This window comes from Myotis yumanensis, unplaced genomic scaffold (genome assembly GCF_028538775.1).
Source record: "Myotis yumanensis isolate MYYU_CA2020_CCGP unplaced genomic scaffold, mMyoYum1.0.hap1 SCAF_3, whole genome shotgun sequence".
In the NCBI taxonomy this organism is placed as follows: Eukaryota; Metazoa; Chordata; class Mammalia; order Chiroptera; family Vespertilionidae; genus Myotis; species Myotis yumanensis.
This window is the reverse complement of record NW_027223754.1, coordinates 190884492-190951156: the sequence shown is the minus strand read 5'-3', so window position 1 is coordinate 190951156 and position 66665 is coordinate 190884492. Positions and strand designations below refer to the sequence as shown.

Here is a 66665-nt window from a genome sequence, read left to right as displayed (position 1 = left end):
TATTTCTGTTGTCAAGAAATATGTTTACAGAAATAGTTGAATTTCAATCTTTCCATTATGCAATTCACAGATAATTCAGGTCATTATTTCAGCCAAACAATAAGTAGCACCTCTGACCATGTTGACATAGGCTGTGCTACACAACCTCTGAAAGCCACAGAGTCCACCACAGCCTTGGCAGTGATAGTGTTTGCTGTACACCTACAGGTGTGACCAAAGATGCCTCCTGCTGCACACGTTCACAATGGTTTTTCTATTTATTCATATGTAGTTTTTGTATACATTCAATGTTATTGGTCATATTTCACTTGTGTTTCCTGAGTTATATCATCTCTTTTTCAATTACTCATAGCCCCTGAGAGCCAATAAATATTTTATATTTTTGTTACTGTTGTTTTTACTTGATAGGCATATGAAAACAAGAGAGAAAGGCTTTAACCTTAAGGCCTTATGGGAGAGACAATGCAGGTGCCAATAGAGGAAACCAAAAAAAGAAGCAGAGCTTGGACACCCAGTTCCCCAATCTTAATTCCAGCTCAGTTCTTTCCAGTTTCAGGAACAAACTCTGAGCTCAGCAGCCCATCTGTCCCACCAAAAAATGGCATTGGCACCTCTGAAAATCAATATCCCCAAGGAGACAGGTTTGTGTTTTGAGCTGAGGTTGAGAAGGGGGTGTTTAATAGGTCAAAAGTGAGAGACATAAGAGACCAGATTAGATGAGCAAAAAGGACCCAGTTCTATTGTGTTGCCTGAACATCTAACCCAAGAACTGGGGTCACATCTCTGCTTTGACATCATGGCTGGGGTCTGACCTTTTGACAACTCATCAGAAATGGCTGTTCCCAGCATTGTTGAGCCATATTTGGAGGGAAGATCGCCTGTTGCTTCCACACAATGGGGCCCTTGTTTACTTCCTTGAACCAGTATCTCCTGAGATTGAGTGACAGCCCAAGAGAGGATGTGGAGTTCTGGATGGAAGTTGGACTTTTCTTAACTATTAAAATATACACTTTAACCCATTCTGCCCAAGTCAGGCTTAGAAGTTTCCTGCTCATGCACATGTGCTGAGTTGGTGTCTGTGGGGGACCGTCCCCATGGAGCATATGTACGTACTACTGCTGGGTAAGGCTCCTTGGTCCTGGTTCACCTTCACCCAGGCCCAAGCATGATTTGATTTGGGCTGTCGACCCTTCAAACCAAAGAATTTCTTCTGGTCATTTCTATAGCTGTCTTCTCAGAGCTGTGCCCTTCCAGTTGAAAGATCTGATGAAAGAGCTGTTCTGACATTTGTCAGTCTGTTTCATGTATCCATGCTTCTGGTTCTGTTGTATTCGTCAGTTTATTTTGTTCATGAGATTCCACAATAAGTGAGATCATGTGATATTTGATATAATATCTATCTATATGAAAAGTTAATATGCTAAGCGTCCTTTCCACCCTCTGGCTGGTCGCTATGATGTGACCCACCAGGGACAGACACTCAATGCAGGAGTTGCCATGACACACACAGACAAAAGGCACCGTGGACCTGGGGCCCACAAAGCAGCAATTGGCTTCCCCGAAGTGGGACACAGGCCCTGCCACCACCTCGGAGCGACAGCCCACCAAATCACAGCTGACGCTGCCCAGACCTCATGGTGCAAAATGCTGCCCACAGCCCAGCCCAGCCAGGAAATGGTGGCTGCGGGTGCCACGTCACATAGCAACACCTGGCTTCCTCTTCCTAGGATGACTAGCGTCTTTGCGGTTTCTTCAGCCCAGGAACACAGGTGGAAACATTATACACTTTAATCAAATTTCTGTGAAGCATTCTCCCGTACCTCACCTTATTTGAAGTCCTGGAGTAGGTAGATAGGAGACTTGGTGGAATCCTATTTTTCTTCTCATTAACCGGAAAATGGAGATTTAGAAAGCTTAGAAACTTGACCGGACTGAAAAGAAGTAAGAAATGGTGGACCTTGAAAATGACTTTAGGTTTTCTCTCTGCACAGAATCTAGTCAAACACTGCTGCAGTTAAGAATTTTACCCTTTGTTCTTCCTGTATGATCTACAAAAATAATCTATTTCATGTTATGTTTTCTACTGTGTTGATGACAATTACCTGTAGGAGAAGTTGGGGTACTTCACTGGGCTGGAAAAAGTTCAGTTAAATCAGAAAGCAGATTTAATTAAACAAGTTTATTCTATAGCTATAAAAGGTGAAGTTGACTAGCTCATGCATGATAAATATAAAGCTCTCACTGGCACCAATCACATGCATGTGTTTCCATCTGTCATTGTCGATCATGAATTTGGTTGACACTTCTATTATAGAGAAAGGGCAAATAGTGATATTAAAATATTTCTTCTAATCAATTTCATTTCAATGTGCACCGGGCCACTAGGATATAAATAAAATCCAAAAGTGAAATGTATTGATGTAGGAAGTAATTTAACATTGTATATTTTCAGGAAAATCTTGCATGATGATGAAAAGTAAATTCAGTAGATATTTATCTAAGAAAATTAACATTGAAAGAGACTAAAATAAAGAATGCTCCTAGAAAGAAGCTTGTAGCTAGGCATTCCATTATTTAGATAACAAAATTATCTATAAAAATAGGTGAGTGAAAAAGAACAATTGTTTACACTTTACTTTTGCTTCTTGTGAATTTTTGGTTTGTGTACAAATTTTATGTCTTTTGGGATATTTATATCAGTTGGAGTATTGTCTTGGTTTCCTTATGTTTCATGGTTGGTTTTTATGGGTGAAAATTTGCATCAGCTTAAATGTTTTGATTCTCCTTTCCAGTATTCCTCCTATGATATCTTCAAGTAGGTGAACATACCTTTTAGTGGACTGGTGCTGTGTTTGGGTAGTTTGTTAGATTCTTAGCTCGAGAGTGGCCTCTTCTGTTAGGATATTGTAATGCAGCCTCTCAAATGGATTTGAGAAAGAGAGGAAGCTTGGACAGTATTTTTTAAAATGTCATTTTGCCTAACATACATCAACACCCTCCCTACTTTACAAGCATATACTTGCTTCTTTTTCCCTTCACTGCATAGGTTTCAGATGTGCTTCTTCCTTCTCTCTCTCCTTTTCAATTCAGAGTGTTGCCTTTCCAAGACTAACTCTTAAGAGTAAGAGTCCAAAATGCATTTTTAAGTCTTTTTCTTGTACCCGGCACCTGATCTACTGGGACTCCTTTTTAGGATTTTCACAATCCGTGTGGTCTTTTACTTTCTGCAGAAGTCCTCAGTTTCTCTAAAACCCCTACAGCTTCCAAAAAAATTAGTTAGAAATGACTACACTAGAAATTTGCTGTTATTTTTCTATTTACAGGTAATTTGAAGTTTTTGTGTTTTCTGGCTCTTAGTCATGCTCAATTGATGTGAATTTTGTGTTTATTTTTTCGAGTCATAGGTATCGTTTTTTTACACTATTTTAGGAAATTTGGATTTAGATAAGTCGATTATCTCTCTATCAATAATCTTTAGATGGCTCTCTACCCACTTTTGAAATTATAAAAGAAAACAGTAACTACCCCTGCCTTCCTTTTCCTTACTCATGGCCTTCATGTCATGAAGTAAAAAAAAAAAAAAAAAAAAAAAAAAAGGTAGAACGCTATTAATGTTTTGCTTTTCTACAACCTGGTTAAACCAGTAAGTTATTTTAATTTCTTATACAGAAATTAGAGCCCTGTTAATCTGTCGTGTATTTTATTTAAAAAAGAATAATTATACTGCCAAGAAGGCATTTAACAACTGAAAAGATGGAGAATTACAGTTATCTAAGAGAATGTGAAATTTTATATGATTTAATTCTCAAAATTAAAACAGAATTTTACATGGATTAGCCAAGACATTCCCTGACTACTTTATTTAAACACAGTCCCTCCTTTGGCATTGCAAAATACCCTTCACTGATTTATTTTTCTCACTACCACTTATGATCACTCATTACATATATAATTTGCACATTCGCAGTCTGACTTTTCTCCACCATAATGCCACTCCATGTGGACAGCACCTCTTCTTAGTTTTGTCCATTTATATATTTTGAGATCCTAGAAGAATGCCTGGCACGAAAGAGGAGCTCAGTAGATATTTGTTGGGAAAAAGAAATTTGAAAAAAATATGTCCTTGAAACAATATAATTACAATCTTAAATTTCTTTAAAGAATATGTACTGTATATAGCTCAGATGAAAAGATGATGAGGAAAAAAAGACATAAAGTAAAGCATATTTGGTACAGTCTGTTAGAACATTTCCAGTTCTGAATTGTGTATGTACAATATCTCCAATACAGCTGCTGTTAACATGCCATTAGAATATCTGTAGAAATAAACTGTTAATATGGACAATCAACCTGATGCTGCCACCTTCCCTTCTGCAGAGCACTAAGCTTTTAGATAAAGAGTGTTACCAGAGATAAACACAACATCATCAGGTCTGCGCTCAGAGAACTTGCCCAGGGGAGATGTAGGCCACAGAAGAGTTCCACATTCCTCCCACCAGGAACTGAAGGTTGTGGAGGACAAGGTAAATGGCACTCAAAGATGTTCACATCCTAACTCCCTTGTGAACATGTTATCTTATAAGGCAAGTCTTAGGTGAAGCATTTAATTAGCTGATCCTATTTCACATGCTAGGATTCAGAGAGAAGTATGTCCCCTCCCTTTTCATCTTCCTTGGTGAAATGCAAAAGCTAACTAACAGCCAGCACCAGTTTGGCTCAGTGGATAGAGCGTCGGCCTTCGGACTGAAGGATCCCAGGTTTGATTCCGGTCAGGGGCATGTGCCTTCCTTCCGGGCACATCCCCAGAGGGAGATGTGCAGGAGGCAGCTGATTGATGTTTCTCTCTCCTCGATGTTTCTCACTCTCTATCCCTCTCCCTTCCTCTCTGTAAAAAATCAATAAAATATATTTAAAATTTAAAAAAAGCTAACTAACAATTAGCATCAAGCCTCTGATCTCCATTATTGTTTCAGTGTATGCCACTCAATCTTAGGGAAAGTTGGGTGTTGTAAGTGACTATTAAATATGCATTATTCTTTTTATTGGCTCTAAAGCTATGGGAATATAATATTCATAGCATCCGTAGCCATCTTATGACCTCAAGGAGGCGATCTAATTATGAAGCCAGTTGACATAAGACAAGAGAGTTAAATAAATTTTAAGTTTGGGCAAAAATATTTCATGAAACTCTTAAACTCTTAGAGCTTCACTAGCAAATCTAGATTATTTTGAAAACATAGATTATTATCTCAAAACCAACTTCCTGTCTGGTTTTTAAGTCCTCTAGATCTCTTTACCTTTTGTTTCTATTTCATCATTGTGAGTGAATGCGAAACCTGATGTGTAAACTTGCCCTGTCTTTGATGTTGCCTGGTGGAGGCTTTTTCATTACAACTACTCAGAACGGATATTAATAAAATGACTAGAATTCCCCTGTAGTGGATTTCTTCTGCAAATAAACAACCTCAGGTTAAAGTCAGTTTCAAAAAGCATGTGCAGTTTCAATTTTCCCAAAGCATATCCACTACCCCAGGATGAAATAAATCTTATCTATTCTCTGCCTAAAAGACTTGAGTAGATTCCTGCCAAGTACAAACTCCTTCACGTGGCTTAGCAGCATGAAGCCATAAATGCTTCTTTAATGCTTTTCAGTCTTTCCTTATATTGCATTTCAGCCAAAATGGATTGAATAAAGAGAAGAAAGGTAAGATGTGTAACAGAGTTCTGAGTAATGATTGGAAAGTGAGGAAGTACATAATCACTGTAGATTCTTTGTTCAAGTACATTTACTTTGAAGAGGAACTTATAAAAGGGGTAATTAGAAGAGGAGTTTAAAGGGATGGTGAGAGATGTATGGGTATGTTTATGTCTTGAAGGTAAGGCTTTTTAAATGAAAGTGATTGAATGTATGTGAAGGGGGTAGTTAGTGTAACAAAAACTTGAAGCAAAGTGGGGTGAGAGGAAAGAACCAGAGTCCATTTAAAAGTAGCCTCAGACACGAAAGATATGTTATCCACTAAGATGAAAAGCAAGAAATTAAAGATGTAATGAAACTGACATATTATAAAATCTTCTAGGAAGACCTCTTGCAAACAACTTAAAAAGTAAGTTACTTCAGAAATTTGTTTTAAGTAAATTTAGGTTTTGATATTTTTCTTTGTGTTACCATTGATATTTCTTTATGTTTGCCATTCTTTGTAAATGTTATATTGTCACCTATTTCTCATTGCATTTGTTTTGAAGCTTTGTTTCCATGAATTCGCAGTTGTAAATGAATAAATAAAATTTGAAATATAAAAAAGAATCCGAAATTGTTTATGATGAATGACATGTTTATTAACTGTTATATAATTTTCACAGAACAAAGAAGCTCTGAAATTTCAGTTTTCTGGGCTACCATGATATTTTTGCTATGATCGTACACCCTGTGTCCTTCTATCATAAACTCATTTATCTCTTTGTGCCATGAAAAAAAAAGGTTTACAAATAACATGAAATAACAATAGACTAAAGACAGGCAAATCTTGAATCTGGAATATCATGGAGATTCAAACCTCACAGCTCTTCTTTTGCATTCTTCTTCTGATTTATTCCGTGGGCAGCCCTCTCACACATGCATGAAAAGGACATGGTGCAGTTATCAAAACCAATGGTATGTGCATTTGCATACACACATTTCCCCTCGAAATCTGGACTTGGCTCTGGTAAACCCCTATAAAATTTAGAAAATACAAGTCACTGGCCATACTCACTGTATTCAAATTAAATAGCATTACTTAAGGACATATTGTGTGAAATTTATTATGCCAGGTGCTGTGGGGAACTCAAGGAAGTAGAGGCACTCTCCCTCTTTTCAAAGAATTCATACATTTTAGAAGAGATGAGATAGACATGTAAGTAACAGATAAACTTACAAAATGTGATAATTATTTATAAGTGGGAAAATACACACCTGTAGAAAGAGAAAGAGAATGGTCTGCCTGGAAAATTATGTCAGTAGCATGAAAAACAGAACCTAAGACCTGGGTTATAAAATGAAGCTTAAGTACAGATCAGCGTGATAGAAACCACCCAACTCTGCATGTACAGCAACAGTTATAAAAGCCTAAGCGACTATTATGACAGTCGACTAAACGACTAGTCGACTGGTTGCTATGATGCTCACTGACCACCAGGGGGCAGACGCTCAATGCAGGGGCTGACCCCTGGTGGTCAGTGCACTCCCACAGCCAACCTCCCGTGGCTGGCCAACTTCCCATTGTCCCTCCTCCTGGCCGGCTGGCCCCACTCGCTCCCATCAAGACTGGGCGAGGCAGCCCCGATTGGCCCTGATTGCTGGCCAGGCCGAGGGACCCCACATGTGCATGAATTTGTGCACCAGGCCTCTAGTTAGATATAAAAGTCAGCCAAAAGTATTACTCATGAAGTTTAGAATATCCGATATAATAAAAGGCTAGTATGCAAATTGTCCCTCGATCAGGAGCTCAACCAGGAGTTCAACTGGGAGTTCAACCAGGGAACAGGGCTGGCCGGCCAACAGCCCGCAGCCCCTCCCACAGGCCAGCCCGACCCTATTGGCCCTGATTGGGGTGGACCGGCCAGACCCCACCTGTGCAAGAATTCATGCACCGGATCTCTAGTTAGATATAATATGTGTGTTTATTATATATAAATGGAAAAACAGCTTCATAAATACCCTAAGAGAACAAAATTAAATTAATTAGCTATCAAAATTATTAAAACTTTGAAATACTAAATAAAATTGTCACAGAGTGATGAAACAGCTTGGTAATATATATATATATATATATGTTGTGACACATATATAGTGTCACAACGTATATACTATTGTATATATAGTATATATATAGTGTATATATATATAGTATATGTATACTGTGAATATATATATATATATATATATAGAGAGAGAGAGAGAGAGAGAGAGAGAGATAATCATGTATATACAGTCGTAGTTGTCTAATGCAATGTTTTTGGATTACAATTTAGCAGTATTTACTTGAAACCATTAAAAAGCCTAAATTCTTTGGCTGAGGAATAGCTGTTCTGCACTTCTCCCCCAATAAGTTACTAGAGATGTCCCAAAATTCATATATAATGAAGTTCCTCCCTATATATTATATTCATTATCTAAAATAGTGATCAATCAGAGCCTCTAATATTTGAGGCATATTTATACAAACTATGAAACACGTAAATGACTTTATAATTTATAAAGTTGCTGACAGTATAATATGAAATAATAAAAGCAAGAGATAAAAAAGGTCTAAATTCTGCTCCCAGTAAGCATCTCTATTTTCTTCAGTCTTTAAGTGAAAGACATTGAAAAAAAGGAACAAGGAATTGGATTATATACTTACAGGTCAGGAGAAGGAGAAGAGCCATCCTCCCACTTCCATTCATTGTCTGCTTTCTTATAAGAGAGGCCAAGCCAAGTATGATTCACTGCAAGTAACTTCATGATATTCTGCATGGACCCAAAATACACAAAGGTATTAACAGTAAGAGTGCATTTAGGGATGAAAATACTGAACTTGTGTCAAGTGAGAAATAATCATAAAAATAAAAACAATGAGCCAATATATGCCCATTGATAAATGAAACACCAAAAATTTGTGCATTTCTCAAACCAGAAATTCAATAAAAATAAGAAACAAAATAACTGAAAGAAAATATCCTAATGAAGAGAACAATACACTAAAAAAAGAATTACCTTTCTTAACTCATTTTATCATTCATTAAACTCTGTGCCCATTCTTTGAGCTTGACATATATCATTGAGTAAAAATGAGAAAAAATTCCTGCTTCCAGTGAGGGTGTCAGCCAGATAGGAATAAAGAAACATATGAATAATATGGTCTGTAAAAAGGTGACAAGTGCTATAAAAAATTAGAGCAGGGTAAGAGGATTACAGAGGAGAATGTCTGGGCTGTGCAGTGGACAAGATACACAGGTTGCGATTTTGAAAAGCACTGTTGGGTTAGGTGATACTGAATAAATATTGAAGGAGGTGAAGTAGTTAGTGATGGTTATATCTGAAAGAACAATGCATGCAGAAGGAACATAACTGCTAGGTTTCTGCAGGGAGGGTATGTGTGTTATGATGAAAAAGAAAAGTGTGCTGAAGTAGACACACGAGGAAAGAGTAGTAAAAAGTTAAACAAGAAAACATCCTTTATACTGGGTTTTAGATCTACAGCTGAGCCCTTCTTTTTGACTGGTATCTGCTGTTTGTTTATGTTCCAGAAATAGAGAATGAAATACAGTCTCACCTTCAATCTATTCCTTCCGGTCTTTAAAAATGTAGCATTCAAAGTGACACAAAGATCAGAACAGTTTAACCAAGAAACCATCTCTATGCTTTGGTGGTAGCAATAGTCTCTGTGTTGCACCCAGTGATGCAGAGACCCACAGCAGTCTCCTAGGAAAGAAAATATTTACTACTCAGCACCCACAGAGCCTCACAAACAAGGCTTTACTGCTTCATAGCTTCTCCCTCTTAAAAGAATGAGGTTGACTCTATTACAGGTGTCCCCCGCCTCCCCTGCCACACTTCACCTCCCTCCACACTGCCCTGTCCCACAGGTCTTAACCACATTCTTAAAAAAAAAAAAAAAGAATGAAGCTGTTATTAAGAACTAGAGGTCCAGTGCACGAATTCATACATGGGTGGGATCCCTCTGGGTGGCCTGCAGGGATTGGGCAAAAACCTGCAGTTTAACACCACCTACAGCTCCTACCTGCCACCCCCACTCATCCTGGCCCCACTGTGCCTGCCACGGGCTCATGCCCAATCAGTCCTGATCGGGAGAGACTCGCACTGCCGTAGCAGTGCTCACCAGCCATGAGCTCTGTGTCTGGCACCCTCCCAAGGGGAGTGGCCTATGGGATTGGGCTGAAACAGGCTCTCCAACATCTGCCAAGGGGGGTCCCAGATTGCGAGAGGGAGCAGGCCAGGCTGAGGGAGCCCACTGGTGCACGATTGGGCTGGGGAGGGATCATGGGAGGGTTCCAGAGCGTGTCCAGCCCATCTGATTCAGTACTGATCGGCCAGAAGCCAGCAGCAAGCAGACCTACCGGTCAGAGAATTTGCTACCTGGTAACCAGTGCACATCATAGCGACTGGTTGACCAGTTGACTGCGTGCCCGCCCCCCCCCCCTCCCCCCAGTGGTCAGTGCAGATCATAGCGAGTGGTTGAGCATCCTTAGCATATCATTAGCAGATTACACTTTGATTGGTTGTTTGGTTCTGCCATTCCATCTATTTACATATTACCCTTTTATTATATAGGACTAGAGGCCCAGTGCACAAAATTTGTGCACTGCAGAGAGTTTCCCTTAGCCCAGCCTGCACCCTCTCCAATCTGGAACATCCCTCTCACAATCTGGGGCTGCTGGCTCCAAACCACTCACCTGTGTACCTGCCTGATTGCCCCTAACCGCTTCTGCCTGCCAGACTGATCACCCCCTAACCACTCCCCTGCAGGCTCGATTGACATCTAACTGCTCCCCTGCCAGCCCGATTGCCCCTAACTGTCCTCCCCTGCCAGCCATCTTGTGGCAACCATCTTGTGACAACGTGGGGTGGCCATCTTGTGATGACACGAGGACATGGGGTCAATTTGCATATTACCTCTTTATTATATAGGATTATCATCAACTCAGAATTATCTCGCTTCCAAATTACCTTGTTTTGCATTTAGTTCTTCCAAAGCCTCAATAATATACTCATTCTCCTTTTGGAGCTGTTCAAGGATTTCTATACAGGACAACAAGACTAAATATTAGATGAGAAAACACATTACATCTGATATTTTTACTATTTCAAGAATCACAATAATGATAAGGATCAAGTGGCAAAATATGGACATAATTTTAGTCCAGTTCCCTTCCCTACAGAATTAGTTTCATCTCTGGCTGAAATAATTAATTGTACTATAAACTCAAAGTTGCTTAGAGACTAGATTTTAATAGTTCTCAACACAAAAAGAAATGATAATTACGTGACATGATAAAGGTGTTAGCTAATACTGCTGTAGAACTCATATTGCAATATATAAACGTATCAAACCAACACATTGTACTTCTCAAACTTGTACATTATACATCAATCTTATCCCAACTAAAACAAAAACAAAACCAGTCTTTTAACATGCCTAATCACTAAAAAACTCTCAAATGGTTGATTTAATTTTTCAATATAGGTTTGATACATCACAAGAAAAAAATAATATTTTAATGCAAGTCCTCTGTAAAATATTTATCATAAACATAGACTATTTTTATATTCCAATTTAATTAACATAAAAGTAGCTTTCAGATTACTCCAATATTTTAAATTTCTTTCCTTAGGAGACATACAGAAACTGTGAAAACATGATCACTTTTCAGATATTTAAGTTCTTCCATTTTCATGCTCCATGAACATCTTGCACAAACTGCTGACCTTGACATTTTATTTTTGGTTTACATGTTTTCTCTAAGCCTCCTAAAGGCTGGGTTCATATTTTATGTATGTATGTATGTATGTATGTATGTCTATATGTATGTGTTTGTTTATCTTCACCTGAGGATATTTTTCCATTGTTTTTATTTATTTAAAAAATATATATTTATTTTTTTCAGGGAGGAAGGGAGAAGGAGAGATAGAAACATCAATTATAAGAGAGAATCATTGATAGGCTGCCTCTTGCACACCCCTCCCTGCCTCACTTGGGATCGAGCCTGCAACCCGGGCATGTGCCCTGACCAGGAATCAAACCTTGACCTCCTGGTTCAGGTCAATGCTCAACCACTGAGCCACACTGGTCAGGCTTTTTCCATTGCTTTTAGATAGAGTGGAAGAGAGGGAAGGAGGGGGAGAGAAAGAGAGAAATATGTATGTGAGAGAGACACAGATTGCTTGCCTTTTTCACAAGCCTCGACCAGGGCCAGCAAACAAACCTCCAACCCAGATATGTGCCTTTGAGCTAGAATCCAACCTGAGGCTCTTCCGTGTGTGGCCAATGCTCTCTAACCAATGAGCAACATCTGCCAGGACTGCATTTATTTTTGACCACCAGCCTAGTTGTGGGCATCTAGTGTGCATTGAATAAATGTGATAAATAAATGAGTTAGTGAGCCAATTAATTAATATAGGAAGCTATTTTTGGTACATGTGAGACAGTTTCAGAAGATGGCATGAAGAATTAAAGAGACAAGAAGCCATTAAAACTACCATGCTGCTATATTAGCAATGAACCATTTTAGGGCTGCAACAAGGAAAATAATCCAGCATTCTGTAAAGAGAGTTTGTTCTAGTTCTGATATTACCTTTATTTTGGTAAAGAACTGTTTGGATCTGAAGAAACCTTCCTGATTTGTCTTGGAAAGACTCAATCCATTGGTTAAGATCCTTCATCTTTCTCTCAGATGCCTGAATACTTTCAAAGTCTAAGAACAAGAATTCCAAATAAGTATAAAGCATATACTCAATTATGAAACAGGAGCATATTAGACTAAAATGTTGAATTGTTACAGTTTCCTCTTTAATAAATTCCCCCAGGAATGTCTTTGAAAACTATAAATGATATTTAGCTAAGGGAATTTTAATTTATCCACCATTACTTCTAAAGTCTAGTCTAACTCTAAAATATAACCTTAATTTCTTATGTTTGAATGTGTTTCTATCAATAAAAATACTGTTCAGCTCAATTAAAAGAAACAAAAACAACAAAAATCGTCTCAAATCTTTTAACATCATGTCTGGTTGATTTAATGTGTAGAATTTTACTTCATAAGCAAAAGTATAACATTTTTAGTTTCAAATTAATGTTATCCCAGGGAAACTACTATTTTTAATAACAGATGGCAAATGATTTTAATAATAAAAACATTTTATTGATCTAAGATAGGTTGCTGACGGCATGGACAATTTGAATAAATTTTCAAAGAAGTTTCCTATTTTCATAGTAAAAACAATTGCAAATTCATTGAGCTGAATGTTCTTAGTAAGTGGTAATTTTCAAAATAATAATAAGTAATCATTGCTATGAATATCTTAAGCAGCATTGCAGTAATATATCCTCCTTAGGAAAAAAAGTGCAGTTGAGAGCTCACAAAGATAAATTCACTAAAATAGGAAAACGTTGTGATAATTTAATGGCTTCTTCCCTGTTCTCTCTTCAGCATGGCATTAATACATTTACCAAAAACTGGGATCTGGAAAATAGTTGAAAGCAATATGATAATCTAACAAACAGGCTACTATTTCTTTCCCCCAAATAAATCAAACTTACATTGGTAACCAAAGAATCCACATAACATCAAGAGCAGCAGGCTGAAGATTCCCAGGACCACTGGAATGATTCCATATACAGAAAAGTGGGAGGCAGAAGCTAAGAAACACAGTGAGAGATAATCAGAGAGAATGTCCGCTCCTATTACTTGAAAGATTAATGTCAATATTTTTCATTTATTATTGTTTCAAAAATATCCTGAATTTTCTGAAGGATAATGTCCAATGTGTGAATTACTATGAACTATTAGGCTGAATGAGAAGAGAAAAAAAGACCAAAAACCTAGTTAAGAGGATGTGCAGCCAAGAATTAACATGCTGGACCTGACTGTTGTCCCACAAGGCCCGCTGACAAGATGGCCTCGCCTGGCACCTGCAAATAGTTTCAGGAGCGTTCCCATCACGATTAAGTGATAAGAATGGCTCCCTGGGCTTAAACTGTTTCTGCAAACAATATGCTTTGTGCTGAACAACTGCTTCCGTTCCGGAAGTCTGGAACTTTGTTACATGCCAACCTGAGGCTGCCTAGGTGAGCAGCCCCAGATCAAAACTCAACACTGATTCTCTAGTGAGTTTCCCTGGTGGGCAACAGGTGACATGTGTTGACATACTTGTTGCCGGAGGAATTCACGAGACCTGACTCTACTGGGAGAGGGTCCTTGGTAACTCGAGCCTGGCCTCCCGGCACTTCACGTACCTTTTCCCTTTGGTGATTTTGCTTTTACCCTTTTACTGTCATAAACCTAAGTTGTATGTACAACTATCTACTGAGTTCTATGAATGCTTTTAGAGAATCATAAACCTGAGTGCGGTCTTGAGGACTTCCACCTCAGACAAAAATTTTGCATACAGGTATTATTAAATATTCTTAAATACCAGGCATAAAATTTCAGTTCAGTTAGCATTATCCTCATTAATATAATCAGATGGGGGAAATGCTTAAGTATTTAAATCTATGTTGTTCTTGTTTTTTTAAAAAAAATGTTTAAATATATTTTATTGATTTTTTACAGAGAGGAAGGGAGAGGGATAGAGAGCTAGAAACATCGATGAGAGAGAAACATCGATCAGCTGCCTCCTGCACACCCCCCAACTGGGGATGTACCGGCAACCAAGGTACATGCCCTTGACCGGAATCAAACCCGAGACCCTTCAGTCCACAGGCTGACGCTCTATCCACTGAGCCAAACCGGCTAGGGCTATGTTGTTTTTAAGATAGAATTATTAGAACTTAATGACTAGTAGTATATTCTCCTCATAAAGAATTACTGTAAATCTTAGGTAGTGTCTTAACTGAATGATATTTGGCTATAGAACTACCAATATCTATAATTTATTCAGTTTCATAAAAATATGCTACATCCCCACAGTCCAGAAACTAAACTTTCAGACATCATTGTTAATAGTCTTTTGGGGGGGATATGTTTATTATTCCACCTGACATAAATTTATAAATTCTAGTGCATAAAGGTATTTCCTTATATTTCTGGAGAATTATACTTTTGAAACAAAGTGAAAAGCTCCCACCAAAGAGAGTGGTTATATTCATACTTAATGGCTAATTCATTTTTTAACTTGCTGGATAATATAACTTAGTGGCTATCGACCAAAGATAATTTTGTCCCCAGGAGACATGGTAAATGTCTGGAGACATTGTTGGAGTCATAACTAATGGGCGAGTGCTACTGGCATCTAGTGGGTAGAAGCCTGCAATGGTGCTAAACATCCTACAATCACTGGACAGTCCTCCCAACAAAGAACTATCCAACCCGAAACATCCGTAGTGCTGAACTGAGAAACTGTGTTCTACAAAATGATGTTAAGTTTAATTATGGTCAAAAGGAGGCAATTGTGTAGCAGGGCTCAACATTTTATTGTCTTTTTACAATTTTACTGAAATTTAAACTTCAAGCACATTTGTATCTCAGTTTCACGTGAGGAAACAAATCTATATTTGGACAAATGGTTTCTTTTATCTTTAACTATGCTTCTTAATATATGAACTTTTCAAACATGTCTGTGAGAATATATGGTTTTGTTTATTTTTACATATGTTTTTGGCGGGGGGGGGGGGGGGGGGGATGTAAGCTCGATATTTTCTCTAAATTTTAAAATACCCAAATAGTAACAACTTAGAGAAAAGTAAAATCAGGGGAAGAGGTAGCTTAAGATAACACAGAGAGAACATAAATTAATAAAATCTAGTATATATACTTTACCATTCCTATTGCTGTGCTCAGGAACTGGGTCCCACACATCCTCTGGAGGAGGAGGGGGAGGAAGGGGAAGAGGCGATTCCAAGTCCACAATAGGGATTACCTCTGTCTGCTCTGTGATTTCTTTAACATAGAAAATAAGTTATTAATGTCTAACCTTATAAAGCAAATTATTTTAGACTGAGTGGATAAAAAAATTGTGGTACATTTACACATGCCAACTATGCAACTTTAAAAAATGAAGATCTCTTACCCTTAGCGACTGCATGGATGGACCTGGAGATTATTATGTTAAGTACAATAAGCCTGTCAGAGAAAGATCACATGATCTCACTCACATGTGGAATCTAGTGAGCAAAATAAACTGACTATATAAAATGGGTCCAGAGGCATGGAAGCATGGAACAGACGGACAGATCTCAAATGAGAGGGGAGACAGGAAGAGATTAACTGAAGAACACATAGGCATATATACATAGCCCATGGACACAGACAGTAGTGTGAAGAAGGCATCAGGTGGGGTGGGGAATGGAAGAGAGCAAATGGGGGGGCGATATATCTGTAATACTGGCAACAATTTTTAAAAAGTGGTAAAAAAAAAAGTAAGTAAAATAAAATAAAATAGAACCCCTCTTGCACTTGTAAAAATATTAAGAGCTTATTACTATTTTTAAAGTTCGATAGAAATATGAATATACTAGCAGTAAAAAAGACACATCACGTTTCTACCCAACAGCCCATCTAGCCCTCCTTAAACTACTTAAACTAATGGATTACATTTTAGATCTAGCCAAGAAATAGATAATTATTTCTGCTAATTATCTATGAAAGTGCTCTTTCAAGCATATCTGGAAACACTAAAAGAATATCTGACAATTATGCCCCTACTATAATTGCAACCAGAGGTGACAATACACAAAAGTAACTAAAATTTTACTTTAGGTATTTAAATGAATATTTAGTTAGTAAAATGGTATGGAACATTTGGATTAAAAAAAAAAATAGTAGTACCTGGAGATTGTTCAGAGTCTGAAGCATTTGACATTGTGGAGCCGCTGGATGATCTCTTTGTCTGAATGGTAAAGGGGAGGCCACAGAAGTGTTGGTAGATGAATGAGTAGATATTTCTGACACTAACCCCTTAGACTTGAGGAGAAGTTCAGACCTGGCCTAAGGTGGGGCAGCTGCATACAGTTGTATGATACTAATTTACTCTGGTGAAAACCACAGAGGACATGTGAATCAACAACTTTATATATTTCTGATAGGTTTGCAAAAATAAAAACTGTCCCTACTTAAATAGCGTACAACAAGCCTTCTTTGCTGTTGTTGTTAATCCTCACCTGAGGATATTGTTTTCCATTTGGTCTTTAGAGAGAATAGGAGGGTTGCGGGGGGAGGGGCGGGGGGGGGGGAGAAAGAGAGAGAGAGAGAGAGAGAGAGACATTGTTGTGAGAGAGGCACATCAATTGGTGGCCTCCTGCACATCTCCTAACCAGGGGTGAGGATCGAACCTGCAACCCAGGTACATGGCCTTGACACGCCATCCTTTGGTGCCCAGGCTGATGCCCTAACCACTTTGGAACACTGGTCAAGACACAAAAAGCCTTTTAATAGCATTTGATTTGAGCAAGTAATATTCCATCACTCTGGAAACAAATTAAGAAAATCCACTGTCATAAAAAATTATAATTGAGTAGTCTATATCGAAAATTCTCTTGAGGATTGAGAATGAAGTGAAGGAAGACATAAAGTGTATGGAAACTAAGAGGCTAGATAACCAGATGAATAAGAAAAGGAATAATACTGGAAATAACAGATACCTGTTAATCAAAGGTGGATTTAAATGACATCCTATAAGAAATGGCATTTGAAGATAAAAATCCTAAAACGACATTTATATATCCAGCTATTGACAGTTTGGCTTAAGTTTTTTTGGTAACACCACCCCCCTCCCAGACTTTTTTTTTTAAGTAAAAACAATTTTTATTCACAGAAATATGAGTGGGTAGACATGAACAAACTACCTGTTGCTATTTATTGGACTCACATAAAAAGCCCAATATTTGCAGTGGGTATAAATAGATATTGTACAGACAAAAATAAACATATGACTCTTTCTCATTGAGGTCATAACCTCATAGAAACTAATGCATATTTGAGCCAGTCTGTTTGAAACCATAGAAGATACCACAGATATAAACTGTCATAAGTTTTCCATTCTTTTATGTCCAGTCCAGATAGAATGGTTTTATAAGTAATTATAAAAATATATCGCATTTTGCTTTCTAATATGTGAAATACAAAGTTAATTGCCTAAAAAGAATATCATATCTCTCAAAGAACTTAATAAAGTCAGAAATAAATAGAACAGAGATTTAATAAAAATATACCTCCTATTGATCTATAATTAAAAATCTAATTATGTTGAATTGGATCAGGATTCAGATAAGTGGGGGAAAGGAAAATGTATTAACCATTTATGTTTGAACATTACTTTTAATAAGCAAATATGAAAAAATATTATATGGATGTATACAGTATCCTATTCATGTTTGTATCCATTCTATTAAAATAAAATAATTTTATTCTACTGTGTAGCCTTTTGATATAACCGCCTCTCCATTTGGGTAGGTATAAATCTATGCATTTTAAAGAGAGATTCCTTTAAAGAATGAGCTAGAAGGAAAGTTCTGTTTCATTGTTTAGGGGGCAAAAACCAAATTGCTTAGTAGTGGACACATTAAAAAGGAAACGGAAAAGGAAAATGAGAAGAACAAGAGCAAGAGAAAGATAAGACAAAAACAACAAGAAAGATACATGCCAATGTGTTTATTTAATTCATATGAGCATAAAAATTATTTACACTGGTGATCAGAGGCAAGTGGGACTATAGGGGAGAGGAAAAGATTATTCATATTTGCTTCACCATTAGCCTTCATTATATACATAGAGATAGAAAAGTCAAAGCAAAGAGAGTGATTCAGAACAAAGAAAAAAATTCATGTTGTGGGAAAACTTTACCATAGAGAATGTTCATAGTAGTGCTATATCTGAGGTCCACATTATTAGAAATGACATGTGTCCATAAATGAGGAAATAAGAAGTTGGTTAATGCCCCATAATATAATAAAATACTATACATCCAATATAATCACTACATTAAAATCTACTTTTTGACATCATAGACATATATTTATGTAGACAAATTAATTGAATAAAGAGCCTATATCCCACTAATAAACTGCACAGCAAAGGAAACCATCAACAAAATGAAAAGCCAACTTATGAAATAAGAAAAAATACTTAAGGTCATATATCTTATAGAGGGTTAGTATTTAAAATATATTTTAAAACTCATACAACTCAATAGCAAAAAAAAATTGATTTAAAAAAAATGGCAAACTGAATAGACATTTTTCCATAGAAGATATACAAATGCCAACAGGCACATGAAGAGATGCTCAACAATTTAATATCAGTTATGAGGAAACAAAAATCAAAATCACATGAGATATCACCTCACTTCTGTTAGCATTACTATTGAGATATCACCTCACTTCTGTTAATAACATTACTACTAAAAAAGAAAAGAGATGATGTTGGTGATGGTTTGCAGAGAAAAGGAATCCTTTCCCACTGTTGATGGGAAGGTAATTTGGTGCAGCCACTGTGAAAAACAATATGGAGATTCCTCCAAAATAGAACTACTATATAATTCAACAATTCCGATTGGGATATATATCCAAAGGAAATGATAACAGGTTCTCTCCTAGGTATCTATACTCCCATGTTCATTGAAGCATTATTTACATTAGCAAAGTGCGATAGTCCACAGCCAGAGTGGCTTTCACGGGTTCAAAGACTTGGAGGGAGGGCTGACGTGCAAATGATACACACAAGACAGAATATTAATTTTTGTAATCACCGGGGGAACCAGAGAATAATTCAACTAAAGAAGTCAAGTTCCCCCTGTTGTTCCTTTCCCAGCTGCTTTTATTAGCTAGAATACACCATTGCCTTTAGGAATGCAAACAGACATATCAATGGTAATGTTTAGCAAACAGTAAGATTGGCAGGTCTTGGGGGAGTTTGCTTTAGGCCATTGAGTCAGCAGCAGGTAATAAAATGTAGATATTTACCCTGTGAATATCAAAAGGAGTCCTGGTCAGCCTTCTGCCAGACTCTTCACATTTATATCAATGACTGTTGATCTTGGTCTCCAGCAACCAAGAAATGGAAACAACCTAAGTATCTGTCAAGAGATGGGTAAAGAACAAGATGTAGTATATATACTCATATATATACCATATATACCATATGAATGACTGAATAATATTCCATTGTGTGACACAATGGAATATTATTCAGCCATTTGAAAGAAGGAAATCCTGCCAATTAGGACAACAGGGATGCATCATGATGGCATTAATGCTAAGTGAAATAAGTCAAAGAAAAACACATACTGCATGGTACCACTTAGGCAAAATATTTTTTTAAAGAAATCAAACTCATAGAAATGGAGAGTAGAAAATTGATTGCCGTGAGTTGGGGCATGTGAGAAATAGGAAGAGGTTGGAAAAAAGGTACAAACTTTCAGCTATAAGATGAATAAAGTCTGAGGGTCCATTATACACTAAGCATGGTGACTATAGTTAATAACATTGCATTGTATAATTGAAATTTACTAAGAGAGTAGAACTTAATTGTCCTCATTACCCCTCCCCCAAATATGTATGGTATTATACAGGTGTTCACTATTAGATGGGAAATATCCTTCACAATATCAAGTCATCACAATGTATACTTTAAATATGTACAATTTGTCAATGATACTTCAATAAGCCAAAAAAATTGAAATGTGTAATTCACAATGACACCAGGATAGAAAGGAAATGGAGGTGTATATGTGAAAATGTTGCCAGTAGATGCCACTATGCAGTATGCTTAACATTTCTAAGAATATAAAACAACAAATCAGAATTGTTAAATAAAATAGAGAACTAGCATATTTCTTCATCATCTCTCATTTTCATATCAGTACAAGCATTATTTTTAATATTTTTCTTCTACTACATTTTCCCTTTTCACTTAGGAATCATAGCTACATAACAAGTTTGTTCTTGTTCCCCACTTACCTTTTTAAATTTAATATTTGGTACTTCTGGTCATTTAAGAATGTCATCTCTATGAACCCATTTGTTCAGATTATATGAAGTCCTAAATTCTACAGTAGAATTTGCTCACTTCTAATTGAAAATCTAAGGCTTACTTGATTGACTGAATTGAAGAGTGCAGAATATAATTTTAAAAAGCACTGTATAGTTTCAGAAAACCTGTTAGAGACAACATATTTGAAGTCAATAAACTTGGATTATTTTTGTGAGTCAATTGCCATTTGAAAATATTAAATACTAGAAGCCTGGTGAGCGGGTATGGTCCCTAGGCCTGGCCTGCAATCAGGGCAATCTTCCCCAGCTGCCTGCAGCTGGCACCACCCTCCACTGCTAGCTACCTCCGGTTTCCCATTCGTCATCTGGTGATCGGTGCCTGACAGCCAGAGAAAGGGACCAAGAGGTTAGTTGTTCCTGCTCGCTCACTGGCTCTGCCCCTGCCGTGGGTGGCCATCAGGTGATCAGAGCCTGCCGGCCAGGGAAAGGGACTAAGAGGTGGTCAGTGCACCTCATAGTGACTGGTCCAGCAGTTGTTCTAGTCATTCTGCCATGAGGGTCAATTTGCATATTACCCTTTTATTATATAGGAAAGAGGCCTGGTACACAGTGGGGGCCAGTTGGTCTGGCCTGAAAAGGGCTCCAATCAGGGTGGGGGTCCCTGCTGGGGACAGGACTGGCCTGGACGAGGGGCTCTGGTGGTTTGCAGGCCATCCACGCCCCCATCAGGGTGGGGGTCCCCGCTGGAAAGGTGGGGTTGGCTAGGGTGAGGGACCATGGGTGGTTTTCAGGCTGGCTAAACCCCCTGTTTGTCAGGAAGGATGTCCGGATTGACATCCAGAAGATGTCTGGTCTATACAGTCTAATTAGCATATTATCCTTTTATTAGTATAGATATGTTTTTCTATTAAAAATCCAATAATTCTGATTTTGCTCTCTCCACAAAGAACAGTAGATATATTAGATGAATATAATACAAATGACAATGTCTCTGAGGACACATTTTTTTTACATTTTATTTTTAATTTTTACAAATATATTTTTTATTGATTTCAGAGAGGAAGGAACAGATAGAGAGAGACAGAACATCAATGACAAGAGAGAATCATTGATTGGTTGCCTCCTGCATGCCACCCCACCAGGGACTGATCTGGACATTTGCCGTGATGAGGAATGAAACCATGACCTTCTGGTTCATAGGTCATTGCTCAACCACTGAACCACTACAGCTGGACTTATTTACATTTTAACACTTACTTCAATCTCAAAATTGTATAACTTTGTACTTATTTTCTTTTAGTTGGCTTCACCAAGAACTTAAAAGTATGGTTTTTTTAAACAAACTCTACAAACAAATATGTATCATTAATGTTATAATAACACAGAGAAGCTGTTTTTATCATTAATTACTTCATTGTACATATATACACATATACATAAATACATATACATGTGATTAGACATTTTATCTGAAACAAATAGTAGATTAAATTGTCTTGCCATTGTTTTTTCCTAATATTACATTCTCAGGAGATTTATGTATAACTAGAGGCCTGGTGCACGAAATCATGCATTTAGGGGGGTCCTTCAGGCTGGCCTGTATCCTCTCACAGTCTGGGAGCCCTCAAGGGATGTCCAACTGAAGGCTAAAGCACGCTTCCCCAGGGGAGTGGGCCTAAGCCTTCAGTCGAACATCCTTAGCGCTGCAGTGGAGGCAGGAGAGGCTCCCACCACTGCCACTGCACTCGCCAGCCATAAACCCGGCTTCTTGTTGAGCGGCGCTCCCCCTGTGGGAGCACACTGACTACCAGGGGGAAGCTCCTGTGTTGAGCATCTGCCCCCAGGTGGTCAGTGTGTGTCATAGCAACTGGTCTTTCTGCCATTTGGTCGATTTGCATATTAGCTTTTTATTATATAGGATATTTAGAATCTTACTACTTGGTGGTGGTCATCATAGTGGTGATAGTGGTCTTTTTTTAAAAAAAAATATGTGCTTTGTATTTTGTGCAAAATAAGTATGGCCTTTTAAATAATTTTTCCTACTCATCTTCCCTGTTGAAAAACTGTCCCTGTCATAAAGTATGCAGGGTATGTGCCCTTGACCGGAATCAAACCCGGGATTCTTCAGTCTGCAGTGTGATGCTCTATCTGCTGAGCAAAACCGCCTAGCACACTTTTTATTTCCAATTTCACTACTTTCTGCTTTTAATTTTGTTCTTTTGCTTGATTTTTTTTTTATTCTAGTTCCTCAAGGCAGAAGCTGAGATTATTGATTTGTTCCAGACTTCAATATGCTTACTGATTTGATGATTATGTATTCTATTGATTACTAAATGAGTGTTTAACTCTTCAGCTATTGCAGATTTCTCTATTTTTATTTTAAATTTTAAAGGTGTAGTAATGACTGATATTTTGTCTACTTGTATTAGATCCAGATATAGTAGGGAAGAACAGTGTACTCCTTCCCAAGCCCATTTATCTTCCTCCCTACTTACAACTCTTGAGGATTATGTGTATTTAGTTTATAATTTTTATTTGAATACATAATGAAAACTTTTATATTTTATATGACTACTATATACTGATTTGTATATGACATAATTATGAGTTAACAACATACTTCAGTTCAGAATCCCATTATATGAAATATGCAACGGCTCACTTATCTATTTCTCTGCCCTGATACATTTTAAGTATTTCTAACTTTTTTCTACCAATAATGCCGCAATAGACATCCCTGTCAATAAGTGAATGATGGAAATCTAGGGGAGGAGCATTCCAGGCAGCGGGAAGAGCTAGTGTCAAGGCCCTGTGGCAGAAACAGGATTCATGTATGCTGAGTAAAGTTGAGGAGGCCAGCTTGGTTAGAGTTAGTGGAACCACAGGGAGTTGAAGATGAGTAGGACCTATCTATCCTCTCCTCCCAGATTCACTTTTCCTTCATATACAGATAGTTCTTTCTCCTCCTCTGATGCTGAGCTGATCAGAGTCTGTTTCCTCATCAATAAATTGGGAAATCAATACCTGTCTCAATTACATGCATTATAATACTCAGGACATCCTCTATGAAATATAAGATTACCATCTTATTGTACAGAGGAGGAAACTAAAACCATCTGCACATCCATTGCTTTTTGGTACTTCCACCTTATGAACTTACATGTACATTCCTTGTATGTTATTCTGTTATTTCTGTTGGTCAGAATTGTTAGCTCCACAGGATTGTTAGCTTCCAGAAGTGAAGCTAAGGTCATAAGAGGGTCTAAGGACACACAGACAGGAATTAACTCAGCAGAATTTTGGATTGAGATGGTGGGACTTCCTCAATTGTTATCAGTTGCCTGAGGTGGGAACATTTTGGCAGCCAGCCTTTCAGAGTTGTAGCTGCAGGCTCACCTACCCACCACTACAGTCCTAGGACTGGGCACAGTGGGAGTCAGTGTTAGAACAGCCCTTTGACCTAGCAGTCAGCCACTCTATGGGTCATTCTGGAAATGCCTGCATTCACCCTGTCCCCGCCTTGTCACTGTGGACCCAAGGAAGCAACCCAGACTGGAAAGAGACAGAAGTGACCAACCTGGGGAAGTGGAAGGGAACATCTAAAATCCAGGACTCCCCTCCCGGCTGGAAAATTTCTACCTGCAGGCTAACCAGGACAGTCACACAGAGGGCATCTCTCTCCTGCAACCTAAGGCCAATCTGTTCTCATTTGTCCTCAGTGTGAAAGGAGCACAACACCATTTGGGCAGATGATGGACAGAGAGGGCCTGCGCATGCCGTCAACAGAACCCCAGGTCACGGAGATTCCAGCCGTCATCTGTGGAGTCCCAGGGACTGAGCATCTTCTCAGGAGGGTCACAGGAAGGGCAGCACAGAGGACACCCCCTCACCACCATCTTTCTCCTCTGCTCTCTGATTGTACTAATTGTGAAACAAATTAGGAAATGCCACTGTCATTAAATAATTATAAGAGAGTAATCTAGAGTGAACATTCTCATAAGAATTGAGAATTTAGTGGGAAAACATAAAGGGTATGGAGACTAAGAGGCTAGATAACCAGGTAATTAAGAAAAGAAATAATCCTGGAAATAACGGATGTGTGTTCATCAATGGTGGATTAAAATGATGTTCTTTAAGAAATGGTATTTGAAGATAAAAATCCCATAATAAAATTTGTATATTCAGCTATTGACAGTTGGCTTAAGGGGTTTTTTGTAACACCATCTCCCCACATGCTCTTTTTCAAGTAAAAACAAGTTATATTCACAGAAATACAAGTGGGTAGCCACCAGCAATGGGCCTTTTGCCCTTTATTGGAGTCATACAAAAATAGCTCAATATTGCAGTGGGTAGAAATAGATATTGTACATGGACAAAAATAGACATAGAGACTCTTTCTTATTGGGGTCATAACCTCATAGAAACTAATGTATATTTCAGCCAATCTGGTTGAAAACACACAAGATACCACAGATATGGATAGTTGTCATAAGTTTTCCATTCTCTTATGTCCAATTTAGAACAAATGGTCTTACAAGCAATCATGAAAATGTATCACATGTTATATTTTAGTAAATTAAATACAAAGTTAATGACTAAGAAAATGTAATACAACTACTGTTCACTCAAAGATCTCAGTAAAGACAAATATAAATAAAGCAGAGGTTTAATAAAAAATAAATTCTACATTGATTTTTCTGCCTGTGTATAAATAATTTTTACTTTGTTGTTGCCTTTCTGTTTCTATAGTTAAAAATCTGATTACACTGAATGGGTCAGAATTCAGAGAAGTACAGGGAAAAGAAAAGTATTAATCATTAATGTTTGAACATCACTTATGGATATATACAGCACCTAACCATGGCCTCATCCATTCTACTACTCTGAAATAAACTTACTGTACTGTGTAGCCTTGTGATATGATTAGCCTTGTGATATGGAAGATTATGTATCTATGGATTTTAAAGAGAGAACCTTTATAAAAAGGAACCAGAGGAAGGTTCCATCCATTTTCTTGTTTAGTAAAAAAAAAAATTGTGTAGACACTTATAATAGCACATAAGGAAGGAAAATGAGAAGGAACAAGAGCAAGAAAAAGAGAAGATGCAAAACAACAAGAAAAACATTTTTTGCAAGTGTATTCAATTTATCTGAGCATGGAAAATTATTTATGCCGGTGATCATAGGCAAGTGAGACTGTCATACTTGCTTTATTTTTAGGCTTCATATTACATTTTATCAGGTGTTTTGTTTGTTTGTTTTAGTTCGAATAGAGAAAGGAAAGTAAAAGCAAAGAGAGTGATTCAGCATGGAAGGACCTGGAGTGTATTATGCTAATAAGAGAAATAAGCCAGTCAGAGAAAGACAAGTATCACATGATCTCACTTTTATGTGGAATCTAATGAACAAAATAAACTGATGAACAAAATATATCCAGAGACTTGTAAGCATGTTAGCAGATGATGAATCTCAGAGGGATGGGGGGAGGTCAGGTTGGGAAGAGATTAATCATATAATTGATATGCATGTTGTGGGGAAACTGCATTATAGAGAATGCTCATAGCAATATCATATCTGAGGACCTGATTATTAGAAAAAATATGTCCATACGTGAAAGTTTGGTTACTTTTCCATTGATATAATGAAATACTATATAACCAAGATAAACACTACACTGAAAATTTTTGTGTCATTGACACATGTTCATCTAGTTAATTGAATAAAAAACATACATCTCACTAAAAATAAAAAACTGCACAAAAAAATAAAACATCAACTAACTGAAAAAACAATGTATGAAATAGGAAAAAAATATTTATAAATCATATACAAAGGGTGAATATCCAACATATATATATTTTTTAAATCTCATACAACTCAATAGCAAAAGAAAAAAATCTGGTTAAAAAGAAATGGAACCGACTGAATGGTGCCAGAGAGGAGGGGGTGGGAGTGAATGGATAAAGAAGGTGAAGGGATTAGCTAAAGACATATATGCATACCCCGTGGACTTGGACCATAATGTGGTGGAGGCCAAGGGAGGGAGACGGACGGGTGGGTTGAGGGAGGCAAAGCACAGGAGCTGGACATTGGAAACCTCTGCAATAGTGTCAACGTTAAAAGTGGTTTTTAAAAAAAGAAAGAGATTGGGGCATCTCTAAGACAAAAATGAGCTAACCTGAAAGACCTCCAATGGCCCAAACTAAAACAATGTATTAACTTTTTTAAAAAAATATTTTGTATTGATTTCAGAGAAGAAGGGAGAGGGAGAGAGAGATAGAAACATCAATGATTAGAGGGAATCATTGATTGGCTGCCTCCTGCACACAACCTACTAGGGATCAAACCCATAACCAGGGCATGTGCTCTGACTGCGAATTGAACCCTGAACTTCTGGTTCATAGGTCAACACGCAACCACTGAGTCACACTGGCCAGGCCCAAACTAGAACAATTTAAACAACACAATAAATAAAGTCGTATTGGATTATAACCTAGGTATTAAATTAATATTTGTGAGCCCATACTATCATAGATAAATGGTTGAATAATTTTTAAAATGACAGATAAAAGACAAATTTTTACAGATTTTCAAATACTCCCTCTTCAGGCTGGGCTGACCTTGGTGTCTTGCTTCCAAAGAACAGAGATGGAAAGCAGAAACTGGTGACCTCACATTGGAGAAGCCTGGCATACACTAACCAAATGATAAGGTGAATATCACCACTGACACCTTGTGTGTAACATGTATCCCCAATAAGATTTGATGAGTAGCATACTTCACATTTGTAATAATTTGTCCAGAAACCCATGCGTAATTCCAGTCTAAATATGAGAAAAACTTAAGAATGAATAATAATTGAGAGGCATTCTATATAATAAAGAGCTAATATGCTAATTAGACCAGACAGCAGAACGACCTCCAGATGACCTCCCAGAGGAAGCCAGGGCTGTGAGGACTGAGCCAGCCAGGGCTCAGAGGGCCAAGCTCCTTGCAGAATTTTGTGCATCAGGACTCTAGTTTTACATAAAACCTGACCACAAAAAAAGACTAAAGGTGTCACAGAACAAAGTAGACATGACAATTAAATGTCATGTTGTTTCTTTAAATGAATATTTTTAAAAAAAGGACATTAAGGGAAAAGCTATAGAATCCTAATGAAATATGTAGTTTCATTATTAGCAATGTATCTATATTCAGTAATTTGAGTTTGACTAGGATAGTATAAGATGATTACAGTAAGGAAACCCAGGTGAAGACTATTAGGAAATTATATACTATCTGTGAAACTTCCTATAAATCTAAAATTATTTTGAAATAAAAAATTCATTTTTTAAAACATACTCTTTTTGCAACAACATGTGGCACCTAGCCCTGTTAGTCATTTGAAAAAAATAGAAGACATAAAATCTATCAACAATTTCACAAAAAGTCAAACAGACCTAATATTTAAACATTTTATTGATTGATCATTGTCATTTTAAAATTTTGTTTTTGACACTGCTTATATAGTAAAAAAAAAAAATTATTTCATTAAAAGCAAAATACCAAGAACTAATAGTTGTAACCTATTAGTTCAACTTATTAAAATATTAAATGGGACAGAAAATAAAATAAACTTGTATTTTTTAGTATTTAGTGTATAAGGGAAATTAGAAAACATAAATTGATTCTTAATTTTTATAGTCAGAGAAATATACCATAAAAATATTTTGAAAAATATAACACCACCAAGATTATTGTTAAAAACAAGCATACTTTATAGATGAAAAATATGGTGTTCCCAATGCTAACATTTTCTTAACATTATCCTCTTTACCATATTTTGAATTTTGAGTCCTTTAAGATTTTTTGTTTTATTCTTAGTGCTAATGAATGCTTACTATGGTTTATATGAAATTGCCGACTCGTCAATGAATTGTAAGTTTGGATGTTTTTATATTTATCTGCATGTGTGTATTCTTAAATCAAGACAGATAAAACCAACAAAGAGTTAGCAATGCCTAGGAGGTTGCATTGTCGCCTAATAATAAAAAGTGACAGTAATATTTAATAATTTCAAATTATTAGTGAAATATTTAGAATAATGGGCAGATGTGTATTATGATGAAAATAACTATTACAGTATGTCATTGGTTTAAAAAGATAAATTGCTGTACAAAGGTATAATATAGAAAAAAATGATCAAAAAGTGGGTCAGAGACTTGACTTTTTGATTAAGTGGGGAAAGTAGTACTAAGAAGAAAGAAAAACATTTGATGGGCTTACAAATGTGAGAAGCTAAGGTCTAAGCAAATAATTTCAAGGTCTAGTATTCCAATCAGTTGAATACTAGATGAAGGTTGAAGTTGCCAGATGGCTGTTTTGGAGGAAGTGTATAGCAGTTGGAGAGAACAGAACAAAAATGAGAAATGACTATCACAAAACCAAAAGAACATATAGCCAGAATATAAAAACATTCCCCTTCACAGGCTACCTATGGTTATCCTTTGATTACACTCATTCTGTTGGGTAATTTCTGCAAAGATTTCTTAGCGTATCAAATTCGGTTTTCACTTGTCATCACGTCTCCATTCTAAAACTCAATGGAACATCTTTGCAAATGAACCACTCCCAAATTTTTTTTTAAATAAATTAAATCCACAATTGAATTGCATTCCATTACTGTGTATATTATTATTGAATGGTGAAAACAGTTAAAACTATTTCAGTGATTTTCAACTGAGCTAAGATCCATATGTTTCAATCGCATGGTCATTGTTCAGCCATTATACCATGGGCAATGCTACATCAAACACTAAGAGGAATCTAATAGACTTCTATTTTTTATCATTAGAGTAACAGACGAGAGGGAAAGAGGACATGAAATCATCAAAGCCTGAAGTTTTTTCTAAGTATATGCTATTGATGCTGGAAAAAAATGAAAACAAACTGTAAAAAGATTGTTATGGAAAATATACAGTTTTTCAATGAATAAAGCAATTGAATTTAGAAGTATTTCTAAAGAAGTGGGCCTTAAAAACTTATTATACAAACTCTGCTTTAGATAAATGTGAGACTATTCATGTTCATGGATTTTCACTGGGCTAATAGTATAGTAGATTACAAGATGAACGTAAATTTCTCCTTAAGTAGGATTTTCATTTAGAGCCCAAAACCTTAGTGACTGTTATATAGATAGTATTTAGAATCTTACTATTTTGTGGTGGTCATCACAGTGGTGATAGTGATCTTTTGTTTTAATGTGCATTTTTATATTCTGAGCAAAATAGTCATGGCCCTTTAAATTATTTTTTCCACTCATCTTCTCTGTTGAAAAATCATCTTTGTCATAACGGATGTAGATGGTGAAACCTGAATCTTGAATATGAACTGTATTCTCACATCTTCTTTACTGAAGGCTGAGCAGTACCGAGGGATCCTGGGTAACAAGGGCAGATAACAGAGAGCCCAGAAGAATCGCCTTGTGTTCCAGCTCATGCACATCTGGTCCACGCGCCTGCTGGGGCTTCCCTCTCCTGCTTGGACCAGACTCCACTGCCAGCAGACTCCTCTACCTCACCGACACAGGTATCACCAACTCCATAGCCTTGGCGCTCAGAACATCTGGTTGTTATTAGTGCCACTTGGTTGCATATACAGAGTATAATGAATAGATTGTTTTTTAAAAAGTCCTGTACTTTCAAAATTAAGCCAAATGAGTTGATCAACACATGTTTAAAAATTTGCAAGTAAATTACCTCCTAATAAAGTTTTCTTGGTTTTATATTGAATGTAAATGATAGTTTTGTAAGCAAATACTGTATTTCAATATATCAGATTAACCAAATGCCTTAATAGAGCAAATGATCATATTAATGAGGACAGGATATGAGTGATTATGTAATGATCTAGTTAATTATTCATTTTTATTGTCTATATAGTAATATGTTTCTCTATTTCACATCCACCTGTAGACTTGCAGATTTTTGTGATATAGGTCCACTTTTCTGATATTTACACACTTGGTAAAACATTTTTAAGGCATTATAAAGTATTTCTGTAGAATCATGTTTTCTGGTAACACATTATCTTTTGGGAGATAATTAAATGTCCTGAGTGAGTGTTATGAACATACAGAGGCCTATATATGTTTAATCATATTATAAAAGGTAACTGGAGCAGCACACTGAAGAAATAAATATATGCATAAATAGTGTTTAAGTTGAAGGTTCACCTGGAAACTAGTGGGCATAAGAATTTTTAATTTTTTTGTTATAGGAATTCTACTCCATACAAATATCTTTGATTATTTGAATGATATTTAAAATACTGAAACAAGTTAATCAAATGTTTTAAACTTTGCAATAATATTAATATTTCAAGGAGAATTACTTACTTTTAGTCTATGCCTTCAAATATTATGGGCATGACACAACTTATCCCATAGGACTACAAACTAACCAACTTACATACTAATTATAGGGCATTCCTTTTTAATACTTTGTTGGAAGAGATAGAAATAATTTTTTAGGATATTACAGCAAACAAACTGTTTTTAAGTCATTAAAAATGAAGATAAATAGAAAAATATCAGGAGAGATCATGAAGGAGAAATTTTATAATAACCCATTATATACCTTTACAATTCAAGTGACTCATAAATTTTTCTGGGCATTTTTCTGGATAGGGGCAATTTCTAGTGTAGTATAAATATTTTGTAGATCATAGCATTTTTTATAATTTAGAATGAAATACCAGATTTGGAGAAGTTAAGGTATAATACATCAAATGACAGTTCTCAAGTATCTAAAGGGAGATGGTAAATGTTAACTATATGAAGGGAAAGAAAATATTCTAAGGCAAAAATCTTTTTTGGAAAAGCAATGCAAAAATGAAATCATTCATCAGCAGTTGAGTGGCATGAAAGACTGATTTAATTATATATGAAGAATCTAAAAGGGAAAATTGAACCTGAAAATTTTGTGTGTGTGTTTTTTTAAATAGGATTGTCCATTTGTGTCTTTTAGAATTGTGCAACAAAATATTTCAGAGATGAACACAAAAAATACAGCATATGCAGAATTGAAACATCTTCCTTCCAAGAAGCAGATGGGAAAAGAAAGTGAGTATTTTTCCCCAATTCCTACTGAAGTCTGATATTATTTTCCTTGTTGAATAATTTCTCTAAAGGCTTTCACTATAATTTAGCACGACACATTATATCTAACTTATTTTCAAGATTTTGTCATTTAAAATATTTACCTGATAGACTTGGCCTAGTAAGAAGAAAACAATTACATAGATTGTTTTCCTTTGGAAAGAAATTTTGTTCTGTTAACTCTCTTCACACACATTAAGAGTCTACATGCTTTGCGCTGACCGGTTTGGCTCAGTGGATAGAGCGTCGGCCTGAAGAATCCCGGGTTTGACTCCAGTCAAGGGCATGTACCTTGGTTGTGGGCTCATCCCCAGTAGGGCATGTGCAGGAGGCAGCTGATCAATGTTTCTCTCTCATTGATGTTTCTAACTCTCTATCCCTCTCCCTTCCTCTCTGTAAAAAAAATCAATAAAGAGTCTACATGCTTTGTGAGAAATAGTGTGAATATGTAGAAGTAACCACATCTCTTTTTTGATCTCCAGAGATAAAAGAACAGGTAATTTACTCAGAAGTGAAAACATCTACTTCAAATTCCAATCTGACCACTATAACAAGACCTAAATCACCTAAAGGAAAAGGTAAAGCAGGGGACTTAGCTTAGGTGTACTCTAATTATGTAGCCTGTGTGTATGTAATCTAAGCAGCAAAAGGTAAACACCACTGATCCGAATGACTGAGTTAGTGTGCCCAGCTTCATGAGGTTTTTTTAAACCATATTTTATAATCTGAACTCTTTCATAAAAAGCGGTATTGAAAATTAAATATCCATGTTTAGTTTATTCTGAAAAATTAAAATAATTCCGATGCTCTTTAACATGTGCATAACTGAGCATCTCAAGTAGCAAAAGTATTTGTTTTTAACTTGTTTGGAAACAAATGTGAATCTCCTGATGTCACTATCACTCATTCCACAAAGTTTCCAGCAACAATATTTGATGAACATTATTTTTACGTTTGTGTTTATAATTTTTTTTGTGAAACAGCTGTGGTTAATCCTAATGTTGAAGAGCAGTAATCAGGCTCCAATGAGAAAATGTTATATGCCTGCAACCATATGATATTCCCAATATAATATATATCTTATGATTGTGGATCAATAAAAGAGACTTATCTTATAGAATAAAACCCTAATATGCAAATAAACTGAAAGGGTAAGGACCGGTCACTATGATGCACACTGACCACCAGGGGGCAGGCGCTCAATAAAGGGGCTGCCCCCTGGTGGTCAGTGCACTCCCACAGCCAACCTTCTGTGGCTGGCCAACCTCCCATGGTCCCTCCCCCTGGCTGGCCAACCTCCTGAAGTCTCTCCAACAGGCTGGCCAACACCCCGTAGTCCCTCCCCGCAGCCAGCCACCCAGATCGGCCCCTATAAGGGTGGGGGGGGGGGGGCAGTCAGCCAACCTCCCACGGTTCCCCCCAAAATGGCCAACCTCTCATGGTCCCTCCCCCGGATTGGCCCCAATTGGGGGGGGGGAGGCGGGTGCCTGGACAGCCAACCTATCGAGGCCCCTCAATCAGGGGCCTAGTAGGAAAGAAATACTAGTTCCTACTAGTTCCATTCGTGCACCAGGCCTCTAGTACTGATATAATTTAGAAGTGTATATACATTTTTAAAACGAAGTCCATATATCTCATATTCCACTTTGTATTCCCATATCATTGAGAAGAATCAGGGGAGTATTCCTGTAAAGTTGGCACAAGTGACTTCTCCAGGAGAAACACAGAAACAGAATATGAGCAGAACCCAGGCATCTAACTCTCAGTCCATTGTCATTTCAAATTGGTCAGTGTCCCTTTTAATTAATAATTTCAAGGTTGAAGACATTCAAGAATTAGGGCATTGAATTTATGGAAAGTTTCCCTCCTAAACTCTGCTCTTTAATTCAGTCTTTTCCTTGCTGAGCTACTCAGTCTCTCCTTTTCTCTCTGGGCAGTGTCTTCAGTTCCATTTACCTGGCGTCTCACTGTAGCGATTCTTGGAGTCTTGTGTTTTTTTCTCCTTTTGGCCACTGGAATCTTGGGACACAAGGGTAAGTTAAACAAGACCCATGGTCTGAACCAAATCCTTCCATCCTTAGGAAATACTATTTTTACTAGTATTTCTTTCCTACTAGTTCCATTGCTATGATCTTCATTTCTTCCACCTTCACCACTAATATAATCACTTGGACATTTCAAAGTTCTTTAAAAGCTTCTGACATCTCCTTTACTTATAAAGCCAGGATTATTTTCCAGATGTTGCCAGGAGTTATATAAAGTTTATGTTGATGGTGGGTTATGCAGTGTGCACATGAATTTTCTCTCTCCTCTCTGACACCTTCTTTCAATAAACTGTCAAGTCCCCGTGGTTCTGCCTTCGAATCTTCATTCGGCAGCTCAAATTTATTTTTTTAAGTGTTTATTCTGATAAATGCTTTAGAGAACCCAACAGTGTTTTTCTCCTATACTATTGAAATCACCTCCTAATTTATCGTAAAGTCAACAGGCTCAAAATCCTATTAAAATCGCCACAAAAAAAAACTTCTCCAAAAATATCTCTGATCATGTCATCAAAATACCAAGAAATCATTATTGATTTTTCATTCTCTACTGAATTAAAACCTACCCTACTTATATTTGCTTTCATAATCTTAATCTTATGTCAATCAAATAATTTTTAAGTTGTACTCCCTATGTCCAAATTGGTTTCCGTTAATTCCAGATCATTAGTTATTTTTGTCATGTTCTCCAGGTTTCTCTGTCCCTCTACATTGGTTTATGCTGTTCCCTTCACTCAGGCAGCTTTCCACCTGTAGCTTATCTCTGCTTATAGAAATCATACCCATTCCTCAGGACCCATTTTATCAAACTCAGATGACTTTTCTAAATCCTTCATGATGTGTTTTCTAATTCCCCAACCAAATGTTAGTTCTCTCTTTCTTAAACCTATTTTATCACCCTTTATAATTTTCACCTTGCAATTTCCCCCTTGATTAGGGATTCTAAACCTCAGCACTATTGATATTCCGGTGAGGTAATTCTTTGTTAGTGATGGATGCTGTTTTGTGCACTATAGGATATTTAGCAGCATCCTGTCCTCTACTTACTAGATAGTAGCTACATCCCAAATATCTCCAGAGAGTGCACAAGCCCTCTGTAGTGTAAAATCACCCCCAGTTGAGAACAACTGCTCTAGATGATTTTCCTTTCTTGTTAGACACTGTTTCTATTTCGGTCTTTACTTTTTCAGAAGTAAGCAATGAGCAAGTTTTGCGTTTAAAGAAGTTAGTCAGTTGAGTGTTTATTGTTCCATGTGTATGTTATTAAAGAACACGATCATGTTTAATGACTTGGGCTCTAATCTTCCTGGTTTGCAAAACCAAGCTCGTGTGTGTGTGTGTGTGTGTGTGTGTCTACCCTATTGACATCAGTATAACTAGCCTGCAATAGAATTCATCCATTTACAGTGTAAAATTTCATGGCTTCTAATATAGTCAGAGCTGTACAACCATAACTATAATCAATACTAGAACATCTTCATCACCCCTGAAAAAACCCTATACCCTTTAGGAGTTGCTTCCCATTTCCCTTCAAGTTAATCAGCCTGAAACAAGCACTAATATACTTTCTGTCTCTACAGATTTTCCCTATTCTGCACATATTACAAAAATGGAATCATAAAATGATTGTCTTTTGAGACTGGCTTCTTTCATTTAATGTACGGTTTCCATGATCCATATAGCATTTCTTTAAATTGCCAAAAATTTCTATTGCATAGATATAATTAATTTGTGTATAATTATATCAGATATATGGTTTGCTAATATATTCAACCAATCTCTTTATTACCTTAACACTCTCTTGATACTAATCTTTGACTCACAAGAGTTTCTAATTTTATTAAGTCCAGTTTGTCTCTTTTTCAAGTTGTTTGCTTATACTTTGGGTGCAATATCTAAGAAACCATTGCCTAATTCAGGATCACAAGAGGTTACACCTATGTAATCTTCTAAGAATTTCATAGGTTTAGCCCTAACATTTCTGTGTTTGGTCCATTTGGAGTTAATTTTTGTAAGTGATATAGAGTGATATGAGATATCTACTCATTTATTTGGGTCTTTAATTGTTCAGCAATGTCTTTTAGATTTTAGAGCATATGTTTTACACTACTTTTGTTAAATTTACTCCTGAGTATTTTGTTCTTTATGATGCTATGATAAATAGAATTTCTTAAATTTTATTTTCACATTGTTCTAAGTGTAGAGAAATACAGCTGATTTTTGTGTATTGCTCTTATACCATGCCACATTGTAGTTCATTAGTTTTAGTAGGTTTTCAATGGATTCATATAGTTTTCTACATAAAATAACTGGATAGTTTTATGTCAGATCTTGGATAATTTAACGAGTCCATCAAGTACAGTGTTGAATTGAAGTGGTAAGAGTGCACATCATCACCTTGTTTCTGATCTTGGGTGGAAAGTCTTCAGTCTTTTACCAGAAGATGTGGCCTTGGGCAGGTGCACAATCACCCAGACATGGCAATGCTTTTGCGGGGTTTTCTTTGGCTTTCTTCTTCCCTGATTTCACTTAAGATGCTTAAGATGCTTCTGTTGATGTCAGGCCCATCCCTCAGACTCTATGAATTGCTTACCGGTGGCCTTTTGTTTTTGACAATGCACTTGGAATAAGCTCCTCCACAGTCATGCAAATTGATGTGAACCCTTTTCTGGAGTAGTTTTTGTAGTCAATCTTTGACATTTGTACTAACCCCAAGAAGGCTTTCTTAGCTATGGCTTTATTTGGTTCTCTCTGATAAACTAACCCACCCATGTTTAAACATATTGGTTTCACGGAACTACAAAGCCTTTCTTAACAGTTTACCAAACCTTCCCAATGCCCCACCCTCACCCCAGCTCCCATGGAAGAGAAGATAGTAATGCTTGGTGTGTGAGCTAAAATGGGAGTAATCAGTGCTCCAATATTCTTTGCTTACTCCTACTGGGGAATGCCACTATTCCATGAGTATGGGCTGGGTGGAGAAAGGGGAACCAATCTTATAGCCGCAATTGCCTGGAACTTAACTAATACATATAGAGCTAGGATGGTGCCTACTGCTCCTGGAGAGAATCCATAGCCTTAGCCTGTGATATCTGAGTAGAGTTACCATAGACATGGACCTGGGGAGAGAGGAGCTTACTCTTCCTTGCGATACCCAGTTACAGTGAATAGTCCATGATGTTGACCTCAGGTGGGGAGAGGGAACATGTTATGACTCAGGTTTTATAGACTGTCACTGTTCTTATCAATATTTAATAGACTTAAAAGTTTTAAAATGTGCCCTTAAGACAAGTATCAAAAATTTTAAATATGGTAGATTTTTTTCATAATTGTTGTTTTCATAAGGACTGTTTTGTTAAACTGATCATGCCACCAATCTGGAAGGGACACTACTCCACTACTCTATGTGTATTTTATATATGCATTTTTATGACATGATTTTGTTTGTCTTTCCAGTCTTACATCACTAAAATTCCTTATGTGCAACCAATCTTCTGGGTGTGCTGATTAACTTTGGATTACCTTAGTATGTCTTGTTTAATCCATTTCTTTACTCTGGAATACTGATTGCAGCAATCTAGAAACATATTGTCTGTCTTTGTCACTTTCCTTCCCCTTTGTCATCCTGACACAAAAACAAATTTAGGATGGACTCTGCCATGTAAAGTCTTGCTGAGGCTTCACACTATTCTAGGACTTACACTTAGTCAGCCACCTCTCTGCTGAGTCCTAGCAGCAACTCTCAGTTACCTTTGTGTCACCCATCCTACAGTGCTCTAAATTCAGACTCTTCCCAAACAAACACCTAACAGGACCTTTGCATTTTTCACTGATGTATCATCAAAGTCCACTAAAATGTGTTGCCATTAATTAATGTATTTTCAACAAAGGAGATATGAGTGTGTAAATTACATGTAGAGATGCCTGAATTAGACAGAAATAAAATGAACATTAACTAACATGTTAAAAGTAAAATTGTGTTTTTTATTTGGTCCCATGTTATGTTCTCCTTGAGCTAATGATGTTGAGTAAAGTTTTCAGGTGTCATCAGAAATGCCAATCACAGAAACCACCACTGGACAAAGTGATACAAGAAGACAATCCCGCATTTAAAAACAGAACTTTCAAAGAGGACCGACCTAGCACAGGTATTAAGATAAATGGATTGAAGACTGTGGCTAACAAGTTTCTTCACTGTTTCTCTCAATCATTAAATACCCTACTCAAATTAGATTTTCTTATAGATAAACAAATTGTGCAGAGGGAAATGAGGGTTCTTTTCAGTTGAACCAAAAATTGGCCTTTCCCAGAGGATAGATTTTTCTGTCTGCATGATGTTATATTTTTTGAAGTTAGTAACCAGTTCTCAACATAATACTTTTTCTACAGAAGATCATACAACCAAAAACCAAGGTCTCCATTAACAGATTCTCTAATCATTATTATACTTCTTATTATGAGGTATGCAGATCAGGTACTAAATGCTAATTGCTTCTGTGCATGTACATTTTACTCAGTCTAGAGCAGTGACTTCCAGCCTTTTACATCTCACAGCACAGATGAACTAATGACTAACATTCTGTATCACACCATAAAATATATATTATATTTTTGCTGATCTGACAAAAATGGGGATAATTTTGATTTATTATTCATTCCCACTAGACAGCTATTGTTGTGTTATTTTTTTTTTTTGTATTTTGTTTTTTGTTTAAACTCTAAGAGAAAGAAGGTCATTACCACTGAAGAAACAGTTGAGTACTCACACCCACTGCAGGCACCCAGCTATGGCCCCCATTACTCAGTGCTGTAAGTGGGTGTGAGCGGCAGCTACTGGCCCAAATAGCCCCTCAGGGCTTTTCCACCTCCCCCTGCTCCTGAGGGAAGATCCTGGCCAGCACCTGCCTCTTGCAACTGCTGCTGGTGCCCAGCACTGGTCCCAATTGCTTGGCACAATCAGTGGGTGTGAGCAGCAGCTGCTGGCCCTGATTGCCCATGAGGGCTTCTCCACCTCCCCCTGCTCCTGAGGGGAGATTGGGACAGCAGCCACCGCTCCCATTGCTTGACAGCAGGGGGAGCAGGACGCCAGGCAGACAGCAGACCAGGGGCCACAGCAGGAGGAGCTTGGCGGGGGCATGGAAAATGGGCTGAGACCCACCCTGTGCCTTACCACAGCCTTGAAGCCTACAGTTCCTTTCAAGGTGCTTGAATTCGTGCACTTGGCCCCTAGTGTTTTTATAACACATTGAAGCTGTTTTTATCATTAATTCCTTCATTGTAGATATATACACATATACATGTGATTAGAAATTTTGTCTGAAACAAATAATAGACTAAATTATCTTGATATTGTTTTTTCCCTAATATTATATTCTCAAGAGATTTATATATAACTAGAGGCCCAGTGCATGAAATTTGTGCACTCAGGGGGGTCCCTCAGGCTGGCCTGTGCTCTCTCATAGTCTGAAGCCCTTGGGGGATGTCCAACTATTGGCTTAGCCCCATTCATGCCTAAGCCGTCAGTCGGACATCGTTAGCTCTGCCGCAGAGGTAGGAGAGGCCTCCACAACCACCGCTGGGATTGCCAGCCATAAGCCTGGCTTCTGACTGAGAGGCACTCCTCTTGTGAGAGCACATTGGCCACCAGGGGGCAGCTCCTGCATTGAGCTTCTGCCCCTTGGTAGTCAGTGCACATCATAGCAACCCATAGCTCTGTCGTTCAGTCGATTTACATATTAGCCTTTTATTATATAGGACTAGAGGCCTGGTGTACAAAAATGCGTGCACTCGGGGAGGTCCCTCAGCCCAGCCTATGCCTTCTTGCAGTCTGGGACCCCTCAGAGGATGTCCACCTGCTGGCTTAGGCCCGCTCCCCGAGGGAATGGGCCCAAGCTTGCAGTCAGACATCCCTCTTGCAGTCCAGCAGCCATAGGGGGATGTCCACTTACCAGCAGGGAGCAGAACTAAGCTGCAGTCAGACATCCTTAGTGCTGCTGAGGAGGTGGGAGAGGCTCCCGCCACCACCGCTGTGCTGGCAGCCATCAGCCTGGCTTGTGGCTAAGCAGAGCTCCCCCGTGGGAGCGCACTGACCACCAGGGAAGCTCCTGCATTGGACATCTGCACCCTGGTGGTCTGTGTGTGTCATAGTGACCAGGCATTCTCAGTCGTTCTGCTGTTAGGGTCAATTTGCATATTACCCTTTTATTATATAGGATAGAGACTTGGTGCACAGGTGGAGACTGACTGGTTTGCCCTGAAAGGTGTCCTGGATCAGGGTGGGGGTCCTGTTGGGGTACCTGGCCAACCTGGATGAGGGGCTGATGGCTGTTTGCAGCTGGTCACACCCCCTTAAGGGTGAGGGTCCCCACTAGAGTGCCTGGCCAGCCTGGGTGAGGGACTGATGGCTGTTTTCAGGCTGGTCAAGCCTTCCCCCCCTTAGTGGGGACGCTTAGCCCATGGAGGTTTGGCCAGCCTGGGTGAGGGGCTGATGGCTGTTTTCAACTGGTCACACCCCTTTCAGGGTGGGGGTCCACACTGTGGTGCCTGGTCAGTCTGGGTGAGGGGCTGAGGGCCGTTTTCAGGCTGGCCAAGCCCCCTGGTGACAGAAACTCCCAGCCTCTCCTTTTTTTTTTATCCTGGGATTTAATTACCTTCTATAATTGAAACTTTGTTGCCTTTTGCGGAGGCTACACCAGCCATGGGAAGTTTGGCTTTCTCCATCACTGGAGCAACCAAGTCTCCTGCTCGCTCCAGCTCCGTGGCCACGGCCAGCTGAAAGCAGTTATCTGGGGTTTATTTAGCTTCTATAATTGAAACTTTGTTGCTTTGACTGGAGCTCAGAGCTGCTGCAGCAGGCAGGAAGCTTGGCTTCCTCCACCATTGAGGCAACCAATCCTCCAGCTTGCTCCAGCTCCATGGCTGGCAACCGCCATCTTGGTTGGGTTAATTTGCATATAGTCGCTCTGTTTGGCTGTTGGGCATGGCTTAAGGCATAGCAAAGTTATGGTCAATTTGCATGTTTGTCTTTTATTAGTGTAGATATTTAGAATCTTACTACTTGGTTGTGGTCATCATAGTGGTAATAGTAGTCTTTTTGAAAAAAATATGTACTTTGTATTCTGTGCAAAATAGGCATGGCCCTTTAAATAATTTTTCCAACTCATCTTCTCTGTTGAAACACCATCCCTGTCATAAAGTATGCAGATATTGAAACCTGAAACTTGTATATGAACTGTATTCTCACATCTTCATGTGTAGCTGACCACTACTGAAGGCTCTGGGGTAAAAAGGGCAGATAACAGAGAGAGCCCAGAAGAATCACTTGTGTTTCAGCTCAAGCACATCTAATCCATGTGCTTGCTGGGGGCATCCCTCTCCTATTTGGACCAGACTCCACTGCCAGAAAAACCTCTACCTCATTAACACAGGTATCACCAAATATAGCTCAGCACATCTGGTTGTTATTAGTGCCAATTGGTTGTGTATACAGTTTTTTGTTTAAAAAAAAATCCAGTACTTATAATCTTGAAGAAAAATGGGGCCACCAATGCAGTTTTAAAAACTACTTTGCAAGCCAATTACCTGCTATAAAGTTTTCTTGGTTTTAATATCCAAATAGACCAACTGATGGAACAATTGGTCTCTATGACGTGCACTGACCACCAGCGGGCAGATGCTCAACACAGGAGCTGCCCCCAGGCCCTAGGCCAGCCAAGGCAGGTGCCAGCATGGGCCCTTCAATCACCCCACCAGTCACCCCACAGATCAGCCCTGATCGCTGCCCAGGTCTAACGACCCTACCCATACATGAATTTCATGCACCAGTCCTCTAGTCATAGAATAAATGTTTTAGAGGGATTCAGAAGGATTTCTCAATATCTCTTTCCTAGATTTTCCTTTCAGGATAGACACTGAGTGGTCTGGGGAATATCTTTTGTTTTTAAGGAAGTAAAGACAGCACATGTGAAAGCAAATGGTCGTGTTGTGGAGAGAAATGCTATTATTTTTCCCATAAATTGGAGAACTTTGAAGATAGTAAGAAGTCCTGTAAGGAAATGGGCTCCGCACTTCTTAAGATAGATGATGAAAAGGAACTGGTAATGTATATTTTCTATTTTCTATCTCAGACCATATATAATTATCTAGCCATTAGTTCTTGCTGAAATCTTAATACTTAACAATATTTGAGTGTCTTACCTTTGTTTAGAGTTGTAAAGTGACTCAGATCCTGATCGTGCTCATGTTAGTCATAAATACAAGTGAAAATTAAACTAGCATTTTTAATTGATCTAATTCATCAATAATTATAATTTTCACAAGATAGCAAATGTAAAGTCAAACATGAAGAAATTCAGTAAAAATTATCCTTGAAGTATATTATCTTATCAAAGATAATTGCATATCTCTTATTAAAAATTTTATAGAAATTTAGCTTCAAACAAGCTGAAAAAATAATTATACCTCTGACAAAATCAAGAAGTACATCATTACACATGAACTTGAGAAAAAAACAACAACTCTATGTGAAGGTCAATTCTTTCTAAATCATATTTAATTTTAACTCATACAAGCTTCCAGAAGTTTGAATTGAATGTTTCATAATATTTACTATTATATCTTACTTTGAATACAGAAATAGTTGACCATTTTTCTTGCAGCCTGGATGGCATGGCTCAGTGGTTGAGTATTGACCTTTGGGGAAGCCACATCCATTTATGGCTAGGGTTCAGGATCTGAAGAAGTGGCCATGCACAAATGAAAACACTAGACAAGAAATATGAATTTAGAAGGCATGGGGGCCAGGCAGAAAAACTCTGTCTAGTGGAGAGGCTCTTGGACTTCTGGGTCCCATCTGCTTTTTATTCACTTGAATACACATTTGCCCTTTAAGAATGCAAACAAGCATATCAAAGGTAAAGTTTGGTAAACAGCGAAAGGATGATCAGATTAGGGGATTGCCTTGAGCCATTTGTTCAACAGCAGGACAAGTCCCTGCTGAATATCAAAATCCATTGGCCTTCCAGTAGGACTTTTGGCATTAATATGCAAACTACTGTTGGTCTTTGCCTCTGGCAACCTATGAACCAGGAGGTCATGTTTTGATTCCTGGTCAGGGCACATGCCTGGGTTGTGAGCTCAATCCCCACTGTGGGACATGCAGGAAGCAACCAATCAATAATTGTCTCTCATCATTGATGTTTCTATCTGTCTCTCTCCCTCTCCCTTCCTCTCTGAAATCAATAAAAATATTTTTTTAAAACCCACAAAAATTAATATATCCTGACATTCCAGGTTAAGGATAATGTTTTAATATTCTCTCAAATATAGAATAATAGATACTAATAATCACTCTATTTCCTATTCAAGTCCTATCGTCCCTACTCTTGGCTTAGAGCAACTCAAAAGTCAGTATAAAAAAAGTATGAACTTGAAAACCATTAAGAAAACAAAGCAAAATTTGAATCCAGAAAAAAACTTTTACAATATCTGAATTAACCTAATTTTTACTCCAACTAAAAACTCCATGTATGGTAATGGATGTTAACTAATATTTAATGTGATCATTTAGCATATATTCACAAATAGCCAATAATTATGTTGTACAAATGAAACTAATATAACCTTATATGTCAGTTATATCTCAATTTAAAAAAAGAAAAGAAAATTGCAATTATTGTTGATAGAATAAATTTTAAAAAGTCCACTTTGTTTATAGACAAGGTAAAGAGCTTTATGAAAATCCTATCTAATAAAAGAGTAATATTCGAATTAACCATAACCCTGTGATGATGGCAGCACGCATAGCAGCTGAGGCTAGATGCTGGTGGCAGTGTCCCAGCAACACAAGCCCAGCAGGCAAGCACGGCCAGCAGGAAGCACCCAGCAGGGCATGCTTGGCCATTGCCACGCTGACCTGGGTGCAGGCAAGCCCGGCCAGTTTTTAGTTGGAGTAAAAATTATGTTAATTCAGATATTGTAAAAGTATTTTTCTGGATTCAAATTTTGCTTTGTTTTCTTAATTGTTTTTAGGTTCATACTTTTTTATACTGACCTTTGAGTCGCTCTAAGCCAAGTGCACTAAGCAGGACCTACTTGGCCATCGCTGCAGCAACCCGGGAGCAGGCAAGCACTGCCCGCAGGCAGCACCCAGCAGGGCCTGATTGTCCATCGCCATGGTGTGGAGCTGGCAGACCCCACAGAGAGCAGAGAAAGACAGGGAGCAGACCTAACCCATCAGTAGGACATCCCCTGAGGGCTCCTGGATGGGAAAGGGTGCAGGTCGGGTTGAGAGACCCCCCTCCACCCTCCGTGCACGAATTTCATGCACTGGTCCTCTAGTCTTATGTAATAAAAGCCTAATATGCTAAGGGTCTGGTCGTCCCTTTGGCTATTCAACCAATCAAAGCATAATATGCTAATGATATGCTAAGGCTGCACAACGGCTCACTATGACATGCACTGACCACCAGGGGGCAGACAGTCCAACTGGTAGGTTAGCTTGCTTCTGGGGTCTGGCCCATCGGGACTGAGCAAGATGGACTGGACATGCCTTGGAGCCCTCCTGCAGTCTCTCCCTAGCTGCCCAACCTCCTACATCCCACCCTGGCCCTGATCATGCACCGGTGGGGTCCCTTGGCCTGGGGTCCCTTTTGCAATCTGGGACCCCTTGGATTTCAGAGAGCCAATTTTGGCCCAATCCTGCAGGCCAGGCCAAGGTACCCCACTGGTGCAAGAATTTGTGCACTGGGCCTCTAGTACAGCCGTGGGAAAACTACTAAAGAAAAAAAAAAAGACCGTACCCTTTTATGTAATGATGTTTACTTTGAATTTACATTAGTTCACACAAACACTCCATCCATGATTTTGTTCCGGCCCTCCGGTCCAGATTAAGAACCCATTGTGGCCCTCGAGTCAAAAAGTTTGCCCACCCCTGCTCTAGTATATTAATAATGAAATTTTAGTGAGAAAATTCCTCATAAATTTCTTAGATAATAATTATAGAATTTAACACATTGTCTGCAGGTAGTTTTTATCAAGCGCTAACAGGTGGCGCGAGCCATTTTTGCTAATTTTTTGGGCAAATGGCAATGTTCAGTAAAGTTATGATAACTTTACGCTCTACTACCAGTCAACGTAAAACGTATAAATACGTTTCCTGCATACAATGTGTTAAAAGGATGGTGACCAGATTTTCAAAAATCTACACTAATAAAAATGAAACATGCAAATTGGTGTCACTCTGCTACATTCACCAGCCAATCAGGATGAGTATGCAAATTAACCCAACAAATATGGCGCTGCAGCTGGAGTGGAGAAGCCAAGCCTCATTGCGGCTAGAGCGGAGAAGCCTAGCCTCAGTGCTGCGGCCGGAGTGGAGAAGCCAAGGCTTCTCCACCCAAGGCTTGGCTTCTCCACTGTAGCTGGACCAAAGGCCTGGGTCCCGGGTGCCAGAGGAAAACCAGTGCCAGCAGCCAGGGGAAGGAAGGCTTATTGCATGAATCTTGTTGCAACAGGCCTCTAGTATTTATATAATGATACTCATGCTAACCTGAATTGTTACAGAAATGTTAGAAAAGAAGTGAAAGGTGTTAGCCCATGGAACTTTGGCTTTTCCTATGAGAATCTATACCTTAACTTAGTTTGTTTACCCTCAGCCTTCTTATACACTTGCAGAACTTCTGAAGTACATTATAAAAGATGCTATAATCTATAATCCTCTTATTGATTTATCCACTGTTCATGACTCTTTGGACATGAGAAATCTTAACTCATGGGTCATCGATACACAGAGGGTTCAGCAATGAGTTTCATTGTCTAGAAGTCCTAATTTTACTATGGGGTAGCTTAAGTGAGAAATAAAGACTACTGTGACAACTCTGAAATTGAATGCTAAATTTTATGTCTAGACACATATATGTATTTTTGTTTCTGGGTAGAGGAACTGAACTTTCATTGTATTCTCAAAGGTGTGCAAAACAAACAAAAAAAGAAAGCTGGGTATATTTTCTGTCCAGCATATACAGAAAGATCAAGTAAGATAATATATGGGCATATGCTCTGCGAAAATTAAAGTGCAAGATGAATACCAGTTATTTTTACACCTATCAAATAACCTACAGCCAGTTATATAAACACCTCATCTAATGAAGTAAGGACTACTTCCTCTAGATGCCCTTTTTGTAAGAAATATCCACAGTACTTATGGAGGAAGAATAGAAAACTATGTCAGTAGAAATTCCATTGATTTCACACCTGGAGCACAAAGTAGAAATCAGACTTTGTTCAGAACTCATCTTTGAGCTGCAGGCATACATTTTGAAAGAAAATAAAGAGATATCAGTCCCAAGTCTGAATAAAGAGAGATAAACAGAAAGTGGTTTTTGTCTCAATTATGTTTCTATCTACAATAATCTACAATAATAAAAGCATAATATGCTAATTAGACCGGACAGCCAAACAACCTTCCAGGCATCATTCTGGACGTCCTTCCAGACAAAGCCATGGCAGTAGGGGCCAAGGCAGAGGCAGTTAGGAGTAAGCAGGCAGGCAGGCGAGCAGTTAGGGGGGATCAGCAGGCAGGTAGAGTGGTTAGGGGTGGTCAGGCAGGCAGGCAAGCAGTTAGGAGGGATTAAACAGGCAGGTATAGTGGTTAGGGGTGGTCTGATAGGCAGGTGAGCGGTTAGGGGCGATGAGGCAGGCAGCAGGATGGTTAGGGGCGATCAGGCAAGTAGTTAGGAGCTAGCAGTCCCAGATTGTGAAAGTGATGTCTGACTGACTAAACCTGCAGTTGAACACCCCCCAAGGGGTCCCAGATTGTGAGAGGGTGAAGGCCAAACTGAGGGCACCCCCCCTCGGTGCATGAATTTTGTGCACCGGGCCTCTAGTATTTAACAAAATACCAAAAACTGAGATTCTATTATTTTACAAATTGAATAGAATAAGGATGAAGTTGATTTCTATACTTGTTATTCACAACAATAAAATAGTAATAAGTTTATTATTTTATTTCAGAAATATAAACAATTCTTACTCATAGAATATGTTTCTTTTATGACAGAAGTTTATTCAAAGCCAAATTTCCTATGTCTCTTGGATTGGATTGTCCCGTAAAGGAAACAGCAGGTCCTGGACATGGGAAGATGCCTCACAACCCTTTCACAAAATGTAAGTTTGTAGAATAGAAAAAAAGTAAGAAGTTCTATAATCATAGATTCTAGTTTACATTACTGAAAGTGTATAGAAAAAATACACACATCCTAGATAAAAAAAGAGAAACATGCAAATAAACAGTCCCTCTGCTACACTCAAGCCATGCCCACAAGCCATGCCAACCAGCCAATCAGGAGCAAATATGCAAATTAACCCAACTAAGATGCCGGCGGCCACGGAGCTGGAGGAAGCAGAAGGCTTGGGTTGCCCCCTGCAATAGAGGAAGTCAAGTTTTCCGCCTGCCATGGCTGGCCCTTGGCTCCGCTCAAGGCTACAAACTTTCAATTATAGAAGATAAATAAATCCCAGAAAAAAGAGGAGAGGCTGTGATCTTGGGTCGCCAGGGGGCGTGGCCAACCTGAAAATGACCCTCAGCCCCTCACTCAGGCTGGCCACACCCCCGTGGGGTGAGGGTCCCCGCTGGGGTGAGGGTCCCCGCTGGGGGACATGGCCACCTGCAAACTGCGTTCAACCTCTCACGCAGGCTGGCCAGGCACCCCAGTGGGGGTCCCCACCCTGAAGGGGTGTGGCCAGCCTGAAAATGGTCCTCAGCCCCTCACCCAGGCTGGTCAGACACCCCAGCGGGACCAGCACCCTGATATGAAACGCCCTTCAGAGCAGTGGTTCTCACCCTTTCTAATGCCGTGACCCTTTAATACAGTTCCTCAGGTTGTGGTGACCCCCAACCATAAAATTATGTTTGTTGCTATTTCATAACTGTAATTTTACTACTGTTATGAATCATAATGTAAATATCTCATATGCAGGATATATTTAGGCAACCCTTGTGAAAGGGTCCTTTGACCCCCCAAAGAGGTCACGACCCACAGGTTGAGAACCGCTGCTTCAGGGCAAACCAGCCAGTCCCCACCCATGCACCCGCCCTATATCTTATAAAATAAAAGGGTAATATGCAAATTGACCATAACAGCAGAGCGACTGGAAATGACTGGTCTCTATGACACACAATGACCACCCAGGCCCAGATACTCAATGCAGGAGCTGCCCCCTGGTGGTCAGTGCGCTCCCACAGGGGGGAGCTCTGCTCAGCCACAAGCCAGGCTGATGACTGACAGCTGCCAGCACAGCAGTGGTGGTGGGAGCTTCTCCCGCCTCCTCAGCAGCGCTAAGGATGTCTGACTACAGCTTAGGCCTGCTCCCTGCTGGCAAGTGGACATTCCCTGAAGGATCTCGGGCTGCCAGAGGGATGTTTGACTGCCATTTTAGGCCCAATCCCCTAGGGAGCGGGCCTAAGCCAGCAGGTGGACATCCCCTGAGGGGTCCCAGACTGTGAGAGGGCACAGGCCAGGCTGAGGGACCCCCCTGAGTGCACAAATTTTTGTGCACTGGGCCTCTAGTATATATATAAGCATATATACATATACACTGAGTGGCTAGATTATTATGACCACCCTAATTTTCCTACAAAATTTGTGCCATGGGGTCATGGTGGTCCCTCAGCCCCGCCTACACCCTCTCCATTGTGGGACCCAGTGGGGGATGTCCGAATGCTTGTTTAGGCCTGATCCTAAACCGGGAGTTGGACATCCCTCTCACAATCTGGGACTGCTGGCTCCCAACCACTCACCTGCCTGCCTGCCTGATCACCACCTAATCACTCCCATGCCAGCCTGATTAAAGCCTAACTGCTCCCCTGCTGGCCCAATTGCCCCCAACTGCCCTCTCCTGCCTACAAATGTCATGTGATCATAATAATCTGGCCACTCAGTGTATACATAGTATATACCTATGTACACACACACACACACACACACACACATAGAAAGGACTTGAGTTCAGTAAATGAGTACATGGAGAGAGGGAGTCTTTTCAACTTCTATTTCATATCTTTATTCCTCATAAGGTATTCATTAGGAAATCATAAGGCACCAAGGGATTTATACCAATATCTCTTATTGTGTGTGCAATAGTGAGTGAATATGTTACATCATCGACATGTTTTATTCTAGGTTGCACGGTTGGCAAGAGTCAAAGAGTGGAAACTGTGCAAGGATGACAGCAATGAAGATGGCTGCTTTTGAGTGTTTCAAAGTCTCACAATATATTTGTGAGAAGTAAATTGTTGCCTTGTTAACTAATAATGAGAACAAAACAACAACAACAGAAGACAAGTATAATTATTTTTCTTTATAAAAACTCAGAATCTTGGAAGTTCTAGATAGAATATCCTCATTTCAGAATACCCTTGCTTTCTTATGGGCTGTTCTAGTATTCTAGCCTCAGCTTGAGATGAGGCTGGAATATTGGCTGCATCATGATAATGGACATCAGACCCTCCACTTCTGTCCCTCTCACATGAAGACTGTCAAATTACAACGGTTATGAGCACAGGTTGGTAGAGTAAAATAGCATGAGTGGTTCTGATGGGGATTAGGAAGTAGAGTTCTGTATTCCTACAACTTACACAGATTTTGCAAGTAATCCTGAAAACTGCTGTCACTGTCATGCACATTGGGGCTAGGGATTAATGTCAACAGTCATTAAAGTCATTACTCTGTTTGAATTGGGTCTACATTTCTATTTGATTCCTGACTTTTTAAGAGAAAGACAGTAGAATATCCTGGAAAGAGAATAGTATCTTGAATTAGATATGACTATAAGATCTGCACCACAACTAATATGTGTTCTCTGATAAATTCAAACTTCCGAGTCTGTTTACCTTATTAGTTGGTAAACTACCAAACTGTTTTTGCAAAGTGGTCATATCATCAGCAGTATATGAAAGTTCCATTTGCTTGCATATTTCCAAAATTCAATGTTGTCATTTTTAAAAACCATTTCAATAAGAGTGTAGTATAATTTAATTTGGTTTTAATTTATATTTCCTTAATGAATAAATAATGCTAACCATCTTTTCAAGTTTTTGTTAACTATATATTTTCTATAATAACATATTGTTTAAAATATTTTGCCTTTTTAATTGAGTTGTTTTTTTGTTTGTTTGTTTGTTTTTTTGTTGATTTTTTTACTTTTGAGTTAAGAGAATTCTTTATATATCCTGAATGCTGATATTTTATCAGACATGCATTTTGTAAATATTGTCTTCCAGTCTTTCATTTTTATCTTTTATTCTCTTAATATTATCTTTAGAAGAACTTTTAGAAGTTTAGAAGAACAGAATTTATTAATTTGATTAAGTATAAGCAATTTTTTTATTCATGAATTAAACATTTTGTGTTCTAAGAAATTTTAAATTAACCTGAGGTTGAAATTTTTTCTCCTATGATTTCTTCTAGAACTTTAAGTTTGCATCAAATTATATACTCCATTTCATGTTCATTTTTGTATACAGTGCAAAGTATGGATTCAGCCACTTTTTAAAAAATTTTGCATATAGTGACTAATTATTTCAGTACCACGTTTCCAAAATACTACTCTTCTATTGAAATATCATGGCACTGTTGTCAAAAATCAATTGACCATTTATGTGTAGATCTATTTCAAGTCTTTGTCCTTTTTTGTTGATTTGAGTATCTAGTTTTTCACCAATATCTTGATTATAGTGACTTTATAGTATATCTCTTTTTAATTTCTTATATTTTATTCAATTATAGTTTACATTCAATATTATTTTGTATTAATTTCAGGTGTACACCATGGTTTATAGTAATTCTTGAAGTAATGTGAGTTCTTCTATTTTGTCCTTTCTCAAAAATTATTTTGACTCATTTTTACAAAAAGAAAGATTTCACTTAGTGGCCATATTTTGATTATAATTCCATTCCCCAGTAAAAGGAACCAGGACTGCTGGAGAAATGGCTGATTCAAGATGAGCTTGGGGCATTTCAAAGTCCTAGAAAGTAAGAAAGTACATAAAAATGAAGAGAGTATGTCAGGGATACAGGAGCTAGGTAAAAGAATTGCCAGTAGCCAAAGCTTGAATAATTTCAGCAATAAAATAAAGTATTATTGGATTATAGCTCAAAATGTAAGATAAATACCTATGAATCTAAAATAGTATAGAATGATTGAATAAGTAAACAAATGAGAGAGATGAGACAAACCTCCCGTGCAGAAAATTTCTAAATTATGTAGATAATCCTACCTGAGGAAGTGGGGCAGAGAAATCCTCACTCCTTAAAAACTTAGTTACATTTATTATCTTTATCTTTTTTTAAAAAAAATCCTCACCAAAGACACTTTTTTCCATTTATTTTTAGAGAGAGTGGAAGGTAGAGGGAGAGACAGAGAGAAACACCAATGTGAGAGAGACACATCGATTAGTTGCCTCCTGTGTGCCCCCGACCAGGGCCTGGATCCTGCAAGGGAGGCATGTGCCCTTGACCAGAATTGAAACCAGGACCCTTCAGTCTGCAGTCTGATGCTCTATCCACTGAGCCAAACTGTCTAGGGCTCTTTTATTTCCAATTTCACTACTTTCTGCTTTTAATTTTTTTGTTCTTTTGCTTGATTTGGTTTTGTGTGTTTTTTCTTATTCTAGGTCCTCAAGGCAGAAGCTAAGATTACTGATTTGTTCCAGACTTCAATATGCTTACTGATTTGATGATTATGTATTCTATTGATTACTAAATGAGTGTTTAACTCTTCAGCTATTGTGAATTTCTCTATTTCTATTTGAAATTCTATCAAGTTTCTATTGTATTTCAATTTTGTCAAGTTTGTATTTTATTATATTTTAGAAATATTTCTGAAGTAATAAGACCATTATAAAAGACACAGGTGCTAACTTTAAAGATCTAATAATGACTGATATTTTGTCTATTTGTATTAGATACAGATATAGTTGTGAAGAACAATGTACTTCTTCCCAAGCCCATTCATTCTCCTCCCTATGTACAATGTTTATCTTGAAGTTTATGTGTATTTAGTTCATGAATTTTTACTTGAATACATATAAACAACTTTTATATTTTATATGACTATATATGTACTACTATACACTGATTTGTATATGACATAATTATGAGTTAACAGCATACTTCAGTTCAGAATCCCAAAATATGACATATGTAACAGCTCCTCATCTATTTCTCTGCCCTGATATATCTCACGTATTTCTAACTTTCCTCTACCAATAATGCGGCAATAAACATCCCTGTCAATAAGTGAATGATGGAAGATCTAGGGGAGGAGCATACCAGGCAGAGGAAAGAGCTAGTGTCAAGGCCCTGTGGCAGAAACAGGATTCATGTATGCTGAGTAAAGTTGAGGAGGCCAGCTTGGTTAGAGTTAGTGGAGCCACAGGGAGTTGAAGATGAGTAGGACCCATCTATCCTCTCCTCCCAGATTCACTTTTCCTTCATATACAGATAGTTCTTTCTCCTTCTCCTCTGATGCTGAGCTGATCAGAGTCTGTTTCCTCATCAAAAAATTGGAAAATCAATACCTGTTTCATACATATAATTTTTACATGCATTATAATCCTCAGGACATCCTCAATGAAATATAAGATAACCCTCATATTTTACACAGGAGAAAACTAAAACCATTTTTATATCCATTGCTTCTTGGTACTTCCTCTTTGTGAACTTACATGCACATTTCTTGTATTTTATTCTGTTATTTCAAAATAGGGCAAATGGTAATGATCTCAGCATTCAGAGCTAAATGTCAGAGTGTAGGAGTTTACAGCATATTTGGGGAGTGTTTGTGGCATCCTTGGGCTGCTTTTATTTGTGATGGTGGGTGTCCACCTCAGGGTCAGGTGCAAGGGAGGTTTCAAAATTGTGCAACTGAGATGCCAACTTTTGCCTCTGACTTGAGAACCCACTGACCTGGACCATCAGGAAAGGACCAAGGTCAGAGAGAAAGACTCGGCAAGGGGGCGTACCCCCGAATGCTGGGCCTGCACCCGGTCTTCACCTGCATCACACAAAGCTCTCACCAACACTGGCCAAGGGTCAGGATTGTTAGCTCCACTTTACAGAAGTGAAGCCTAAGGTCATAAGGGCTTCTAAGGACACACAGACAGGAATTGGCTCAGCAGAATTTGGATTGAGATGGTGGGACTTCCTCAACTGTTATCAGTTGCCTGAGGTGGGAACATTTTGGCAGCCAGCCTTTCAGAAGTTGTAGCTGCAGGCTCACCTACCCACCACTACGGTCCTAGGACTGGGCACAGTGGGAGTCAGTGTTAGAACAGCCCTTCAACCTAGCAGTCACCCACTCTCTGGGTCATTCTGGAAATGCCTGCATTCACCCTGTCCCTGCCTTGTCACTGTGGACCCAAGGAAGCAACCCAGACTGGAAAGAGACAGAAGTGACCAACCTGGGGAAGTGGAAGGGAACATCTAAAATCCAGGACTCCCCTCCCGGCTGGAAAATTTCAACCTGCAGGCTAACCAGGACAGTCACACAGAGAGCATCTCTCTCCTGCAACCTAAGGCCAATCTGTTCTCATTGGTCCTCAGTGTGAAAGGAGCACAACACCATTTGGGCAGAGGATGGACAGAGAGGGCCTGCGCATGCCGTCAACAGAACCCCAGGTCACGGACTTTCCAGGCATCATCTGTGGAGTCCCAGGGACTGAGCATCTTCTCAGGAGGGTCACAGGAAGGACAGCACAGAGGACAACCCCCTCACCACCATCTTTCTCCTCTGCTTTCTTATTGTACAAATTGTGAAACAAATTAGAAACGCCGCTGTCATTAAATAATTATAAGAGAGTAATCTAGAGTGAACATTCTCATAAGAATTGAGAATTTAGTGGGAAACATAAAGGGTATGGAGACTAAGAGGCTAGATAACCAGGTGATTAAGAAAAGAAATAATCCTGGAAATAACGGATACATATTCATCAAAGGTGGATTAAAATGATGTCCTTTAAGAAATGGTATTTGAAGATAAAAATCCCATAAAAAATTTGTATATTCAGCCAGCGTGTATGAGTTCACAGCATATTTGGGGAGTGTTTCTGGCCAACAAGTCGACTGCCCACTGGTGTTCAGTTGGCTTAAGGGTTGTTGTTTTTTTTGTAACACCATCTCCCCACACAGCTCTTTTTCAAGTAAAAACAAGATCTATTCAAAGAAATACAAGTGGGTAGCCACCAACGATGGGCCTTTTGCTATTTATTGGAGTCACACAAAAAATAGCTCAATATTGCAGTGGGTAGAAATAGATATTGTACATGAACAAAAATAGACATAGGGACTCTTTCTCATTGGGGTCATAACCTCATAGAAACTAATGTATATTTCAGCCAATCTGGTTGAAAACACACAAGATACCACAGATATGGATAGTTGTCATAAGTTTTCCATTCTCTTATGTCCAATTTAGAAAAAATGGTCTTACAAGCAATCTTGAAAATGTATCACATGTTATATTTTAATAAATGAAATACAAAGTTGGTTGACTGAGAAAATATTATAACACCATTGTTCACTCAAAGATCTCAATAAAGACAAAAAAAGCGGGAGGTTAATAAAAAATAAATTCTACATTGATTTTTCTGCCTGTGTTATAAGTAATTTTACTTTGTTGTTGCCTTTCTGTTTATATAGTTAAAGATCTGATTACATTGAATGGGTCAGAATTCAGAAAAGTGCAGGGAAAAGTATTAATCATTAATGTTTGAACATCACTTATGGGTATATACAGTACCTAACCATGGTCTCATCCATTCTATTACACTGAAATAAACTTACTGTACTGTGTAGCCTTGTGATATGATTAGCCTTGTGATATGGAAGATTATATATCTACTAGAGGCCCAGGGCACAAATTCATGCATGGGTGGGGTTTCTGTGGGTGGCCTGTGGTGATCAGGCCAAAACCTGTCATCCAATGCTGCCTGCAGCTCCTACCTGCCACTCCTGCTCATCACAGCCCCACTGCGCCTGCCACGCACAGACTTGCACCCAATCACTCACCATTGGGAGAGGCTCTCGCCTCCACAGCAGCATTCACCAGCCATAAGCCCTGCCTCTGGAGCCCTCCAGAGGGGAGTCACCTGCAGGATCAGACTGAAACCAGTCTCTGACATCCCCTGGGGGGGTCCCAGATTGGGAGAGGGAACAGGCCAGGCTGAAGGACCCCACCAGTGCAAGATCAGGGCCAGTGAGGGATTGAGGAGAGCTCCAGGGTGTGTCCAGCCCCAACTGGGGCCAGCCAGGGAGGGACACAGGAGGTTGGCCAGCCAGAGAGGGACTGTGGGACAGCTTCAGGGCATGTCGGGCCCATCTTGCTGAGTCCTGATTGGCTGTACTTCAGTAGCAAGCTAACCTACTGGTTGGAGTGTCTATCCCTGGTGGTCAGTGCATGTCATAGCGACTGGCCAACAAGTCGACTGCCCCCTGGTGGTCAGTGTACATCATAGCAAGTGGTTGAGTGGTCTTAACATATCATTAGCATATTACACTTTGATTGGTTGAACAGTTGACCAGTCACTGGATGACTGGACATTTAGCATATTAGGCTTTTATTATATTGGATGCATTTTAAAGAGAGAATCTTTTAAAAATGGAACCAGACGTAAGGTTCTGTTCATTTTCTTGTTTAGGAAAACAAATTGTGTAGACACTTATAATAGCACATAAGGAAGGAAAATGAGAAGGAACAAGAGCAAGAGAAAGAGAAGATGCAAAACAGCAAGAAAAACATTTTTTGCAAGTGTATTTAATTCATCTGAGCATGGAAAATTATTTATGCTCGTGATCATAGGCAAGTGAGACTGTCATACTTGCTTTATTATTAGGCTTCGTATTACATTTTATCAGGTGTTTGTTTGTTTTTTTAGTTCTAATAGAGAAAGGAAAGTAAAAGCAAAGAGAGTGATTCAGCATGGAAGGACCTGGAGTGTATTATGCTAATAAGAAAATAAACCAGTCAGAGAAAGACAAGTATCACATGATCTCACTTATATGTGGAATCTAATGAACAAAATAAACTGATGAACAAAATATATCCAGAGACATGTAAGCATGTAACAGATGATGACTCTCAGAGGGATGGATCGAGGTCAGGCTGGGAAGAGATTAATCATATAATTGATATGCATGTTGTAGGAAAACTGTATTATAGAGAATGCTCATAGCAGTGTTATATCTGAGGACCAGAGTATTAGAAAAAATGTGTCCATAACTGAAAGTTTGGTTAATTTCCCATTGATAGAATGAAATACTATATATTTAAGATAAACACTACATTGAAAATTTTTGTGACATTGACACATGTTCATCTAGTTAATTGAATAAAAAACATACATTTCACTAAAAATAAAAAACTGCACAAAAAAATAAAAAAACAACTAACTGAAAAACCAACGTATGAAATAGGAAAAAATATTTATAAATCATATACAAAGGGTAACTATCCAACATATCTACACTAATAAAAGAGAAACATGGTCATTAGCATACGACCGCTACCCTTCCCATTGGCTAATCAGCATATCCTTATGCAAATTAACTGTCAGCCAAGATGGTGGCCGGCAGCCAGGCAGCTGGAAGCGAACATGAGGCTTGCTTGCTCCAGTGACTGCAGACTCCAACGTTCCCGCCTGACTTCTTGGCCTCTGAGCTGCAACTAAAGAAACATTGTAACAAATATAGAAGCTAAACAAAACCCCAGAAACCAGCTTTCAGCCAGCCGGGATCTCAGAGCTGGAGTTATACATTGTTTCGATTATAGAACGCAAACAAACCAGATACCTGTTTTCAGCAGCGGAAGCCTCAGAGCTAGAGCCAGAGCTAAAGCTGGCCCAGAACAAAAAAAAGAAAAAGAAAAAAAGGAGTGGTTGGGAGCTTCAGTCAACTGCCAACCTGAAAGCAGCCCTCAGCTCCTCACCCAGACTGGCCAGGCACCCCAGCAGGGACCCCCACCCTGATCCAAGATACCCTTCAGGGAACACCAGCCAGCCCCCAGGCCTCTATCCTATATAGTAAAAGGGTAATATGCCTCCCAGCACCGGGATCAGTGGAGCTACGAGGCCTCCTGGCACTGGATCAGCATGACAGGGGCCAGCGCCCAAACCCCCTGATCGCCCTGCGGCTCTGTGTGTGACAGGGGGCGGTGCCCCCCTACCCCCCCCCCCCCACAGGCCCTGCTCTGTGTGTGACAGGGTAGAGCCATAACCTCCCCATCGGCCCTGCCCTGAGTGTGAGAGTGGCGGCGCCCCAACCCCCTGATAGGCCCTGCTCTGTGGGTGACAGAGGGCGGCGCCCCAACCCCCTGATCCGCCCTGCTGTGTGTGTGACAGGGGGCGGTGCCATAACTCCCCTATCGGCCCTACTCTGAGAGTGACAGGGTGAAGCTCCTCAACCCTCTGATCGGCCCTGCTCTGTGCATGACAGGGAGGAGCTCCGCAACCCCCTAATGGGCCCTGCTCTGTGCGTGACAGGGGGTGGCGCCGCAACCTCCCCATTGACCCTGCCTTGAGTGTGATAGGGGGTGGTGCCCCAACCCCCCAATCAGCACTCCCCTGAGTGTGACTGAGGGCGGCATCGCAACCTCCCAATCCACCCTGCTCTGTGCATGACAGGGGCCGGTGCCCCAACTCCCCAATCAGCCCTGCTCTGAGCCTGACCAGGGGCTGTACCTAGGGATTGGGCATGCCCTCTGCCACCCGGAAGCAGGCCTAAGCCAGCAGGACATTATCTCCCGAGGGGTCCCAGGCTGCGAGAGGGCACAGGCTGGGCTGAGGGTCCCCCCCTCCCCCCCGAGTACACAAATTTTTGTGCACTGAGCCTCTAGTATATATATATTTAAAAACTCAAACAACTCAATAGCAAAAAAAAAAAAAAAAATCTGGTTAAAAAGAAATGGAACCGACTGAATGGTGCCAGAGAGGAGGGGTGTGGGAGTGAATGGATAAAGAAGGTGAAGGGATTAGCTAAAGACATATATGCATACCCCATGGACATGGACCATAATGTGGTGGAGGCCAAGGGAAGGGGAGGGAGGGGTGGGTTGAGGGAGGCAAAGCACAGGAGCTGGGCATTGGAAACCTCTGCTATAGTGTCAACATTAAAAGTGGTTTTTAAAAAAAGAAAGAGATTGGGGCATCTCTAAGACAAAAATGAGCTAACCTGAAAGACCTCCAATGGCCCAAACTAAAACAATGTATTAACTTTTAAAAAAAAAAATTTGTATTGATTTCAGAGAAGAAGGGAGAAGGAGGGGGAGATAAAAATCAATGATGAGAGAGAATCATTGATTGGCTGCATCCTGCACACAACCTACTGGGGATCAAACCCATAACCAGGGCATGTGCTCTGACTGCGAATTGAACCCTGAACTTCTGGTTCATAGGTCAACACGCAACCACTGAGTCACACTGGCCAGGCCCAAACTAGAACAATTTAAACAACACAATAAATAAAGTCGTATTGGATTATAACCTAGGTATTAAATTAATATTTGTGAGCCCATACTATCATAGATAAATGGTTGAATACTTTTTAAAATGACAGATAAAAGACAACTTTTTACAGATTTTCAAATACTCCCTCTTCAGGCTGGGCTGACCTTGATGTCTTGCTTCCAAAGAACAGAGATGGAAAGCAGAAACTGGTGACCTCACATTGGAGAAGCCTGGCATACACTAACCAAATGATAAGGTGAATATCACCACTGACACCTTGTGTGTAACATGTATCCCCAATAAGATTTGATGAGTAGCATGCTTCACATTTGTAATAATTTGTCCAGAAACCCATGCATAACTCCAGTCTAAATATGAGGAAAACTTAAGAATGAATAATAATTGAGAGGCATTCTATATAATAAAGAGGTAATATGCTAATTAGACCAGACAGCAGAACGACCTCCAGATGACCTCCCAGACAAAGCTGGAGCTGTGAGGGCTGAGGCAGCCAGAGCTCAGAGGGCCGAGCTCCTTGCAGAATTTTGTGCATCAGGACTCTAGTTTTACATAAAACCAGACCACAGGAAAAGACTAAAGGTGTCACAGAACAAAGGAGACATGACAACTAAATGTCATGTTGTTTCTTTAAATGAATATTTTTTAAAAAAAGGACATTAAGGGAAAAGCGATATAATTCTAATGAAATACGTAGTTTCATTATTAGCAATGTATCTATATTCAGTAATTTGAGTTTGACTAGGATAGTATAAGATGATTACAGTAAGGAAACCCAGGTGAAGAGTATAAGGAAATTATATACTATCTGTGAAATTTCCTATAAATCTAAAATTATTTTGAAATAAAAAATTCATTTTTTAAAACATACTCTTTTTGCAACAACATGTAACACCTAGACCTGTTAGTCATTTGAAAAAAAATAGAAGACATAAAATCTATCAACAATTTCACAAAAAGTCAAACAGACCTAATATTTAAACATTTTATTGATTGATCATTGTCATTTTAAAATTTTGTTTTTGACACTGCTTATATAGTAAAAAAAAAAAAGTATTTCATTAAAAGCAAAATACCAAGAACTAATGGTTGTAACCTATTAGTTCAATTTATTAAAATATTAAATGGGGCAGAAAGCAAAATAAACTTGTATTTTTTAGTATTTAGTGTATAAGGGAATTTAGAAAATATAAATTGATTCTTAATTTTTATAGTCAGAGAAATATACCATGAAAATATTTTGAAAAATATAACACCACCAAGATTATTTTTAAAAACAAGCATACTTTATAGATGAAAAATATTGTGTTTGTGTTCCCAATGCTAACATTTTCTTAACATTATCCTCTTTACCATATTTTGAATATTGAGTCCTTTAAGATTTTTTTTTTATTCTTAGTGCTAATGAATGTTTACGATGGTTTATATGAAATAACAGACACTTCAATGAATTGTAAGTTTGGATGTTTTTATATTTATCTGCATGTGTGTATTCTTAAATCAAGACAGATAAATCCAAAAAAGAGATAGCAATGCCTATGAGGTTGCACTGTCACCTAATAATAAAAAAGTGACATTAATATTTAATAATTTCAAATTATTAGTGAAATATTTAGAATAATGGGCAGATGTGTTTTATGATGAAAATAACTATTACAGTATGTCACTGGTTTAAAAAGATAAATTGCTGTACAAAGGTATAATATAGAAAAAAATGATGAAAAAGTGGGTCAGAGACTTGACTTTTTGATTAAGTGGGGAAAGTAGTACTAAGAAGAAAGAAAAACATTTGATGGGCTTACAAATGTGAGAAGCTAAGGTCTAAGCAAATAATTTCAAGGTCTAGTATTCCAATCAGTTGAATACTAGATGAATGTTGAAGTTGCCAGATGGCTGTTTTGGAGGAAGTGTATAGGAGTTGGAGAGACCAGAACAAAAATGAGAAATGACTATCACAAAACCAAAAGAACATATAGCCAGAATATAAAAACATTCCCCTTCACAGGCTACCTATGATTATCCTTTGATTACACTCATTCTGTTGGGTAATTTCTGCAAAGATTTCTTAGTGTATCAAATTCGATTTTCACTTGTCATCATGTCTCCATTCTAAAACTCAATGAAACATCTTTGCAAATGAATCACTCCCAAATTTTTTAAATAAATTAAATCCACAATTGAATTGCATTCCATTACTGTGTATATTATTATTGAATGGTGAAAACAGTTAAAACTATTTCAATGATTTTCAACTGAGCTAAGATCCATATGTTTCAATCGCATGGTCATTGTTCAGCCATTATACCATGGACAATGCTACATCAAACACTAAGAGGAATCTAATAGATTTCTATTTTTTATCATTAGAGTAACAGACGAGAGGGAAAGAGGACATGAAATCATCAAAGCCTGAATTTTTTCTAAGTATATGCTATTGATGCTGGAAAAAAATGAAAACAAACTGTAAAAAGATTGTTATGGAAAATATACTATTTTTTCAATGAATAAAGCAATTGAATTTAGAAGTATTTTTAAAGAAGTGGGCCTTAAAAACTTATTATACAAACTCTGCTTTAGATAAATGTGAGACTATTCATGTTCATGGATTTTTCACTTGGCTAATAGTATAGTAGATTACAAGATGAACGCAAATTTCTCCTTAAGTAGAATTTCCATTTAGAGCCCAAAACCTTAGTGACTGTTATATAGATAGTATTTAGAATCTTACTATTTTGTGGTGGTCATCATAGTTGGTGATAGTGATCTTTTGTTTTAATGTGCACTTTTATATTGTGAGCAAAATAGTCATGGCCCTTTAAATTATTTTTTCCACTCATCTTCTCTGTTGAGAAATCATCTTTGTCATAACGGATGTAGATGGTGAAACCTGAATCTTGAATATGAACTGTATTCTCACATCTTCTTTACTGAAGGCTGAGCAGTACTGAGGAATCCTGGGTAACAAGGGCAGATAACAGAGAGCCCAGAAGAATTGCCTTGTGTTCCAGCTCATGCACATCTGGTCCACGCGCCTGCTGGGGCTTCCCTCTCCTGTTTGGACCAGACTCCACTGCCAGCAGACTCCTCTACCTCACCGACACAGGTATCACCAACTCTATAGCCTTGGCGCTCAGAACATCTGGTTGTTATTAGTGCCACTTGGTTGCATATACAGAGTATAATGAATAGATTGTTTTTTTAAAAGTCCTGTACTTTCAATAATTAAGCCAAATGAGCTGACCAAAACAGGTTTAAAAATTTGCAAGTGAATTACCTCCTAATAAAGTTTTCTTGGTTTTATATTGATTGTAATTGATAGTTTTGTAAGCAAATAATGTATTTCAATATATCAGATTAACCAAATGCCTTAATAGAGCAAAAGATCATATTAATGAAGACAGGATATGAGTGATTATGTAATGATTTAGTTAATTATTAATGTTTATTGTCTATATAGTAATATGTTTCTCTATTTCACATCCACCTGTAGACTTGCAGATTTTTGTGATATAGGTCCACTTTTCTGATATTTCCACACTTGGTAAAACATTTTTAAGGCATTATAAAGTATTTCTGTAGAATCATGTTTTCTGGTAACACGTTATCTTTTGGGAAATAATTAAATGTCCTGAGTGAGTGTTATGAACATACAGAGGCCTATATATGTTTAATCATATTATAAAAGATAACTGGAGCAACACACTGAGGAAATAAATATATGCATAAATAGTGTTTAAGTGGAAGGTTCACCTGGAAACTAGTGGGCATAAGAATTTTTAATTTTTTTGTTATAGGAATTCTACTCCATACAAATATCTTTGATTATTTGAATGATATTTAAAATACTGAAACAAGTTCATCAAATTTTTTAAACTTTGCAAGTAAAATTAATATTTCAAGGAGAATTAGTTACTTTTAGTCTATGCCTTCAAATATTATGGGCATAACACAACTTACCCCATAGGAGTACAAACTAACCAACTTACATACTAATTATAGGGCATTCCTTTTTAATACTTTGTTGGAAGAGATAGAAATAATTTTTTAGGGGATTATAGCAAACAAACTCTTTTTAAGTCATTAAAAAATGAAGATAAATAGAAAAAAATATCAGGAGAGATCATGAAGGAGAAATTTTATAATAACCCAATATGTGACATGATATATCTTTACAATTCAAGTGACTCATAAATTTTTCTGGGTATTTTTCTGGATAGGGGCAATTTCTAGTGTAGTATAAATATTTTGTAGATCATAGCATTTTTTATAATTTAGAATGAAATACCAGATTTGGAGAAGTTAAGGTATAATACATCCAATGACAGTTCTCAAGTATCTAAAGGGAGATGGTAAATGTTAACTGTATGAAGGGAAAGAAAATATTCTAAGGCAAAAATCTTTTTTGGAAAAGCAATGCAAAAATGAAATCATTCATCAGCAGTTAAGTGGCATGGAAGACTGATTTAATTATATATGAAGAATCTAAAAGGGAAAATTGAACCTGAAAATTTTGTGTGTGTTTTTTTTAAATAGGATTGTACATTTGTGTCTTTTAGAATTGTGCAACAATATACTTCAGAGGTGGATACAAAAAATACAACATATGCAGAATTGAAACATCTTCCTTCCAAGAAGCAGATGGGAAAAGAAAGTGAGCATTTTTTCCCAATTCCTACTGAAGTCTGAGATTATTTTCCTGGTTGAATAATTTCTCTAACGGTTTTCACTATAATTTAGTACGTCACATTATGTCTAACTTATTTTCAAGGTTTTGTCATTTAAAATATTTACCTGATAGACTTAACCTAGGAAGAAAAAAACAATTACATAGATTGTTTTCCTTTGGAAAGAACTTTTGTTCTGTTAACTCTCTTCACACACATTAAGAGTCTACATGCTTTGCGCTGACCGGTTTGGCTCAGTGGATTGAGCATCGGCCTGAAGGATCCCGGGTTTGACTCTAGTCAAGGGCATGTACCTTGGTTGTGGACTCATCCCCAGTAGAGGGTGTGCAGGAGGCAGCTGATCCATGTTTCTCTCTCATTGATGTTTCTAACTCTCTATCCCTCTCTCTTCCTCTCTGAAAAAAAATCAATAAAATATATATTTTTTAAAAGTGTCTACATGCTTTGTGAGAAATAGTGTGAATATGTACACATAACCACATCTCTGTTTTGATCTTCAAAAATAAAAGAACAGGTAATTTAGTCAGAAGTGAAAACATCTACTTCCAATTCCAATCAGACAACGATAACAAGACCTAAATCACCTAAAGGAAAAGGTAAAGTTTATGCAGGGGACTTAGCTTAGGTGTACACCAATTATGTAGCCTGTGTGTATGTAATCCAAGCAGCGTAAGGTAGACACCACTGATCCGAATGGCTGAGTTAGTGTGCCCAGCTTCATGAGGTTTTTTTAAAGCATATTTTATAATCTGAACTCGTTCAGAAAAAGCACTGTTGAAAATAAAATTTCCATGTTTAGTTTATTCCAGAGAATTAATATAATTCAGGTGCTCTTTAACATGTGCATAACTGAGCATCTCAAGTAGCAAAAGTATTTGTTTTCAACTTGTTCGGAAACAAATGTGAATTTCCTGGTGTCACTATCACTCATTCCACAAAGTTTCCAGCAACAATATTTGATGAACATTATTTTTACGTTTGTGTTTATAATTTTTTTTGTGAAACAGCTGTGGTTAATCCTAATGTTGAAGAGCAGTAATCAGGCTCCAATGAGAAAATTGTTGTATGCCTGCAATGATGCGATATTCCCAAAATAATAAATATCTTATGATTGTGGATCAATAAAAGAGATTTATACTGATATAATTTAGAAGTGTATATACATTTTTAAAACCAAGTCCATATATCTCATGTTCTACTTTGTATTCCCAAATCATTGAGAAGAATCAGGGGATTATTTCTGTAAAGTTGGCACAAGTGACTTCTCCAGGAGAAACACAGAAACAGAATAGGGAGCAGAACCCAGGCATCTAACTCTCGGTCCATTGTCAGTTCATATTGATCAGTATCCCTTCTATTTTCTTTTATTTTATTTTATTTTTGTTTGGTTTTTCATTTTTTATTTTTTATTTTTTTATTGATGAAGTTATTACATATGTGTCCTTATCCCCACGTCACCCCCCACTCCCCCACGCATGCCCTCACCCCCCTGTTGTTTGTGTCCTTTGGTTCGGCCTATATATAGGCCTAATCAGTATCCCTTTTAATTAATAATTTCAAGCTTGAAGACATTCAAGAGTTAGGACATTGAATTTATGGACAGTTTCCCTCCTAAACTCTGCTCTTTAATTCAGTCTTTTCTTTGCTGAGCTACTCAGTCTCTCCTTTTCTCTCTGGGCAGTGTCTTCAGTTCCATTTACCTGGCGTCTCACTGTAGTGATTCTTGGAATCTTGTGTTTCTTTCTCCTTTTGACCACTGGAATCTTGGGATACAAGGGTAAGTTAAACAAGACGCATGGTCTGAACCAATATTTCTATCCTTAGGAAATACTATTTTTACTAGAATTTCTTTTCTACTAGTTCCATAGCTATGATCTTCACTTCTACCCAGGAACCCTTCCACCTTCACTACTAATATAATCACTTGGACATTTCAAAGTTCTTTAAAACCTTCTGACATCTCCTTTACTTATAAAGCCTTGATTATTTTCCTGGATATTGCCAGGGGTTATATCGAGTTTTTGTTGATGGTGGGTGCTGTGTGCACATGAATTTTCTCTCTCCTCTCTGACACCTTCTTTCAATAAACTACCAAGTCCCTGAGGTTCTACCTTTGAATCTTCATTCGGCATCTCACATTTATTTTTTAAAATGTTTATTCTTATAAATGGCTAATACAACTCAACAATAGTCTTCTCCTATACTATTGAAATCGCCTACTAATTTATCATAAAGTCAACAGGCTTCAAAATCTTATTGAAATTGCCAAATAAATTTCTCTAAATATATTTCTGATCATGTCATCAAAATGCCAAGAAATCATTACTGATTTCTCATTCTCTACTGAATTAAAACTACCCTATTTATATTTGCTTTCATAATCTTAATCTTATTTCAATCAAATAATTTTTAAGTTTTACTCCCTATGTCCAAATTGGTTTCAGATAATTTGAGATCATTAGTTATTTTTGTCATGTTCTCCAGTTTTCTCTGTCCCTGTACATTGGTTTATGCTGTTCCCTTCACTCAGGCAGCTTTCCACCTGTAGCTTATATCTGCTTATGGAAATCATACCCATTCCTCAGGACCCATTTTATAAAATTCAGATGACATTTCTAAATCCTCCATGATGTGTTTCCTAATTCCCTAACCAGATGTTAGTTCTCTCTTTCTTAAAACCCATTTTATTACCCTTTATTATTTTCACCTTGCAAATTCCCCCCTAGATTAGGGGTTTTAAACCTCAGCACTATTGATATTCCGGTGAGGTAATTCTTTGTTAGTGATGGATGCTGTTTTGTGCACTATAGGATATTTAGCAGCATCCTGTCCTCTTCTCGCTAGATGATAGCAGTTACATCCCAAATATCTCCAGAGAGTGCCCCGGCCCCTCTGTAGGGTAAAATCACCCCCAGGTGAGGAGCACTGCTCTAGGTGATTTTCCTTTCATGTTAGGCACTATTTCTATTTCAGGAATAAGTAATGAGTAAGTTTTGCATTTAAAGGAAGTTACAGTCAGTTGAGTGTTTATTGTTCTATGTGTATGTTATTAAAGAACACAGTTGTGTTTAATGACTTTGGCTCTTAGCTTCCTGGTTTGCAAAACCAAGCTCGTGTGTGTGTGTGTGTGTGTGTTTACCCTATTGACATTAGTACAACCAGCCCACTATAGAATTCACTAATTTACAGTGTAAAATTCCGTGGTTTCTAATATAGTCAGAGTTGTACAACCATGACTTTAATCAATACTAGAACATCTTCATCACCCCTCAAATAAACACTATACCCTTTAGGAGTTGCTTCCCATTTCCCTCCAAGTCAGCCAGCCTGAAACAATCACTAACATACTTCCTGTCTCTATATATTTTCCTATTCTGCTCATTTTACAAAAAATGGAATCATAAAATGATTGTCTTTTGAGACTGGCTTCTTTCATTTAATGTACGGTTTCCATGATTCATTCATAATGGAATGTATCAATACAGCATTTCTTTAAATTGCAAAAAAATTTTCATTGCATAGATATAATTAATGTGTATATTAATCTCTCATCAGATATATGGTTTGCTAATATATTCAACCATTCTTTTTATTACCCTA

At 38.1% G+C, this 66665-nt stretch overlaps 2 protein-coding genes across 2 annotated transcripts; one reads left to right on the top strand and one right to left on the bottom strand.

The window, feature by feature from the left end:
* Window positions 1-6332: 6332 nt before the first annotated feature.
* LOC139005666 (C-type lectin domain family 12 member B-like) lies at window positions 6333-16612 on the bottom strand. Its single transcript, XM_070407869.1, has 8 exons — window positions 16525-16612; window positions 15517-15636; window positions 13299-13397; window positions 12334-12453; window positions 10709-10780; window positions 9294-9442; window positions 8382-8488; window positions 6333-6712 (listed from the first exon to the last, which is right to left on the bottom strand). The coding sequence occupies exons 1-8, from the start codon at window positions 16556-16558 to the stop codon at window positions 6556-6558; spliced, it is 858 nt and encodes a 285-aa protein (XP_070263970.1). The 5' UTR covers window positions 16559-16612; the 3' UTR covers window positions 6333-6555.
* A 17232-nt stretch (window positions 16613-33844) lies between these two features.
* LOC139005665 (C-type lectin domain family 9 member A-like) lies at window positions 33845-49801 on the top strand. Its single transcript, XM_070407868.1, has 5 exons — window positions 33845-33857; window positions 37901-38014; window positions 41811-41962; window positions 46924-47030; window positions 49046-49801. The coding sequence occupies exons 3-5, from the start codon at window positions 41921-41923 to the stop codon at window positions 49152-49154; spliced, it is 258 nt and encodes an 85-aa protein (XP_070263969.1). The 5' UTR covers window positions 33845-33857; window positions 37901-38014; window positions 41811-41920; the 3' UTR covers window positions 49155-49801.
* Window positions 49802-66665: the final 16864 nt, after the last annotated feature.

Bases quoted from the DNA above. Each gene is read 5' to 3' on its own strand.
- LOC139005665 (XM_070407868.1), top strand. From the start codon at position 41,921: ATGGGCTCCGCACTTCTTAAGATAGATGATGAAAAGGAACTG. The intron at 41,963-46,923 runs GTAATGTATATT...CTTTTATGACAG, and splicing joins TAGATGATGAAAAGGAACTG to AAGTTTATTCAAAGCCAAAT. The intron at 47,031-49,045 runs GTAAGTTTGTAG...GTTTTATTCTAG, and splicing joins TCACAACCCTTTCACAAAAT to GTTGCACGGTTGGCAAGAGT.
- LOC139005666 (XM_070407869.1), bottom strand. From the start codon at position 16,558: ATGTCAAATGCTTCAGACTCTGAACAATCTCCAG. The intron at 9,443-10,708 runs GTAATTTGGAAG...TTTCTTTCCTAG, and splicing joins AGAACTAAATGCAAAACAAG to GAGACTGCTGTGGGTCTCTG. The intron at 8,489-9,293 runs GTGAGACTGTAT...GGGTCCATGCAG, and splicing joins CCGGAAGGAATAGATTGAAG to AATATCATGAAGTTACTTGC.